At 37.2% G+C, this 72,089-nt stretch overlaps 5 protein-coding genes, 1 long non-coding RNA gene and 1 other non-coding gene across 10 annotated transcripts; 3 read left to right on the top strand and 4 right to left on the bottom strand.

Moving 5' to 3' along the window:
- Positions 1-3,987: 3,987 nt before the first annotated feature.
- BNAC06G25880D lies at positions 3,988-4,608 on the bottom strand. The gene has a single exon (XM_013849134.3). The coding sequence runs from the start codon at positions 4,515-4,517 to the stop codon at positions 4,086-4,088; it is 432 nt and encodes a 143-aa protein (XP_013704588.1). The 5' UTR covers positions 4,518-4,608; the 3' UTR covers positions 3,988-4,085.
- Positions 4,609-11,106: 6,498 nt separating this feature from the next.
- LOC106409499 (adenylate isopentenyltransferase 1, chloroplastic-like) lies at positions 11,107-14,379 on the bottom strand. The gene has a single exon (XM_013850130.3). The coding sequence runs from the start codon at positions 12,207-12,209 to the stop codon at positions 11,211-11,213; it is 999 nt and encodes a 332-aa protein (XP_013705584.1). The 5' UTR covers positions 12,210-14,379; the 3' UTR covers positions 11,107-11,210.
- Positions 14,380-24,401: 10,022 nt separating this feature from the next.
- LOC106411228 lies at positions 24,402-26,091 on the top strand. The gene is made up of 3 exons (XM_013851941.3): positions 24,402-24,640; positions 24,719-24,992; positions 25,350-26,091. Exons 2-3 carry the CDS (start codon positions 24,771-24,773, stop codon positions 25,656-25,658), a joined length of 531 nt encoding a protein of 176 aa, XP_013707395.1. The 5' UTR covers positions 24,402-24,640; positions 24,719-24,770; the 3' UTR covers positions 25,659-26,091.
- A 14,542-nt stretch (positions 26,092-40,633) lies between these two features.
- On the bottom strand, positions 40,634-42,974 carry LOC106416802 (zinc finger protein CONSTANS-LIKE 6-like). Of its 3 annotated transcripts, none has more exons than XR_007324750.1 (3): positions 41,354-42,974; positions 40,730-41,117; positions 40,634-40,694 (listed from the first exon to the last, which is right to left on the bottom strand). XR_007324750.1 is itself a non-coding variant. In XM_048760137.1 (3 exons), the coding sequence occupies exons 1-3, from the start codon at positions 42,241-42,243 to the stop codon at positions 40,884-40,886; spliced, it is 1,080 nt and encodes a 359-aa protein (XP_048616094.1). In that variant the 5' UTR covers positions 42,244-42,974; the 3' UTR covers positions 40,634-40,883. The 3 variants fall into 3 exon arrangements, 2 of the variants coding, with proteins under 2 accessions (XP_048616094.1, XP_013713152.2); XM_048760137.1 differs by having other exon boundaries at positions 40,634-41,117; positions 41,354-42,169; positions 42,214-42,974; XM_013857698.3 differs by having other exon boundaries at positions 40,634-41,117.
- A 2,057-nt stretch (positions 42,975-45,031) lies between these two features.
- Positions 45,032-47,021, top strand: LOC106407300. 2 transcript variants are annotated; one of them, XR_007324749.1, is made up of 3 exons: positions 45,606-45,982; positions 46,079-46,437; positions 46,513-47,021. It is a non-coding gene; the product is annotated as an uncharacterized LOC106407300 (long non-coding RNA). The 2 variants fall into 2 exon arrangements; XR_001281701.3 differs by having other exon boundaries at positions 45,032-45,982; positions 46,079-47,021.
- A 1,319-nt stretch (positions 47,022-48,340) lies between these two features.
- On the bottom strand, positions 48,341-48,447 carry LOC125589390. The gene has a single exon (XR_007325583.1). It is a non-coding gene; the product is annotated as a small nucleolar RNA R71 (small nucleolar RNA).
- A 616-nt stretch (positions 48,448-49,063) lies between these two features.
- On the top strand, positions 49,064-50,031 carry LOC106408340. Its single transcript, XM_013849133.1, has 2 exons — positions 49,064-49,483; positions 49,642-50,031. Exons 1-2 carry the CDS (start codon positions 49,064-49,066, stop codon positions 50,029-50,031), a joined length of 810 nt encoding a protein of 269 aa, XP_013704587.1.
- The last annotated feature ends 22,058 nt before the right edge of the window (positions 50,032-72,089 follow it).

Here is a 72,089-nt window from a genome sequence, read left to right as displayed (position 1 = left end):
TAGAAACTAGAAGGCTGTAAAGATCGAACATTGCGTATTAACCACATCTAACAAACACTAGTAAAAATGTTCGGCATAATCACGAAACTGCCACAGCGAAAATGTGGCTATAGAGTGAAAATCGCAGCTATATCAAGAGCAGTCACAATCCTAGGTCAACAAAAAACTGTAGCTATAGCTTCGTGTCTTGGAAAAACTGTGGTTAAACTGTTATGTTCGGGTTAATTATGGGCTTCCAACTTAAAACCAATTGGTCATTAGTGGATTGATCCTAACCCTTTATGTATTATTTAATGTCCCCTAGAATTCTCTATGTGAGATATTTATTCCTAATACCCCTCCTCGAGATGATGGCTCTTAATCGGTTAGAAATCTCGGAACTTTAAGATAGTTATACTTGGTCGAGCGAGTCAATTACGACCTTTATACCCGGTCAGGTAGGATTATATTAATTAGGGATTTGGCGTATTTAGGATCTGAGCTCTATCGGATTAATTACGAGCTTCCAACTTAAAATCAATTGTTATATAGCAATAATTTTGTCACGGTACTTTTGTGGCTCAAACAACCACTGTTTTGCCACTGTTTTTGTGCGGCTATATATAGCCACGTCTGTTGCCACAGTTTCGTAGTGGCAAAGGGTAACCATGTTCTAGCCATCATATTTTCGTGGCCATTTAGCCATGTTACTTAACTTGTCATCGTGGTGACATAGCCACGGTTTTAACAGTTGTAATTGGTGGCAAGATTAGCCATGGTATTCTTTACCAACGATTTTACCACACAGAAAGCGTTTTTTTTTTAATAATCTGCTTGTTAATTTATTTGTTTTAATTACTCAAATTAAGCAAAATATTCAACGGCCGAATACTTTCAATTTGAGATACACCAAACATATTTCTCTTGATGGTTCCTCTCACGATCAACGTCTCTTTTCTTCTTTTACTCTGATGTGATGCGAGTTGGAATTGAAGATGTGATGTGAATTGTTGTAAAATCGAGGTAAAACGCACCTTTCTCGTGTGCAGATGATAGTTTGTTTGGGCATTTGGGGTTTTAATTAGCTGACGAGATGGGAAACATTACAATCACCGTTGTGAAATTGTGATCGGAGAGTTTTGTTTTACTTGTGGTTCGTTCGTGTAAACAATCGTGTATATGGAAGAGATATTGTTTAGGATTTGTGTGGCGAAGAGATTCACAATTGAATCATGGAATCATAAATTAGCTCCCCCAATGTACTATGGATTTGTTTCTTCTTGCTTAATTTCAATGATTCTTGGTTTGATTTTGATGTTTATCTTCTCACTAGAATGTGGTTATGTGGTAGGCTTGAACTTTGACCCGAAGAGACTGTGTAATTGTGGAATGTCACATCTCTATGATGCCTACATTTGCTCTGTTAGTACATGGTGTGACTAGCGTGAAGGTTTTCATATGGTAGTAATGCTAGAGATGGCGGAAATCCTCTCTTGACATTAGAATATGTTAGGATCTGGATTTAGCATAATTTCGTTAAGCTTACTCTTATTTGTCATGTGCAGTATTATTGTAGCCGATGAAGCTCATAAGTGCTCTATTTCATCGATGGTTAGTGAATCTCACGCTTTTTAGGTTTGCTGTGATTTTTGATTGTGAAAAGGTTGCTTTCACTCGATTTCTATGCAACCGTGTCGTACTAAACATGGTGTTGTCTCTTGTTGCTTTAGGTTGATTGCTTCTGAAGCTTGCAGTCCCATTAGAAAAGCTATTTCAGTTGTGATGTTGGAACTTCGACTACAGAAAAAAAAATATATATATTGGTTTCATCTTAGAAAGAGCTAAGCCTTCTCTTTATGTTATTTTTTACTTATCATTCATAAGTATCACAGATTCACAAATAATTTTAGGAAAAAAATTGCAAAACATTTCACGAACATAGAATATAAAAATAAAACGGTAAACTCCTCCCCGGCGAGGAAATGTTAAATCATTGGTGGCCACATGTTAGGGATATCTGAGTACAGTCGGATTCGAACTCAGCTCGCTTAGCGACGCTAGAACACCATGCTAACATAGAATATAAGAAACATATAGAACACCAAAATCATTATCTCAAGCTAAAGTTACTAAATGCTGCAACAACATTTCACACAAACGTAGCAAGCAACGAAACATAATAATACTGAACACACAAATGTCACAAAAAAAAATCAAAATAATAATCTCAGAGGCCGTTGTGTCCTTCTTCCCCTCCAGAGGCCGTTGTGGCCTTCTTCCCCTCCTCCGCCATGGAGTCCGGTCAGTTGCCGGAACCTGAACTTCCAGAACCACCCGACTTTCCATCTTCCCCCGTTAGAGCCTCTCTCTCCAAAAGATCTTCTGCAACCATCGAAGTTTTCATCTCAAACAGTCCCTTTTACTTTGCCGGATTCTCCATCTCAAACAGACCGTTCACCTCTGAAGAAGTTTCCATCGTCTCCTTTCATCTCCCCGCTCTGGCCCCTTCAACAGAATCGTTTTTTAATCTAGGTCTAGATCTGGACTTTTTCAAGTTCCAGTATACTTTGATTCAATGATTCTTAGGCCTTCCATCTCTTCTATGACCTCGACCTCCTGGATTCTGGAGTTGGGCTCCTCTCATTCAATCTCGGAGGCTGGTTTGTTGGTGTTTGTTATTGGGTCCTTCGGTGACTTTTTTACTGCAGTATGCAGTCATATTACCGGGTTTTCTCCGGTTCGTTATACCGACGTCATGTCGTCTCCATGTCAGTGCGTGGACTGGGCTTCCAGCAGGTCTTATTTCGTCCTAGCTCTCCCCTCTCCTTTTATTGTGTTCTAGGTTCACCTTAGCTCGTTATTTTCCGCTTATTCCTCTTCTGATGAATGGGATATAAAGTTATTTTTATGGGTGACATTGGAATTGAGGAACATGGGTTTATTTGGTGATGTACTGATGGACATAGCTTATGTTGTTTCCACCTTTGGTGGTCTTTGTGTCGTTTCGGTGTGATTTATTACTCTTGTGTGCAGTTATCTTACTGTTGTGTGTAGTCTTACTGTTGTATGCAGTCATGTTATTGTCTTCATTTGAGTTCTTGGTGCAGTGTATTTGTTCTCTTTTTGGTGGCAGTTGAAAGAGAAGTTCATTGGTATACTTAGCCGGATGAATATGATTATGGTGGGTATAGATTACCTGTTTGTCTCCTTGTTGGAGCAGTCTCTCTTCCCAATATTTCCTCATGTATGGAGTGAATTGGATGAACAAGCATTGTTGGTATTGCAAGGATCTTTCTCCCAGCGAATGCTCTCTGCGTATGGTGCAGTATGTGTGGTCTTATGGGTTACACTAGATGCGATCTTTCAGAATGTCTATGAAACTGTTGTGATACAATTTCGTATGACTTCTTTTTGTGATTTGTATCGTCATTCTATCTTTTACTTTATCAGTGTTTGGTTTGTTTGGCTCAGTGCAGTCTTGTTGTATTCTCTTTTAATGGAGTTTAAACTCTTCTAAATTAAATGCAAGTATGGTTTGATCACAAAAAAAAAATCTCAAAGCAAACGATACGCAAATTTATCATATTAATTTTGCTTCTTCAAATATTCTTTTACGTGATTCGTAAATTCAAATTTGTAGTGTAATAAATTAGTGGTAAAATAAATAAATTTTCACTAGTATTTACTTGTTCTTGTTATGGCTGTAATACGATGTGTTTGCTATGACTAAATTAATTTGAGAAACTACAAAAATGATTTTCGACTTTCTAAAAGAATTCTTTTATAATGGATTATCTATAAAATATTCGATTACAAAAGGCAAAAACATCAACGTTGAGGTTTATGGTTTGAACCAGGAAAGCCGAAGCCATGGAAACAGAGAATTTAGTTAAACTTGAAGAACTCAAAGACTTTGTAATCTATTTGCTTCCAAATCCTTTTGTAAGCAAATAGATCACAAAAGGTTCACTTTTCTTTGTCAATGATTTGTACCCAAGATACGAGATATGATAAAATGCATAACTATTTTTGTTCATAGAGGAAACTAATGGTTTCCAAATTGTTTTCAATGTCACATAAGAAAGACAAGAAAATTGGGATAAACATTACTCAGGAATGGTACCAAGCTTAGGACGCCAAGCTCGCTGGAGAAGCCGCTTGCTGATTCCCAACCAAACCGGTTGTGAACTAGCAGCTGCGTTTAACTTAGTTGCATTGGCTGCAAGAACTTCTTCTTTTGTTTTCCCCTTCGGACTCTTCTTAACTTCTTCTTCCTCTACAGGAGACGAAGAAACGAATAAGTCTCTCAGTTTGCGTCCAGCTACGTCTTTATCAGCTGCTAATGAACGAGCCTGATGAATCAGCGGCTGCTCTCGACGGCTCGGCGGTATAAAACTCAAAAGCATCTTTAAGGTTGTCTTCTTACGACGAAACTGTACCAAAGGACTTGTCCTAGGGCTTGGGCTTGGACTTCGTGTCGGGCTCTGTGGAACTTCACAATGCGTCGCTAGGAACTTGAATCTCTCCATCGTTGCCATGGAACTAGCAAATTTGAAAAAAACTTGAGTTAATAATAATGTTGCCTCGTTATTATAGCTGTTTCCAAGTGAGAATCAAACCGTCCTTATTATTCCTTTGAAGCAGAGTCTCTCTTCTCAAAAGTGCGTGCATTGAATGGATATTTTGTGGGACCTTAAGGACGTAGTCTCCAATGAAATTTCAAACGTGTCATTATTGATGGTCTTGTCTTTGCAGAAAATTTGAAAAAGAAAAAGTGTTTTATTTATTCTGTTCTTTTATCTTTCTCATGTTGTTTGCACTTTTACTTTCTTCATGTGCATAGAAGGAATCGTTTGATCTCGTTTTTACCCCTTCTGATAGTAAAAGGAAAAGAAATCATGTGAGAGCTGATGTGAGCCACGTGTTTGTAGTCTTAGATTCATCTTCCTAGCTTTTAAAATGCTTGTCTTCGTACTGAGTTTTTAGAGTGTGACGATAGTCCGTGATGGTAACTAGTAGTTAATTCGTGTGCCATTGATTTGTAGAATAGTTCTCCATAAAAATCAAATAACTAACAAACAAACACACTTTAGAGCACTTCCATCCATAGTATTTAAGAGGAGATTTCAAAAAAATTAAAAAAACAAGATTTAAGACTTCTATATTGGGTAGGTAGCTCAAAAGCCTGAGAACCCTATGCAACAGTTTCCAAATAGATTTACTTTGATTATTTTGTGGGGGGGTGGGGGGGGGGGGGGGGGGGGGTGGTCTGAATAATTTTCGAGTCTTATTATGCGATTAGTGTCATATGCTGATTAAGTCTTTGATCGGTGAAGGAGGGTATGTGGTATATATTGTTGGGCTTCTTTAAAAAAATGACTTAAACGGAGAAAATGCAGATAGATAGTACCAAACTGGACTCCCAGTTCCACACAATAACTTCTCCCTGCTACATAGTCGTACTGATCTTTCCAATAAACTTTTTATATTTCCTTCACGCAGGCCCATTACTTTGAGCCAGAATCCATGGATAATTTTATTTCTGTTGTACATATTAACCAAGATACTAGATTTTGGGTATATTTTCTGTTTTACATTTTTTTTTTTAATTTAATTTTTATATTTACTTTGATTATTTGGGGTTGGGGGGGGGGGGGGGGGGGGGGGTGGTCTGAATAATTTTCGAGTCTTATTATGCGATTAGTGTCATATGCTGATTAAGTCTTTGATCGGTGAAGGAGGGTATGTGGTATATATTGTTGGGCTTCTTTAAAAAAAATGACTTAAACGGAGAAAATGCAGATAGTACCAAACTGGACTCCCAGTTCCACACAATAACTTCTCCCTGCTACATAGTCGTACTGATCTTTCCAATAAACTTTTTATATTTCCTTCACGCAGGCCCATTACTTTGAGCCAGAATCCATGGATAATTTTATTTCTGTTGTACATATTAACCAAGATACTAGATTTTGAATATATTTTCTGTTTTACATTTTTTTTTAATTTAATTTTTATATTTGTGTGTTTTAGCTATATTTGTGTTTTTTGTATAATATTTTTCTTAAATGATTAATAAAAAATTTTAGTAATTGTATTAAAATAGTTGGACCACACCTATATCAATAGGTCATGTTCCTGTTTTATTAGAATAGATGTTCATATTTTAATAGAATAGATACATGGTGATATACAAAACATTTCCACCATAACTGTCATGTCGCAACTATACGCTTAAGCATACCGTAATTATTTGTTTGTCATGTGTTAAAGTTTGACTTTTAGTTATTTTTTTCTTTTGAGAAAGTGGTTTGACTTTATTAAAGATGTGGAAATGTACAGAGAACGTATGTGTATACATATAAGAATGCCACGAAACTGGGATTAAAAATAAGGTTCAAAGAAGTTTGTACTTTGATCGTAGACCTTATTGTATATGTACAAAGATCGAATAATCTGATAGAAGGTGATAATTATATTTCCATTTTATGTAAAGCTGTCATTTACATGCATTTAGACAATATGGAGATAAAGTGAAGCTTCCTTTCCAATCAGAGGAAACGCAGATCGGATCAAGCGATATGAAACAAACTACATCGTGTCATCAAACCTTTTAATCAATAAACCTTATGTATGGTGTTATAGATCTCACTGGCAGAAAAAAACTGTGGAGATCAGGAGTTCGTAAAACACATAACTATTGTAAACACCAGGCCACCTTATTTCAAGCCAAAACGTTCTCTTGTTTTTTTTTTATTAAGCTTTATGATTTACTTTCGTCAATCATAGATTACAAATAAACTTTATGTCTTGTGCTTGGCAAACACTGAATACCAAATTTAATACTCTTTTTGTTTCATATTAAGTATCACTTTAGATTTGTGCACACAGATTAATAAAAATTTTAATTTTGCATATTTTCGATATAAAAATATCATTACACGTACACATAACCATATTTCAATTAATAGAAAAATAAACAGGAAAATAAAGTTAATAAATTATGCATCAAAATGCTAAAATGACACTTATTTTGCAACCAAATTTTTTCTCTACAACGACATTTAATAAGAAACGGAGGAAGTATAAGTAAACTGGTGTGCGTATATAATATAAGCCAGTGGAATTAATATATACAATATATGGGAGTATGGACCATTTACTAAAATTTTAACTAGGGCAATACACAATCTAACAACTAATGTGCATGAGGGGAAGAATATATGAGTTACCTAGGTACATGTGTTAATTTTTTGGATTGGAATGAAATAAATAATTACATGATCTATTATATTCAAACTTCAACTACCATATACATCAGTTTGTGCTTGGCAAACACTGTATACCAAATTTAGATATAAGTAAAATGGCGTACGTATATCTTGTCAGAGGGTTTAGATTCATGCACGGCAAAGTAGGTGTGGAACATAAAGTCATGTGAGAGATGTATGAGAATCTATCAGCCATTATGTATCTTATGAAGAAGATTTAATTGAAGTTAAAATACTATTATAACTAGAGTTTATCCCGCACATAGTGCGGGTATATTTTCATTTTATAAATATTTAATTTTAATATTATTATATAAATTTAAATATACAATTTATATTTTAGTGTTTAGTATTTTATAACTTTTTAATTTTATTGTTTAAGTTTCTTATTACTTTATTAATATAGGGGTTTGTTTTATACATTTTACCTTTTTTATTACGTTTTCGAGTTTTCATAATTTGAAATCATCAAATAAAAAATATTCTTCAACATATGATTTTTGAAAATATATAGTTGTAGAAATAAATTTTTAACATATGTTAATAACTTCATTTGTATAAAACAAATCTGACATGATTAACAAATTTGAACCCGTTTTAGTGGTAGATGGTAATTTATTTAAATGAAAGCATTATATTATTTAATTACGAAATTAATTAAACAAATATTAAATAAAAATTATTTAAAAATTTAGTAGAATTTTGTTAGATTTTTCTCAACAGATTTTGTTATAACTGAAAATAAAATTCAAATCTATAGTTAAAATTAATTTATTATTAATATACCTATTAATTATTATGTCATATTATGTGATTAATGAAATGGTCCTAGTAGACTTCTAAATAGTAGATAAAAATGGTACTTCTCTTTTAATAGAGAAGATAACTATCACCAAAATGGGGTTTAAAATCCAAACAAATCATTACAGAGATCATTGGAAACTGGTCGAATAAGATCTATCTAAGATTGTCTTTTAAGATTTGGAGGATTTCGTTTTGATTAGTATTAGTTGTCATAACTGACTTCAAGTAAGTTGGTGGGCTGTCTGAATCGGATATTTTCTTGCGTCTCAGGTTTGCAATTTTTTTTTAAATCTTGGAAGTATTCTAGGCCCACGAGAGGCTCGGACTAATCTCCAAAGGGGTGTTACAGTCCACGGATGGACTCACACTTCGGATATTCAAATTAGGTCTAAAGCATAGCTTCATATCCGCATGGCCACAAGGTGAACTGTAGTGAGTTGCTTTCGAACCTATGTAGCTTAGCTTACCGGAATTCGCCTACCACTAAACCAAAACCAGATTTGTAAAATTTGATTGCAAAAATATATTATTTGCTAAGATTTCATATCGAAAATTTGAAACACTCAATATTAAAGTTTAAAGCATTTTAATCAAATTATTTATAATCAAATGATTTTGAATTGAAAACCATAATAAATCAAAATTTAATAAGGTAACAAATTCTCATTTTTCGCACCAATAAAATAGTTTAGAAAAGGTAGATCCAATTCAATTTAAACCGATAAAATATCATTTCAAGTGGTGAAATATCATCTTTAGGGGTGTGTTATGGTCCTTCATAAAATTCTGAAAAAGTGTTAATTTGTATTAGATTTGAATCATCAGTCCATTCATTAAAATCTAGTTTTGAATTAAAACTCATAATAAACTAAAATTTAACACTAGTGACTCTGTATTTATTTTAGTATCTTAAATATTAATCCTTATGTTTCATAATATAAGTAGTGTTAACAAATGGATTTTGTATTTATACAATTTGAACCAGAGTAAGGAGTAAAAAGTTGGCTTATAAGCCACTCAAATGAGATGTTTTCCATCCTTGCTAGCAAAATTGTCATGATCTTGCCATCACAAATAATATAACAAAATGAAGTGTAAACATAAAACAAAGAAATATTGAAAACCTCGAAGTTGATACACTAGGACCCAAGAATCATAAACATTTATTTAAAAAAATATTAAAGATCCAAATGCATTACATGAACTGCTATTAACAGTGGCCTACACAATCGTAGACCATATAATAGTGTTTAAAAAAATATTAAAAATCTGAATGACAACATGTGGAACAACTGCAATACGTCCTAATATTAACAAAAACCATATAGATATATATAAATATTTTTGTTGCTGTTAATTGTGGTGCGGTGTGGTACGGTTTGTAAACATCCGGACCCCAAGTTTAAGCGGACTGTGATTCAATGTCAATCATCCAAAAGCTTAGACGAATGCTTATATTATTACTTAGGCAGTTTAATGGTTTATAAATTATAACAATATACTAAATATATACCCTATCATGTATTAAATATCATGATCTTTAAATTATAAAATTATTTTATTTTATTTTCATTCTTTTAAAATTTAAAATACTAATTATCATAGTTTAAAATTAATAAAATTTATATCATTTTATAATTATATAACTTTAAGTGGTTTATAAAAGTAATTATTACTGTTTAGGATGTCCAATGCATAAATGTCGTCTTTTTTTTTTAATGCATAAATGTCGTATGTCTAAAACTTTTAACACACTGTTATAGACAACGCCTAAATCACTGATAATTTCATGTAACTTCTGTTTTCAATCAATCAATTGTAATCTTTTATCTCTCGTAACTCTGATCGCGAGGTCTATCCTTGTTGGAAGGTAAATTCATAGAGCATTTGCTCATTAAAGGTTGTCAAATCCACTTGCAAGGCCCTGCATGGATACAAGCTGAGGCATAGACCTCGAGATCATCTATAATAGAATAATACATTGAAGAAACATTCACATTTATTTAAAAGTTATTCTGCTATAAAGGAAGGAAATAAAAGTGAGTTATAAATACTTTTAGAAATATGTAGTTTTCGCTTGGCTGTACCCTGCTAATCACTGAATCGAACTCCCTAAACCTGTCATGGCTATCAAGTCCGAAAATTTACATCAAAGAACTTTATGGCATTCTCTAGGACATTTGTTTTATCTTTTCCCTCTCTCTCGTTTCATGTTGTCCCCAGACTTATTTCACTTAACTAAATAAGAAAATCAGATAGCATTTGGGTTCTTCCAATACTATTGAGTATTGTGACTCATCAGCTTAGAGTTTCAAATTTTGTAAGACAGAAGTTTCAGTCCTATCTTTCAACATAATATTGTAAATGCTTCAGGATACAAAGGGCCTTTTCGTTTCCTTTGCGATATTACTCGTTGTCAAGAAAAGAAAATAATGACGCATAGAGAGCTTGATACTGAGGTTTGAAAAGGAGAGAAAGATTAAAAAGTACTCTTTCTTTTCTCAAAAATAAAAAAATTTTAGATTTTTATCATGTTCCACAAAGATAGATTTTTTTTTTTTTTTTTTGTCAACGATAGATTTTTTATATTGTTAAAATATTTTTTATACTTTTAAGAAACATTAATTGAGAATATTTGAATTGATTAAATTTCATTGGTAGAAATTTATTGGAAAATGTATGATAAAGTAAAAAATAAATTAAATTATAAATATTTATGAAATTCTTGATAACCGTGCATATTCTAGAAAATTTTAATTTCGGGAAACGGAGGAAGTAAGAGTTTTGCAATAAGAAAAAGAAAAAGGAAAACATCAAAAAGGTTAGTTTTGTTCTGATGCTAAATGCAAAGCTTAACATTCAGTTCCTCTGTCCATGCCGTTGCTTCCACATACGACATACACACACACATTTGTGCAGACTAGACAAACAAATTCCTAATTTTCTAAAGATCAAAACCTTTTTCTCTCTTTTCTACATTCCAAAGACCAAAATTTTTTGGAAAGTAACACATAGGAAAATGAAAGGATTTTTGTTTATATATTTTTTTGAAACATGGGATTTTTGTACATTAATTTGAAAAATAATAAGAGAATAAATCTCTCATCGAACTCGTAAATGACAAAATTGCTCCTAAAAAATGAGCAGGAAAATAACCTAATCTTCCACCAACAGCCGATTCACAATCTTTACACTTGGCTTCAAAACTTGCTCCTCCCAGATCTCTCTCCACTCTCTTCTTCTACCCATCATAACCGCACTAAACGACGCCGTTGCATCAACCCTCTTAATATCCCAACCTGCATCTCTCAGCTTCTCAATCTTCACTATCTGTCTCTTCGCTAACCTCAACGTGTTCTCTTTGATCTCCTCCACCGCCTTATCGTACGCCGCTCTCCTCCCTGAATCCCACTTTTTCTCCTTCTCCGGTGGGTACATTTTGAAGTAACCGTCAAACTCCGGTACACCAATAGCTTTCCGGATCCCAAACCGGGTCATACTCGCTTTAACCGGGTCGTAAAAGCCGGACAGCTCTTCGAACATACCCGAGCCCATCATCTCGTCGACCCGTTTCAAGAGATACTCGAAGAGCACAGTCTCCGACACATCTACCCAGACGAAACAGCAGTTGTAACGTAACTCCCGACAGATTGATCCTGACCCGAAAGAGTCGATCTTTGGATCGAATCGCTCGGCGAGAAGTGCGTGGACGAATGTGTTAGATCCGCCGGCGATGATGGGGAGCTTTTTACGGGAGGTTATACCGGAAACGGCGTTTGAAGCGGCGATACGGAAACCTCCGGCGGTGAGTTCGCCGTCTTCGGAGCGGAGATAGCCGAGGAGGTGGTGGGGGACGCCGCGACGGTCGGGGATCGTAATCTGATTCGTGGTGATCTCTAGTCCTTTGTAGAGTTGGATTTTGTCGGAGTTTATGATCTCTGAAGGGAGACGAGTGGCGATATCGACGGAGAGGCGTGATTTTCCGGCGCCGGTTGCTCCTAAGATGACGACGATTTTGTCTTTAAGGTTTTGGGGACGTGATTGGTCGTTCGTGGGTACGGAGAAGGGGAAATGAGAATGTGAGGAGAAAGACGGTGACGTTGATGTCGTCGTGAAGTGGTCGGAGATTTTTGGGAGGAGGTTGAGTTCAGTCATTAAGCACGGAAAGAGACAAAAACAGAAACCTGTGTGTTTTTCTCGTGTACGGGTTTTGTTTCTGTTTCTTTTTTTTCTTGCAAACGATGCACCACACTACAACCTCTTTCTCTCTCTTTACTTTTCTCGATTTCTCGGAGAGATTCACTTCAATGGAGGTGGTCGAAATCTAATGCGTCACTACTTTTGTTCTTCTTTTCTGCTTTTTGGGTCTGAAGAGGGCTTTCGAATAAATCAACGAAACTCTGTTAGCAAATTTTCTTAGAAAATAAAGACAATTGCATATGACTATTATATTTTTAAGTTTTTGTATATAAGTTTGTAATCTGTAGAACAATATGTGAACAGAAGTGTAGAACCCAGAAAAAACAGAAAGGCAAAATTAACTTTCAGGTACCCAGCCTTTTAGTACAAGATTATGTTTTCTACTTTTGTAATAACAAATGTGTTTGAAAGTAATTTTTGTCTTTATTGTTTTGGGCTACTTCAGTGTATTTTCATCATTTGGAATAGACAAGAACAAACTTAACCTATTTTTTTTGGTAAAAAACTAAAAATTGATAGATCATCAAAATAGCAAAAGTTAATAACTTGGGTTTTAGATGCAGATGAATCGTTGTGTCACGTGTAGGCTACTGTGAAATGTAGAGTCTGATTGGTAATTTTAGAGTAAATCAGAGTAAAAATTAAAGGTGGAAAATAGAGTAAAACTAAAATGGTGGAAACCAATAAAGTAAAAAGAAAAAAAACTGTATTACTCTAATAAAACCGGGAGTAAAATTGAGTGTGTATTTCTCTTTATTTGAAAAGTGAGTAGAGTAAAAAGGAAATAAATGATTTCTACCTGATTGGTGACTTATTAGTGAAACACAGAGTAAATACTAACTTCTTGGAGTAAAAATTTGCGCTAGAGTGACTATACAATCACAACCGTACAGTGAGAATGGGAAGAAACAATGTTAAGGTCTGTGCAGAAGAGAGACGCGTGTGAGGAATTATTGGGCTATTGCGAGCGTGAACTGCAAATGCTTCTTAACAATCTAAGGCCAATTCTAATAAAATACCGAAACATCAAATTTGATATAATTTCATCTTTAATGGATACTAATAATGACACATTTCACTAAATTTGATGCTTTGTAACTAGCGCTACACTATTCATAATAGGAAATCAAATTTGATATTATGGTTTGAGCTACGTTTAACATATTTTTTTTGATAAAATTAAAAATTTATTGATCTATCAAAAAAAGTTATATACGTATCTCAATCTCTAGATTTTAAATATTCTATGCTATGTAAAGGAAGGGAAAAATATATAATTTTGTGTCTATGTGGTTAACTCAAACCAACGCTGAAGTAGACCTCCATATTTATGATCATACTTGTACCGCAACGAGACAATCCTGTTTATTACAGCCTTATCAACAATTCTTCTCATTTGATCAGTGGACATCCAAGTCTGGTGATGTCGTCTTGTGTTCCGCTCTCTCCATACATGATAGATAACGCTCTGCAATAACATCTTAGCAAGTATAGTATCCATTCTCTTTTCTCCCAACCTCTGCATACGATTGATAGTCCATTGCCAATCTGGGTTGATTCCTTTGCCCAGTAAACGACCTGCAAGATTTTCCCAGACTGTGTAGTAAAATAGGCATGCGAAGAAGAGATGGTCTCTTATCTCATCCCTTTCCCCACAAAGTACACATCCCTGCACCAAACCCCATTGCCTCATTCTATCCCATGTTGACAATCTATTTTTGATGACTAACCAAGTGATAAAAGAGGACCGAGGGACTCCTTGTGGGAACCACACCATTCTACTTCAGGCCACCTTGGGCTTCTTGAAACACAATTGATCCCATGTTTTGGATGCAGGGAAATACGCCTGATAATTATCATCCCCATGCTTCCAAATAATTATATCAGTACCACTATCAGGATGAGGAGGGGTAATCACCCTGATACTTTGGTGAAGAGCACCAAAATACCTACTCCTTTACCCTTTGATTCTCCAACCCTACAAATTCCCCGCATCACTAACTCTAGCATGTCTCAAAACCCCAAGGTAAGTAGTACATGTAACTCCAGTTATATCAATCAGACGACCCCTGCCCCGTCCAGTTGTCAAACCAGAAATGGCTGCTCTTACCATCTCTTATGTCGACTCTAAGAAACTAATATGCTGCATTCTGAAGCTTGAGTAGCTTTCTCCATATCTAGGATCCCTTTGTGTCATCTGTAACATCCCAAAACGAATTGTACCGGAGTAGATAGTGCTTCACCCAACTAACCCAAAGAGAAGATGATTAAGTAAAGATTCGCCAAATGAGTTTCATGGCAAAAGCCTTAGCAGTATCTCGCAACTTCCTAATCCCAAGTCCTCCCTCCTCCTTAGGTAAACATAGATCGTCCCAACCAACCTTTGCCTTGTGAGTTTGTGTAGGTGACTCATACCAAAGAAAAGCACTACACATACTCTCAATAGTGTCAAGACACTTAGCAGGTAAGATGAACGCATAGCTCCAAATGTTAACTGTACTGGCTATGACAAATTTAATGAGTTGTAACCTCCTTGCAAAGGAGAGATTCTTGTTAGACCAGCAGAGTATTCTCCCTCTTATCTTATCTATTAGCGGCTCATAGTCATGGCTGATAAGGGACTTAGTCGTCAATGGCATGCCCAAGTAACAAATAGGCAAAATACCCACTCCGATATTCAAAGCCAGAGCTGTACCTAATAGAGGATCCATGTTCTTACCAGAAGCGTAGAGGGAGGACTTGGCAACATTTATTCGAAGCCCCGACATACTTGTGAACCGGTTCATGACCCCAATAACTCCAAGTAGTGATTCTGATGTGCCATTGGTAAAGACCAAGATGTCATCAGCGAAGTTAAGATGAGTGAGTTTTACCCCTTGACATTGAGGATGGTATTCAAAAGCTCCTGCCTCTGCTGCCTCATTCAGGAGTTTCGACAGAACATTACTAAGTATGACATATAGATAAGGTGATATGGAGTAGCCCTGTCGAATACCTCTTGCACTCGTGAAGAACCTCTCCAAGCTACCATTGATAGATACTGAGAACCCCTCCAAGCTACCTTTAACATATTATTATCTTTGTTTTTAAATAAGTGTCATTTTTACATTTTTCATATTGAGTAACAAAAAGGAATAAAATGTAATTAAGTTTTTATTAATTACACATGTTTGACCAATAGTATTTGAAGTAAATAAAATTATTTATAAGATGAATGCACTTTGGAATTAATTTAAGCTGAAAGTAAATAAGATTTGCATTAGAATTCTAAAGTGATATTTTTTTGTATAACAAAAAAAAATGTTAGAATGACACTTGATATGAAACATTATTTGGTTTTTGGTTTTGAATGATTATATGATGTTTTAGGCTCATATATTTCCACGTATCAAAATCCATATCATTTTAAATCACTCTCTTTTGGCGATGATACCTTTTCCAACGAAACTTGAATCTGTGATTCCTTACACATCTATTAAGTAACTTTAGAGTTTTAACCACTATATTAACTCTTCGAGTAGTTCTCTCTTTTCTCTAAACCTAAGAGTAGTTTTAACTTATAAGCAATGATCCAAATAGTTCTCTCTTTTCTCTAAACCTAAGAATTCTTCATATCTAAAGTTTGTATGTTTCTTCCGAATACCGATCGAAACACATCTTAGGACTCGATGATTGGTGCATATATAGTTCTTTACATATAAATTTAGATACTGCGCGAGACTAAACGAACTCTCTGCCATATATATATATATATATATATATATATATCACAAAGGAAAGAACTCTGCGATCTAGCTTTAGACATATGCCTGATTCGAACTTCGTATTAAGAGAATCGATAGTTTATATGGACTTTTACACGATACCAAAAAGTCATAGTTACATAATTCACTTCAACTGCATGTTGATTTTTTCTTCGTACGTTTCACACATTTTTTTATAACTACGTACGTACTCTCACTTGAACAAACCTTGTTGATTTGTTATCCTATGCACCGTACAAACACAACGCCTTGGGAATACTATATGCGCTTACGTTGAAGCAAAGATGATTTCTTTTGTTTGGTCAGAGAGGCTAATAATGTCGACGTATGCTATTATCATCTTACTAGATAACTTCTCTTGTGGGTTACATTTTTCTCTAAAACAGAGAAACTATATACCATTCTGCTCTAACATATAGTTCCGTAATATATTTATTTTTATTTTAAAGAAGAAATATAAAGAAATGTTATGTAATTTAACTCTATATTTAAATACAAAATAGTATATATATATATATATATATATTAGGATTCTTTAAAAAGTGTAGAAATGGGTAAGAAATAGTTCAAATCTATTAATTATTTTATAAACTGTATGCCAGTGTTTTCCTCAAGTCAATCCAATACGAGAAGTTATATTGCTTATTAACACAAATCAGGGGGTGATTGGTTCAGGGGGTGATTGGTTGGGTTTTATCTCCCTACTTTAGTTTTATTTATTTTTAAATCACTAAATTTTACCAATCATGTTGTAGCTTTAATTTTAAAAATTAAAGTCTACATCAAGTTTTTATTTAGTTTTACCAATCATGCTTTAGCTTTATTTTTAAAGCTACAACAAAAAAAATAAAATAAAACTTTTTCTTATGTATTTTATGCAAAAACCCTACATCTTTTTTTTATAAGCTGTAGAATCTGTAAATGAAAAAAAATATCTATAATATCAAATAAATTATATAATCATAATAAAAACTTTTATAAATATTTTAATTTTGAATTTGAGTGCTTTTAAATTATTAAGATATTTAAATAATATAAATATTATTTACATATCACATTTTAAATTATAATAAATTTTGATAATTTGTTAAAAAAATATTAATATAAATTATTTTAATTGATATAAAATAATAATTTTATATATACAACATATTTTCATATATTTTGTTTTAAAATATCTACAGCCTACAGCTTACAGCTACAACAAATTTAATTACAACAAAAGTCTCTGCAGAAAAAAAAACTACAGTAACAACTTTACAGCTACAACCGATTTATCTACAGCTAAACATCTACAGTTAAATTTTTAAAGCCACAGTCGAACCAATCATCGTATAAATAACTAAAACATTCCTTTTCATCTACAATCTTACATTATCGCCAACTATTATATGATATTATCAAACCTTAATCCAACTAGACTAAAATTTTAAATTCATATAGCTTACAAATTATATGAAATAATACCAAACTGGTCTTTTTATGTCAACTGATTCAGATGGATCCGTAATTTACGTATACACAAATGGTTTTTATATAGCATTGAAAACCATAGTTTATATATATATGAAAATACATTCTGAGAAATTTAAATATGAATATGATTAACCAATTGTTGAACTGGCATAAGGTTTAAATTCTCATGCACAAATGCATGTCTAAAATCGTACGGTCATATCTTGATGATGTTATATGTGAATTCTTTAAGTTTATAGTGACGACACCCGGCGGATTTGGAAAAAGAAACAACAATGGCAATGGCAATGTCTAGGGTAGGTTTTGCTAGAGCATGATTAATGGAAGGTATTAGAGCGTGATTAATGGGGATTCTTAAAAAAAAAAATTCTTAACGGGATATAAGAAACCGTTTTTTAATTTAACTAAAAAAACTAGAAACCAGTTCTTAAATAAGAGTTTTAAGAATCGATTCTTAGCTTTTTTGGTTAAAAGTTAAGAGACGGTTTTTTATATTCCGTTAAGAATTTAACACTAAAAACTCCTATTAATCATGCTTTTACGATGAGGTTCTTAGCGGAACCTATATACACGTAATTGTAGGGCGAAAATTTAATTATTAGAAAACTTTCACAAATAATTTGACAATGACAAAGAAAGGTTGGACAAAGCCTCCACTTGGCTTCGGCACAACTCAAACGCTACTGTGCATTCATCATCCAGGACTGTATTGTACCTGTATGTAATTAATGTTAAACAAGTGGCCCTAATCATGATTAAGTGCCGTAGATCTTGTCTCTTCTGGTTATGAAAAACTAGATTATAATCATTATATAGTCTGCACTTTCGTTTTAATATAATTATTTTATAATGACACAAATGGGTGTTCAATCCGGATATCGGTTCGGTTTCGGTTCGGTTTTTTCGGTTTTTCGGTATTTTGGTTATTAAAATATAACTACCATTCTAAATCCATATTTACTTCGGTTCGGTTCGGTTTATATACTGTCGGTTTTCGGTTTATTCGGTTTTATACCAAAAAACATAATTCTTTGTTTTGGGATCATATTATATGAATTTTAAAGTTTTGTTGTCAACATATTCATTATTAAAAAATATTATAAGTTTAAATAAAAGAACAAAAATAAAAAATGTTTTTATCATCTAATAAAATAATCAAAGCTCAAAATTTTGATAATAAAAAATAAAAAATAAAAAATAAAACAGAAGCACGAAGCACAAAAAATAAGTTATTATATTCTTTCATATTTAGCGTTCATCAAAGTCATGTTTCTTCTATTAAACACGAAACTCTATTCGTTTATAGATAAAAAAAATGTGAAGAATTTCCACTAATTGTTATCATCAAATTTATAATCTTTATTTCAATTTAGTCATTGCTAAATTAAAGCAAAAAGATCAAAATAAGACTAAGAAAATAAGAAGCATGTGCGATGAATTGTTATTTAATTATAGTTCAAGTGTTTTACAAATCAGGACTATTTTATTACTGTAAAAAATATGGTAATAGTTATTAGCAAAAAAATTAACTTATGATTTTCATATGTTGTTATAAAATATATACATATTTACATGTTTCTATTTTTTGATCGGTTTTATTCGGTTTATTCGGTTTTATCGGTTATATACCGAACCATATCCAAATCCTACGGTTTTTTAAAAATCATATCCATTCGGTTTGTATGGTATATACCAAATCCAAACCATATTATCTATTTCGGTTCGGTTTGGTACGGTTCGGTTTTGCCATATTGAACAGCCCTCGTACATCCAATAATTTCATAATGTATTAAACAGTCAATCATCAGATTATGCAAATTAATGTAAAAAGTATTAAGAAATACTACTGAATATCTGACTTTAATTTCTAATTCAATCGGCACGAAAAGACGATCGACTTTAATTTCTATAGTTATTCAACACTCTTTTTCTTTTAACATTCCACCGCATATTATATTTCATCCACCTAATCATTCAACACTCATTTTAATCGTAACATCAATAGTAGTTTTATTTAATAAAATTCAACACTTCATCCACAAATTTTTTATATAATTTTATACTACATATAATAAAAATCAGTTAAATTAAATTTAAAACTTAAAAGAATTATTATTGCATTCTATTTCACAAAAGATGTTTAAAATACGAATACAAATTTATTGAAGAATAACTAAATAATTTTTAGTGTTTTTTGTTTTCAAATAAAATGAATCAAATTTTTATAGAATAACAAAAATAAGAAATTTTGATATGATAATATAAAAACAGATTTGGTTACTATCAAGAATCTTCAGTCACCAATAAAATAAAAAAAAATTGTCATGGTCTTATCAATTTATAATATGATGAAAAAATCTTGTTCATGTTTTGATGCACTTTACTCACAGAGTAAACACTTGGTGTTTGGCTCCTAAACCACCAAGTGTCTTTAGTGGTCTTCACTTTTGTTTTTTCAACATGTTGAATAAATCCAACCAAGTTTAATTCACTTCACTTTTTTATCATTTTAACATGTTCATTGCACTTATTTCACAGTTGAATAACAAATTCAGTATCCTCATTATTTCACAGTTGAATAACAAAAATCAAACTTATAAAAGAAATCGAAGGGATTAGACAAGTATATGCGTACAGATATTTGATGCTACATGAAACAACACACAAATGATATATACAGAAAATCAAACTTAGTTCCAATGAAATCCAAGCTTATTGGATCAAGGATTTTAGAGGATTTCACTTTTTTTTCAAATCCCCTCCATCTAACATTTATAAATTATATATAAAATTTACCACTTTTATGGTACTACTTTTCAACTTTAACATCACTAAAGAGACATTTTCAAAAATATATTCTTCATTAAGTGGCAAAAAACTCTTATACCCTTGTTATATATATATATATAATAACTCATTATTTAAATAAATAAAAAATAATATTTTTTTTATGTTTTCGAATTATACTTTTTCAAATTCCAACTTTTTTATAAATTTTTCTTTTTTTTGAGTTTTTTCAATTTTTTTTCTTTTAAAAAAAATATTTTTGAAAATAAAAAATTATGTTTGAAACTATTTTTATATATTTTTATATTTTTTAAATATTTATTTATATGTTTATTAGAATCCTAAATTTCACATTCCAAAAACTCTATCTCAGCCTTCGACTCTAAACTCTAAGTCTATATTATTTAATCTTAAAGGTATAAGTGTCTTTTACCCTTCACTAAAAGTGAAAATAAAAATGGTTAGTGTAAACATGAAAAGTGATACTATAAATGTGGTACTATGAATGTGGTATTTGTGGCTATTTCTCCCACTGTATAAGTCATTTGTATAAGTTCTCTCAAATTCAAGTTTGTTGGAAAATATAGATTTTGTCAATAAAATCTATGGAATGAGATTTGCTGGATTTGAATGATATTTTATGGTAGAAAAACAATAAATTGAAATACCATTTTGCTTTATGAAAATTGTAATAATTTATGAAACTTTTTTTTTAATAAAAAATTTTGCTTCACAATTTTTTTTTAAAATAAACTATTTGAAATGAAAAAAAATATGTTTTGAAAATCGAATTTAAAAATTATTTCAATGTTATATATTTCATAAAACGATAAAATATCAAATTATAGTAATTTAAAATAAAATATTATTGTAAATAAATATCCAAAATTTAAAAAAAAAGTTTCAAAAACTCTTAATTTTTTTCAAAAAACCTTAAAACTTGTAATAAATTTTTTTAGGATTTACTCAAATTTGGATTTTCTTGGATTTACTCAAATTTTGGATTCTCTCGAATCTTTGATTCAATGAGGCCCCACTTAGTTTGGAAAAAAAAAAACAATACGTGATAATATACGGAAAAATGAGAAACACGAGTGGGCTAGTTACACTTTGATCCTCAGTTTTATCTGAAAAATTGGGCGTAGAAGCCCAATGGGCTACTCGAGAAAAATAGTATATGATTTATGATTGTTTTTCTGATATGATTTAATAGAAGAAGCTGTAATTAACATTATCTGAACATATAGAAAAAATATGTAGCCAAATTGGACGTATTTATGAAAGTCGATATGCTCATCAAGTGGGGGGTGTGATACTGAGGGAGGGTAAAGGGACCCATAAATCAAAGGCAATATACGCTGACGATATACATTCATTATGGAAAGAGTTATAATCATTTTAGCTTTAATTTTCTTAGTTAACTTAACAATTCGTTGGTTCAAAATAAGTACACTTGACAAGTGCCGCGTCGCATGGGAATATGAACAACTCAATAGCATTCTATTCTATTGTAAATTTTAGGATCTTTTTCTTTTGTGATATAAAAGTTAATTTCAAAGAACTAAAATTTTGCATCATTTAATATTTTTTTTTGCTTAGTAGTGCTGGCATCATTTCTTGATGTAAAAATGAATATAATTTCCTTATTTGCAAACTTTCAGTCTCCTAAGAGAAAGCTCATTCCAGTCGATCGCACAAATAAAACACAATTACAGTAACAATCTGTAATTAGTAGTATATACTAGTAATATACTGATTAAAGGTCACCTTGAAACGTGGATCGCCAAACGCTATACTGTTCTTCTTCTTTTTGTCGACAAACGCTAAATTGTTCAATCATGAAACTAAGTCCAAACGCTGCAAAAAAGAAAATAAAACTGAGTGCAAACAAGCCTTTTCAACCGTACACGTGCCTTATCTCAAAGCGAGTAGTTTGACGAGTTCGCGTGTGACTTAAGCAAGGCATTTTGCGTTTAAGGCGGTGAAGCTGATATTTTATCAGTAGATATTTTTTGTTAAACAACACACAGAAAGTTGGAGAGAAAAATAAAAGAGCATTAAAATTTTATTACAACAAAAATATTCGAGAAGATCGCATATACCGATGAGATTTCTCATGTGAGCAAGGGGACCGCTAACGTGGGTATATGATATAACAAATTAAATTAATTGTTTTATATACTATTTTATTAATTTCTAAACAGCAGAAATAAAATAATAATTAAGGTATAAGATCTACTGTAAGGTGCCTCCCAAACTCCGTCCCTTCCTTCATCCATTGTTCACAACAATCGTGGCGTAATAAACATTTTCTGATTTCTCGCTCTAATTTAATTGATTAAGTGGTGGGACCTAAGATTGATCGGAAATGTAAAGATAGCGGGAACTATTTTTTAGTAATTTAGTTTCTCCCTTATTGGCCGAGATTTTTTAGATTTATTTGTTGTTCTACGGATATAGATTTTCTATATTGTTAAAGTATTTATTCATATTTTTGAAGAACATTAATAGAAAATATTTGAATTGATTGAATTTCATTGGTGAAAAGTTATTGGAAAATATATAATAAAATAAAAAAATAAATTAAATTATAAATATTTATTAAATTTTTAATAAGCGTGCATATTCTAGAAAATCTTACTTTCGAGAACGGATGAATTATTATTTATTCATTCTTACACAAGATCTATATTTTATGTTTGTTTAGCAAAAAACTGCGGTGAACATGATAATTATGATTAGTATAGTAGTATTAAAAGCTGGAACAGTCGAATGACTCTAGTTTATTATTATTAACGATAATAACATTCCGGTTTAAATTTGGACTCGGTTTAGTGTGTTTGAATGTAAAATGTTTTTAAATAAAATCAACCATAATTGGTTTGCTTTAATTTTTATTCAGTTTGGTTAAGTTTGAGTTTAGTTTGATTTATATTCAATTTGATTTAGTTTAATTTAGTTTGTGTTTGAACAATTTAATTGAATTAATTTTGGTTTCATTCTAATTGGATTACAAAACATATATAAAATATAAATAAATCAACATTTGACATTAAATATCCTTCGATAAAAAAACGCAAAAATTTGGTTTTGAAGGTAATGTCTAAGATTTTTATTTTTTTATTTTATTATTAGTTGTATTTTTCATTTACTTAGAAGTAATATATATAAATATATGTTTACTTGTTTAGGTTAGAAAATTAAATATCTTAAATCTTAATAGTAGTTAATCTAATTAATAAACAACTCACTTTTTGGTTCGGTTTGGTAAAAAATCTTCAACCAAATGAAACATATATTTTGGTTTGGATCGTTTGGGTTCAGTTGGTTCGTCTTTATCCCTATCCTTAGTACTTCTTCATATCAAATAAACATATTAAAAGTTTTAAAATATGACGAGAACAAATGGAAAATGATAAATATAATTGTAAGAATTCTGATTTTAAAATTACAATAATATATTCTTATAAAACCAAAGTTTTAATAGATAAATTATTATTATTTATCTTTAATAAATTAAATAATACAAAATTAATCATTTAAAATAATCAAATAATAAGAGTTAATAACTTATATTATTTCTTCATTAAACTTATAATACAACATAGCCGTCAATACTAAACCAAAAAAAAAAGAAAAAAAAACATCAAAGCTAACTCCCACAAAAACTCAACTGTACTTTTTTCTTTGGTTACATTAACAAAGTTAGTTTTGTGTGTTTTTGTGTGGGATTATTCAGTATATAGTTATATACTACCCTAAATATAAGTCTTTCATTCCTAAAAGTGATATAGTATAAAATATCGATAATCTCTTGCAAAAAAAAATATCGATAGTCACTGAAATTGGCTAATTTCTCCTTGCTATCTATACTAGGAATATAAAATCCTTTGTAACAGAACAAATATATTCTTTCTAATTCTATTATCCGAAAAAAAAACTAAAAACATATCTAAATTTTCTAAAATACACATATAAAAATAATTTTTATCAAAGTCATATCCAGACCTAGGAGGGCGCTCTTGCGGCCGAAGACCTAACCGCATTTCTTTTGGTTGATATTTATCACAGAAAAATATATAATATGATTTTAGAAAAAATAACAATAATTAATAAAATTTTGAAATGACTTTTAATAAGGTAGTATGGCCCCTATAAATGTGCAAGGCACTGCTTCATGGCTCGTCTCTCCTCTCGCCTAACACTTACCACCCACACTTTCACGCCTTTCATCATCCTCTTCTCTCTTCCCAGACTCCTTTTTTCTTCTCAGTTAAATTTTTTTTTTTCTGTTCTCTTTTCAAATTAAATTTATGTTCTAGCTGCTCTGGCAATAGAAGCTGTACAGTTAAGCTTAAGGTAACCCTTAGATCTGTTAATCTTTGTTTTGTTTCAGATCTATAATAATAATCAACTAATACCGTTTCATATGAACAGGTAAAAACAAATTTTCATTTAATTTTTTGGATCGATAAAAAAAAAGAAAACGATGAATCACTGGGCGGTTCAACCAAACGCTTTCGCTGCCGGTGGAGATCTGAGGAACTCCGTGTCAGTGGTGGAAAGAGACCAGACTGTTGTTGTTTGTCCAAAACCACGTCGTATTGGTCTCCGTAACCCTCTCCACCATCCATCTCGGTCTCTGCGATGTTACAGCCACCAAGTTGAATCCAAGGCAGAGACTGATATCTTAGATATCATTCTGACACAGGTATATAATCCTATTTTTTGAGTTCTTGTTAGGTGAAGTCTGTTTATCAAACTGGTTACGTACGTCCTGGTAGATCCGCAGAAAGTAGGTTTCTTGATTAATTTAATTTTTTAAAATGAAAAAAATAGAGAGCATAATCGTGTACGGTTCTTGATAATTAAAAAACATGTGAACTTTGTTGAGTCTGAGACTTGTCTGAAACTTTAATTAAAAAGCCAGAAGATTTTAGATTAAGACGTATCGAGTTAAATCCTTACAGCACATAAGTGGGGCCCAGTTACAGCACCTTCACGCGTCATCATAACTTTTGTATATTTACAAATATACTGATATTGAACTTGTTGTGATTCATGACAGGATGGTTATGGTACAGAACAAGTTCATCCAACGCAGGTATTAGACTCGCCGTCCCCGTTTTTATGTGGGTCGCCGCCGAGCAGAGTCGCTAACCCGTTAACACAGGATGCTCGATTCAGAGATGAAATCTCTTCTTCGCCGATCTCGACTCTGCTGGGCCAACCTCCCTCGTCTCCTTCTTCTTCTTCCTCTGGGAGAAAAGGAGGATGTGTTAGAGGCAATTTTGGTAACAGCCCAGCGGTTAGGATCGAAGGGTTTGATTGCCTCGATAGGGACAGTAGAAACTGCAGCATCCCTGCCTTGGCTTAGAACCACCCTCAGAGAACTACACATACTATGTTGAATTTAGCTCCACGAAAACCAGTTAGTGTGTCGTACATAATGTTGTTAAATGATATGGAGATGTGTGGAATTAATCTTTGAGGGAAGTTGAGAGAGAGTACGAAAGATCGACCATTTGGAGTTTTTTTTTTTTAATTTTCTAAGAGTGTAAATAGGTAACGGAGTAAGCAGTTTTCTTGGGTTAAGTATGTAGTATTTGTGGTCATTTGTAAAGTATAAATATGTGGAAGGTCAAGTTCTCTTCTATGGTTATGTAAAGAGATGGAGATAGAAGAGGAGGGTATTTTGGGTATTTTCGTTTGTAGCTTTTTTTTTTGTTGGAGTGTCGGTTTCGAAGATGAGGAAACAAATTTGTACAAAAAGAAAGAATTCAAATGATATATTTTACTTTGAAAGCGAATCTTTATTACTTCTGAGAAAAGTAAAAGAAGAGGTTAATGAGTGCAAAAAGCTGTGAGCTATGAAGTGCCATGTGTTAGAACATCTGCATGCGTTAGAACATCTGCATAGAGGGTGCATAGAGGGTTTATGGAGTAGTTCACACAGAAATTAAAAAAAAATAATAATAAAATAATTCAATCATGAATCTCTTTTTCCTAAAGCTTTTTTGGCTGAAGTTTTCTCTCTTAAAATTCATCACTGTAGCGCGGATCTTACGTGGTAATACGCGATTGGTCTAGTTATTTGTTTTTTTTTAAAAAAAAAAAATCAAAAAAAAAAAGATTACTCGAGAGTTCATTGATGTGGATGCTCTTACTTGAGCGTTTGAGGCTAATTCAAAATATTTGGTATGGTCTAGTTTTACTTTCGGATATTTTACTCTTTGCAAAAAGTAAAAAAAACTGTGAATGATATTGTAATTTGTAAGGTTGAGTTGTTACTTTTCATGTAAAATTCAAATTTCTATAAGAAGAATCTTGAACTTGTAACTTGGAAGGTTGAAATGAAATAAAAAATTCAAGATCCATTAGTTTACCTTAAGTTATGACTTGAAGGTGTTAAAAGTAAATGTGTGAATATATTCGTGATAAGATGATGTATATAAAAAATGTGGTTATGGAGAGGCACAAACAAGAAACGAACATGCGGTCTCAGCATCTTCTGCGCTTTTGGTTACAAGAATATCGTCAGATCTGTGAAAGTCTGACACACAGCAACTACCCATCTCTTTTTATTAGTACATTTCTTTTAATAATTCCTTTTTGGCCGAAAAAATATTTATATTGTATCTTCTTTATTCTTACCAGTAAACATGCGCGTAGCAAGTTTTTACTTGATCACTGAAACCTTTTTTTTTTTTTTTCTAAAAGATTTCCATTAATTTATATATCCAAATAGTTATAAAGATCCAATCACAGATACAAGCAACTCAGAACTGGATCATTTTTAACAAAAACCGATACTAAGATCCAATACCAAAACGAAAGCTTAAAGACACCAACTAGGATACCCAATGGTAACGTAAGATTGAAATCTTCTATCTGCTAGAGCACTCTCCGCTATAAGTCGAACTCCACTATTCGCAGTATGAGGCTCAAAGACAACCTGTCATCTCAAAAAATTCATAAGAAGACCCCTAATGTCCACAACTTTAGACTTGAAAGAGGGCCACGCTTTTGGCCTGTTAATTGCCTTAACAAGAACACCTCCTTCAAATGTAAAGTAGACCTTTAGGCGTCTATGACTGATCATACTTTCAACCGCCCAGAGCATACCCAAGAAATGAGCATCATCTTTTGATTCCACAAGTCCAAAAGAGCGTCGACTGTGAAGCAGGACATGGCCACTAGAATCACTCAAAACCCAAGCAGCCCCAGCAACTTGTTTCTTCTTCCCCTAGACAATACTAATTTCATACTTATTCATGTTATTTGAGGGAGATCTCCTCTCCACACTTGTTTGCACCACTGACTCCCAACGAGTCGCTTCCCCAGTATCTTCTAAATCTTGCGCTTCATACCACAGATCACTGAAACCTAAAATTATGTTATGCTTTTTACAAAAAAAGACTTTCGTTTATATTAATTTAATTTTGTTTTGAATTTTGTTTTGGGTTTTTATAACATCTTATATATTTATTTCTTTTTCTAAAGATGTAAATATCATCAACATGTGTAATGAAAGATTGATAACAAGAAACATCTTCTATATTTAAATTTATGTTATATTTTGTTAGACCAATCTGTAACTAAACCGTTCGGGTTCAATCTGGAATTGATACTCTTTTAAGCTGGACATATGTAGGTTTAGTATTTTCTTTTTGCACACATAATCAAACTTGTGAATCAAGAAAATGATTCAATCTAAAGGGAGACGGATGGGACGGGCGCGTTTGACCTGCTTTCTACCGCTAAAGGACCATGATTAATCCGAAGTTCTCGGAGTTGGGTTCTTAACGAAGTTAAGAAACTGTTTCTTAACTTTTAACTAAAAAACTAAGAATTGGTTCTTAAATACCGATTTTTAAAGTCCTTATTTAAAAACCGATTCTTAGTTTTTTTAGTTAAAAGTTAAGAAACAGTTTCTTAACTTCCGCTAAGAACCCATTCTAAGAACCTCGGGTTAATCATGCTCTTAAAAACATGATTATTGGAGGGTTCTTAGGGTGGAGTTCTTAACGGAATATAATAACCCGTCTCTTAACTTTTAACTAAAAAAACTAAGAACCGTTTCTTAAATAAGAGTTTTAAGAGTTGGTTCTTAACTTTTTTAATTAAAAATTAAAAGAGTGGTTTTTATATTCCGTTAAGAATCCTACTGTAAGAACCTCCACTAATCAGTGTGGAGCAATCTGCAGAATATTTAAAATGAATCTCATATTTACATTGATTTCAACCAAAATTAAACCAATCAGTTTTCACCTGTTTTTCTCTAGTCACTATTTAAAAGGTGGAAAAGTTTTTATCTATTTTGTGTAGAGAAAATAATATGTTGCGCTAGTATTAATTTTTATTATATTATTTCTTCCACTAATTTTACTATTATTCTCTCTCTCTTAATTACTCTCGGTTACGCTCGTTTTTTCCAATCATACTCTAAATATGAATGGAAAAATAATATTGTATCAAGAATAATCATATAATATAGAAATATTTTTTTGTTAAAAAGTTATCTTTTTGTCGGAACCCACGAAAACTATAGAGAAAAAGACAAAAATAGCATTAAATCAAGTTTATGTTCCCAAACTAGCACTAAGGTCAAAAGTCACAAAAATAACACTTAATGTTTTATCAAAAGTCACAAACTTAGGGTTTAGAATTAAAGGGTGGGGTTTAGGATTTAGGGTTTAGGATTTAGGGTTTAGGGTTTAGAGTTTAGGGTTTAGGGTTTAGATTTTAGGGTTTAGGGTTTATGGTTTAGGGTTTAGGGTTTGGAGTTTAGGGTTTAGGGTTTAGAGTTTAGGGTTTAGGGTTTAGAGTTGAGAAATGAGGTTTTGGGGATAAGATTTCAAATTTTGAAAAATAAAAAAATTAAAATTTTCAAAGGATAAACTTAGAAAGGTGCTATTTTGGTCATTTTAGTTTTTAAGTGCTATTTTTGTGATATAAACTTAGAAAGATGCTATTTTTGAGATTTGCCCAAAAATATATATCGAAATATTAATAAATACTAGTAGTTTGTGTTTTCAACTCAAACACTTTAAGCATGTTTTCTCTATTATGTGATTTACATCCTTTTAAACCAACCGTTGGTAATAAAAAGTTAATGATGAGTGTTATAAATAGTGGAAACACTACGAGAAAACAAAAATTTAGCGAGAAAAATTAACGAGGAAAAGTATTCCTCGTAAATGTACGTCGACTTTACGAAAAAATTACGAGGAAATATAAAATCATCGTTATTTCCTCGTAAAATTACGACGAAATGATTTTGTCGTAAAGCCGGTGTAATATCATGTGGCTTTAACGACGAACTACTCTTTCCTCGTAAACTCGACGTAAATATAGCGTGTAATTTACGAAGAAATATTTTACATCTACTTAGCGAGGAAATTTTGAATCCACTAAATAACACGTTTTTCCTAACTAAATTTCGTCGTAAATTCGTAGGAAAATTGCAACTACCAGATTCAAAAATTTCTTATAAATATGAACATTTGAACATCATTTTAAACACACCAACAAGAAAAAAAAACGTGAAAAAAATGTCGGGGTCCGGAAATATTTTTGAGTAGCGGAGGTGGATGTATATGCATAGAGATGCTATCGGGAGAGTGACGAAAGAATACCTTGCGGGGCTGAAGACATTTATGCATCAAGCAGATTCCACACCGTTCGCCCAAGAAAGTGGTAAGATGTTCTGTCCTTGTCGGAAATGCAACAATTCGAAATTGGCAAATCGTGAAAATGTTTGGAAGCATTTAATAAATAGAGGTTTCACGCCAAATTACTATATCTAGTTTTAACATGAAGAAGGTTATAATTATGATCAGAATGAAGCTAGTAGTAGTAATAGCATTTTTCAGAAAGAACCGGTTGATCATTTGCATAATGAACATAGTTACTATCAGGAAGAGCAGATAGTAGATTATGATAGGGTTCATGATATGGTAGTTGATGCATTCGTAGCTCATGATGAAGATGAAGAACCTAATATAGACGCAAAAAGGTTTTATGAAATGTTAAATGCGGCGAATCAGCCAATTTACAGTGGTTGTAGAGAAGGTCTCTCTAAATTGTCGTTGGCTGCTAGAATGATGAATATTAAAACTGATCACAATCTACCTGAAAGTTGCATGAATGAATGGGCAGACTTGTTTAAAGAGTATTTACCGGAAGACAATGTGTCTGCTGATTCTTATTATGAGATTCAGAAACTGGTTTATAGTCTTGGATTGCCTTCGGAGATGATAGATGTTTGCATCGACAACTGCATGATCTACTGGGGAGATGATGAGAAGTTAGAAGAATGTCGATTTTGCAAGAAGCCACGATTCAAACCGCAAGGACGGGGACGTAATAGGGTACCGTACCAAAGGATGTGGTACCTACCAATTACAGACAGGTTGAAAAGATTGTACCAATCAGAGCATACTGCTGGAAAGATGAGATGGCATGCCGAGCATACTCAAACGGATGGTGAGATGACTCATCCATCAGATGCAAGAGCCTGGAAACATTTTAACAAAGTACATTCGGATTTCGCTAGCAATAACCGGAATGTGTATCTCGGATTATGTACAGATGGATTTAGTCTATTCGGAATGTCAGGGAGACAATATTCATTGTGGCCAGTCTTTCTTACGCCATACAACCTGCCACCGGAGATGTGCATGCAACGGGAGTTGCTATTCTTGACCATATTAATACCTGGTCCGAACCATCCAAAAAGGTCTCTGGATGTTTTCCTACAACCACTAATTAACGAGTTGAAGGATTTGTGAGCAACAGGGGTGAGGACGTATGACTGCTCAACGAAGACGAATTTTACGATGCGAGCGATGCTTTTGTTAACCATAAGTGACTTTCCTGCCTATGGGATGTTGTCTGGATGGACTACATATGGGAGATTAGCTTATCCATATTGTACTAGAACGACAGATGCGTTTCAACTAAAGAATGGTAGGAAGACAAGTTGGTTCGATTGTCACCGTCGATTTCTGCCCATTGGCCATCCGTACCGAAGAAACAAGAATTTGTTTAGGCACAAAAGGGTTGTCAGAGACACTGCTCCTCCATATCTATCTGGAGAACAAATTGAAACGCAAATCGACTACTACGGAGCTAACGAAACAGTTCTTTGTGGTGGTAATTGGCATGTCCCTCGTAATTTGCATGATTCTTACAGTGTTCATCACAACTGGCACAAGAAGAGTATATTTTGGGAGTTGCCATATTGGAAGGATCTTCTTCTGCGCCACAACCTCGATGTGATGCATATAGAAAAAAATTTCTTTGAGAACATCATGAATACAATATTGAATGTCCCAGAGAAGACAAAAGACAACATAAAATCGAGGTTGGATTTTCCGGATATTTGCTCAAGAAGTGAGTTACTTATAAAAAGCAATGGACAAGTTCCCGTTCCGCTATTCAGATTGTCTTCAGAAAAAAAGTCGGTGTTGTTCAACTGGGTGGCATCAGAAGTGAAGTTCCCCGATGGGTATGTTTCAAATCTCTCTAGATGTGTTGAAAATGGTCAAAAAATCTCTGGGATGAAGAGTCATGATTGTCATGTCTTTATGCAACGACTACTTCCCTTTGCATTTGCGGAGCTACTTCCAACAAACGTACATGAAGCACTTGCATGTAGTATATTATAACGTAGTAATTTTATAATGGTTTAGTTTGCAATAATATATGACTAATATAATGTGTTTAATTGTTTTTGGGATATACAAGGCATTGGAGCGTTTTTCAGGGATCTAAGCACACACACTCTTAAAGAAGAAGTCGTGGAACAGCTTCAGCAGAACATTCCCATCTTATTGTGCAACTTGGAGAAGATATTTTCTCTGGAATTTTTTGACCTGATGGAGCATCTAGCTGCCCACCTCCCATATGAGGCATTGCTTCATGGATCTGTACATTACGGATGGATGTATCAGTATGAACGAGCCATGAAATATTTGAAGGGAAAAGCAAAGAACCTCGCTAAAGTTGAAGGTTCTATAATTGCTGGAAGTTTGACGGAAGAAAATTCTCACTTCACATCGTACTACTTTGGGTCAAAAATACGTACCCGGAAAAGAGCTCCAAGAATATATGATGATGGTGGTGTCGCGCCAACATATGTAGTTGCTGGTGTTCCAGACATCTTTAGCAAGATTGGGCGACTCGGTGGGAAACTAAAAGAGGTTTGGTGGTCGAGTGAAGAAGACGCTCATAGTGCACACACCTATATTCTACTCAATTGCGAGGATCCATTGATGCGTTATTTTGAAAGGGAACATATATGGACAATTCTAAACACATATAAGTATAAATTATATAATTGCCAAAGATTAATTAATATAAAATGTGATTTTACAGCCTATTTGTTTCTCAAGTCGAAAAAACATTCTCAGGTATATCCACAAGTGACGTAGACAAAAGGAAATATCAACACTGTATTAAGTGGTTGAAGAATCATAAGTGGTTACACTATGTAATTCAATCTCCACTTGTAAGGGTCACCACATCACAGACGTATTCCACACGAGGCTATACTTTTCACACATATGAGTATGGTAGACAGCGGGCGACCAGTAACTATGGAATATGTGTGAAATGGGAAACTGATTTCTACGGGATCTTGACGGAGATTATTGAAGTCGAATTCCCAGGGATATTGAAGCTGAAATGCGTCCTCTTCAAATGTGAATGGTTTGACCCCGTCGTCAACAGAGGTGTTCGGTTTAACAAATTCGGTGTAGTTGATGTCAATGGTGGACGAAGGTACAACAAATTCTTTTATTGCCATACATGAGGTTGTTAAATTAATTTCAACGTTTTCTTTATTTTAATTTGCAGGTACAACAAATTCGAGCCTTTCATCTTAGCTTCACAAGCAGACCTAGTTAGCTTCCTTTCATACCCTCGGATGAGAAAATCGGGAATAAATTGGTTGGCCGTGATCAAAGTTACACCACGAGGACGAATCATCAGTGGAGAAGAACCACCACTGCACGAAGAACAAATAAATAAAGTCGAGGAACCTGAACAAGAAATTGATGACATCCTTCTCATTGATCCTCATAATCATGAGTACGAAGATCTTACCGACGATGCCACGGACGAAGCTGTTGAAGACGAGTTTAATGAAAATGATGATGTTTCTAGTGATGACGAGAATGTCGATGTATCCGATTGATGTATTTGTTTTTAATAGGGTTTATTTTCAGACTTAATGCATGTGAGGTACGGGAGTTTGTATTAGACTTTGGGGTTTGGAATGGAATTAATTTGACTTTGTGTAAGGTACGAGAGTTTGTATTAGAAATAAAAGATTGAGATTATAAGTTAAAAAATTGTGGTTTTAAAGTTAGGAGTTTGGAATGGAAAGAATAAATTGAGATTAAAGGGAAGATGAGTTTGAGGTTTGGAATATATGAAGTAGAAGATAAGGAAGATGGGGTATGGGGTTTCGGATTTTAGGGATTTAAGCATAATCGTCGCTAGTTCCTCATTAACTTACGAGGAAATAACGACGAAAAGAACGCGGGCCTCGCTATTTCCACGTAAGCGCCAATCGTCGTAAAAATCTCGTCTCCGCCCACATGTGTTCCCGTATCTTTCTCTCCATTTTTTTTTTCAAATCTTTCCAATTTGAGAAGCAAACTGGTGAGTTATCTCTGATTTGAAAAGAAAATTAGTGAGTTTGTCTTTGATTTGAGAAACAAACTGGTGTGTATTTATAGGAAATTTCGAAAGATTTTACGACGAAACTTAAAATAATTATCTAATTTCCCCAATTCGTCGTAAAAACCTCGTAAAAGGAAAACACGGGCCTCGCTAATTCCTCGTTAACCAACGACGAAATTACGAGGAAACGAAACGTGGGCCTCGCTAGTTCCACGTGAGTTTACGAGGAAGTTACGAGGAAACGAAACACGGGCCTCGCTCATTCCACGTAAGTTTACGAGGAATTTATGACGATTACTAATTTCTTATATATAAAGGCGAGCTTCGCCTCCCGTTTCCTCTCCACTTCCTCTCCCTTTCGTAGCTATGGTACTTTCTCTCTCTATTTCCTCTCTAATTTGTTTCGTTTGGGGTAGATTAGGTGGTTAATGTAGGGAATTTAGATAGGTTTACTGATTTGTGATGATTAGGTGGTTAATGTAGAGAATTTAGCTAGATTTATAGAATTTGTTAATTACTGTGGATGTTAATTAAATTTTTTTTTTCCAGACGATTCGAAAGAACAGACTTACTCTCCATTACAGATAGATGTTCGGTGAGCCTGGTAGTCGTTTAGACCCGTCGTCTTCTTCAGCTCCCGTTTCTTCTTCAGCTCCCGATTCTTCCGGCCAGGAGACTGTCCCCGAATCTTAGTCTTCTCAGAGAGTCTCTAGGTCGCCTTCTTCTAGTGCACCATCGGTTCTTCCGATGGCTCCTCCGATGCCCGCCGAGATTCATCCCGATTTGATGGTGCCTCCGAGTGCTCCTTACTCGCAGTACACTGTCGAGGACATTCTCAGTCAGCCAGGGAAAGAAGGTTTACCAGTCATAAACCCCGACCGACCGGAGAGAACTTTGTGGTATGTTACATTAATTATTATTTTTTTAATTTTTTTAAAATTCTTTTATAACATTAATAAATAATTTATACTTTAAATTTTTTTTTTCAGGTTTGGGGTTGATGGATGTCTTGCATGAGACGTAACCGACACGATGAAAGGTTACTTCTCCATGCCACGTCCGAACTGGAAAAAGACCCCGATCTACGTCAGAAAGACGTGGTTCAAAATTTACGCTGTAAGTTACTATTCATTAATTCTATATACTTTAATTTTTTCATGATTTATATATTTTAAAAAAACTAATTATAAATTTAAATTTTTTTTTACAGCAAAAATATCATTGGTCCATGGGTGTCACTGAAAGGGTGAGGAAAACGTTTTACGCGAAGGCAAAAGTTCGCTTGTTGCACACGATCTCCAACTGGAAGGGTGACTAGATCGTGAAGGGGTATGAGCGTGGCAAACCCGCTGCTCACCATGGATGTGTGGGATGGCCTTATCCGTTATTGGAGGGATCCTGAGTCCATCAGAATCGCCCAGTCTTGCTCTGCCTCCCGTAACACTGTAGATGAGCACGGCCACGGGCCGATGCTTTACTCTACGGGCCAAAAACCCCACGCCGGTGTCCGTTTGGAAATGGTAATTAAATAATTTATTTAATTATTTTTTTAATACATATATATATATATACATGTATATTTTAACTTTCTTAAATGTTCTTAGGTCAAAGAGACGGGACAACTCCCGTCTCTTGTGGAACTTTACGAGAGGACCCACAAAAACAAGTTGGGCCAATTTCTAGATGGCAAGTCCGAGCAACTCTTCAACGACTTGGATGCTCAGGTTGAGGACCGCCAGACCCAGCTGACCCAGCAGTCCACCGACGGATTACCCGGCACCTTATCCACACTTGATGTGGATAAGATTTACGAAGAGGTAAATTTTTTAAAATTTTAATTTTTTTATTATTCATTTAATTTAACTTTAAAGTTTTACTAACAATATTTATTTTTTGTTTTTAAGGTTGTCCCTAAGAGAAAGGGACGTACGTTGGGGATTGGTTCTGTCAACGATGTTCCAAGAGCGACATTGTCTTATGGTCAGACACGGGATGATGAAGTCATTCAGCTGCGTAGAGAGTCCTATGAGCTGCGTAGAGAGTCCGCTGAGCTGTGTCATGAGTTGGCCTCGACGCAATCTGTGTTCACAGCTCGTGTGGGTGGACTCGAGGGCTTCTTGGACGTTGTAGCGACCACAAATTCCGAATGGGAGTCCTTGTTGAGAAACTTGTGACGACAAAATCCCATTCTAGGCGAGTCATCATCCCACACACATGCCGAGGCGGATGTAGAGAGGACGAGTGATGAATTCTACCGGGCGATGAACGACTCTTAGTTCTTTTTTTTTCGGTTCTTGTATTATAAATTCAAAACTTATTTATATATAAAATATTTTGGTATTGATTTTTTTTTAGAATTTTACTTTTAATAATAAATTAAATAATTTTAATTATTTTTAAATTATATTTTTATATTCTGTCAAATAAAACGAAGCAAATTCGTAGCTAATTTACGATTTCTTTACGTGGAAACTTAACGAGTATTTTACGAGGAAAACCTTACGAGGAAATGACGAGGAATAATAAACGAGTACTTTACGAGGAAATACTTTCGAGATATTTACGTGTAATTTACGAGGGGCACCTTTCGAGGTATTTACGAGGAAATGAAGCGACGTCCTTACGTGGAATATTTACGTGGTCTTTACGACGAAATATTGTTCTTCGTCCTTACGACGAAATCATTTCCTCGCTAAGTTACGACGAATTGACGAGGAAATATGCGTTACGACGAACGTTTAACGACGAAACGTGTTTCCTCGCTAATTCCTCGTAAACCCGATTTTACGAGGAATTAGCAAGGAAAACCGCCATCGTTAAATTTGTGTTTTCTTGTAGTGAAACACATACTAATGTTTTTCTGTGAAAGACCCTATACCAAAATTTTCAAGTAAAAAGTTATCTTAAATGATTCACTTGATTGATTCAGCATTGTGGAACTTATAAAAATGGACTAAGAATTGTAATTCTAGTGAATTGACGACCGGCGTACAAATGTTACCTTACAGTATATCATAACCAGGGCCTTCTCAAATATTTTTGGACCCTATTCAGAAATATTAACGATAAATTTAAAGCATAATGAAATAGCTTTAGAAATTAGTAGTTTTATTTATATATGTTTAACGTTTTTTTGTAAATTATAAACTCTAAATTAGTAATTTTGTGATCATAATTTATGTATATATTGTTAAAATTTTTTTAATTTTTTTATATTTTTATATTCATATCCTGTACGACCGCTCCACTTGCACCTGATATTAGTTGGCCCTAATCATAACATTTCAGTTAACAAACATTTATATAAACGCGGGCGCTATATTGGATCTAGATCCGATGACTTCAGAAGTTCATTGTCTTCCAAGGGGATTTAAAAGATAAGTACTCCGAAGAGGTGGTTTGGAGAAGAGAGTAAGATATTATACTACTATTAATATCATATAGCATTATATTATACTTCTTTTTTGGTTGTCAACCGTATTATATTATACTTCCATTTCAAGTTAAAGTTGACAAAGAAAAGACATGCTCTTTAGTAAAACTAAAAACAGAGAAGTAAAGAAGTTTGGGAGATGTTTTTTTTTTGAACTACAGTTTGGGAGATGTAAATAGTGAAAACATGTGAGGCGCCGAGAAAATTGACCAAAGGGAAAGGACGATTGAAGTTGTTAAGTTTTGTTGATTGTGCATCCACTTCTCACATGACATTTGTCTCCCTTTCTCTTCCTATTTTGTATTTATTTATTCAGTTTCTATTATTATAGAATTCAGATTTACGCCTTTAAAATTGTTGCGAAATACACTTTTTGTTTCTTTTATTTCTAATAGCCTTATTAATTTAGAATGTAGAGAATTGTATCAAATATTCTTTTCCACTTTATGAATGAAAATTTTACAATGTTAAACATGAATATATACATATGACCACAACTATATGTTGATATTATTGTTGGTAAGTATTGTTAATCCTAATATCAAGAAATTCAAAAAATCTTTTCTCAAAAAAAAAAAGTAACTAAAAAAATCCTGTAATTTTGTGAAGATGGTAAGTTGTGTGCAGTTTTACGAAAAGTTACTATTTTCTATTTCCTCACCCATTTGTATTTTCGCATGGCGAATGTGTATCTTTAGATCCAAAGCTAGGCACTGCTTAAAACCTGACAAGGCAAGAGCTTGAGGTCACATTTAATTTTGATGGCCACATTTTTCTAACATGTCACAGTCAAGTGGAAAATATCGTAGGCAACTAGACATGATTCATTTCTATAAGTTTCTTTCCAATATGAAGAGTTTGAGTCTCAATTTCTTGTACATAGGCTCTCTAGACTTTATATGTATGGGCCATTCAGATGAGTTTACAAATTACATCTAATAGTACCGTTATCGGCCTTAAAACGAGTTTGGTATTTACAAATAGATTGTGATATATGTGAAATTTAGCACATCTTCTGGGCTTCATACATGAGCTGGTGGATTATGGACTGAAAAGAGAAGGCTGAAAATGTTAGTGGAGATTTCATACTTGTACCAACTTAGCAAATGTGTGCACTGGATTTGAGGTATGAGTAAAATATGAAAGAAAAATAATGGGTTTCCACATGGTATCAACATGACAAGTAAAACATACTTAAGAATTAAGATGTTGCACAAAAAAAAAAGAATTAAGATAATATCATTCTTTAAGTAATACGATAATCACATTTTGTAATATTCTTTTATATGTATGTGACAAAAATGTTATTTCTTTGCTTACAAGTTTGGATAATGTTAGGGGGGCTTATTGGATTGAAAGTTTTTGAAAATTTAGGAAATCTAGATTTGGTGGAAACTAAAAATGGATTATGAGGATTTTGATGGTAATTTTGGTGGGGATTCTAAGGTTTTAGTTTTTTTTTCGTTTTGAAAAAGTTAAACAATTTAAAATGGTATATACTATTTATTTGAAACTTCAAACTTTGTTTTCTATTGAAATAAGAAGATGATTTTGAAAATTTTCAATTTTTTCTTGTTAATATTTTATTAATAATTTTAATTAATTTTGATATTTTCTAATAACCTTCTGATACCATCATAAGAGTTGATATTTCTATTCATTAATTTTTAACTATAAATTATCTCATATCTCTTCAAATCATGTTTGATATATTTATGAAATCCATAATTTCCAATAAGCTGTGATTTTGAATTTTTTTTACAAATGGTTAAATAAATAAGCTGACCATAAATGAAAATTAAAAATAAAAGCAGTGCATGGATTTTCCTCCCTTTTTGGTATAAACTCAAACTAAGAGAATTTAACAAAAAGAATATTGAAAAGCCACAACAAAAAATTAATAAATAATTAAAACTAAAGTTTAAAAAATAGTAAAACAATAAAGGATAAAAATAATAAAATAATAATCTTGCGTGAAAGCAAAAAATACAAAAAAAAATCTAGAAAATGACAAAAAGTAAATGTACAAAGCAAAAATCTAAAGTTATTGTATCTAATTTAATATCCAAAAGACACATGTTTTGTATTCAAAAAATAAAAAGACACGATATATTAAATAAAAACTCATGTAGTACTAATATTTAAAAAACATTACAAGTCGGATGAATAGAAAATGATAAGAATACAAGATAAATCATTGAAATATTTTGAACAAAATATTCATTACTCTTGTTTCTACTTCCGTGTAGGAAAAATTGGTTAACTATAAGATAATGAGGTTGTGTTTCTGCTAATCAAATAAACACAATACTAATTATTTCCCATGTTTCTAAATAATGCATGTTTTAAATTTTTCACAAATATTAATTTTTTTTAATATTTAGCTATTAATGCATTAATTTTAAAAATTATAACAGTTTCCCATAAATTTACACGAATAGCAACTCAACAAATCTAAAATTGTCAATTAATATTTTCGAAGTTTACAATTTATTATTAAAAATACATAGAAAATCTAAAATATTGATCTTTTAGAAATGAATAAACAGTGCTAGAATATATATTATTTATAAACAGACCGAATATGAACTACCATAATTAAATGAGACAATATGAGAACGACAATTTGACAGAAAATTAAAAGCTAACCAAATTGATGTAGAAACAACTGTTAAATTTTAAAATGAAGATTCCCCTGCACGAACGGTAGATAAATCCCTGGTTGATATATATATATATATATAAATGATATTATAAATTTGATAAATTATCAAAATTGTAGCTAGCAAACAAAACTAGTTAACATCCATCTCTAATCCACCAAAATTAACAAATTATTATCACTGATAAAATTAGTATATATTCTTTCTTTTATTTGGATCCGAGAACTCTTGGTAAAAATTGAGATTAATTCCTGAGGTATATGTACAAACCAGTTTATGTTGGTACGATGATTTAAAAGTTCGCCTTTGATTTACGAAGAGTATTTTGATGAATTAGGTACAGAAACCAAATGTAAAAAAATCTGTAAAAATAATTATACTACGACTCTATCTCTCTTTTTTTTGAGCAAGGACTCTTCTCTCTATTTATCTATGAATCACACTTCAAAATACATAACCATCATGTTCTCTCTCTTTTTTGTGAAAATATGTTCTCATATTGTTTGAGATTTAGAAATGTATTTGTGACACCCATATGTTTGTTTTTGTTGATAGCAACCAAAATTCACGTTACATGAACTATATAAACAAAACCTTACAAGATCAAGTTTTTGGTGATAAATATCTTTTTTTTTTTGTCACGTTTTTGGTGATAAATATCTATATTTACATATACGTAGCTCACAAAACATGCAAAACTTTCTAACATTGCAGAAAAAGCTAACAATCACCAAAAATCAGCAACAAACAAATTTATGAAGAGAGCACAGGGATATCTGTAATTATATATATTCATAAATATCTTTCTTAGCGACTAGTGAGCAGCAGCAATTGAAGATCTCTTCACGAACCTTCCTTTCATTCGAGGCCTTTTCTCAGCATTCAATTTACGTACCTCGTACCTTATCTTCTTGGAGAACAACCTTGTCCTTCTTTTCTCTCGGTATCTTGAAACCCTAGCTTCTCTTCCTCCATCCCCAGCTTCTCTCATGTGTAACCCTAGGCCGCAGAAGTGGTTGTGATGATGAGCCTCTCCTCCACTTTCACACTAAATATTCACGAAATAATTAAGTTTAGTTGATAAGAGAATGATTTCTTTATGACGTTGTTATGTAATAATAACAGGCGGTGGTGCGGTCCAGTAACAAAAAAAAAGGTTTTACTAGGTAGTTTGAGACTTATCCCTAAAATTGCAATAAAATCTGACTTTTTGTACGTTTCGACCATTAAACATCCGGTTGTATAAATATTATATTGATCGGCAGATAGGGCAAGTATACGTACCACGGAATTGGTTTGGCGACGAAGCATGTCCAGGTCTATTTCAGATGGCTCGAGGGCGGTCCATGGGGTTCGATGGCTACCCCAAGCGGAAATCACGTTTTCGTAGTCCAATCTAAGCATAAGAACCTTCTCCTTCTCCTCTTCTTTAATCCTACCACTCATCTCATTCACTCCCACGTCCACTAGATTCTTCATCACGTCTTCTTTCTCATCGTCCTCTTCGAATGCCGTCTTGTGTGAGGACTCGTAATCGAAGCTTATTTCAAATGGAGAAATCTCATTAGCGTCATCTAGATCACACACTTCTCTTGTTGCGACTTCTTCCTCTTCCTTCACCTCTTCTTTTTCAATCTTTAGCATCTCACCAAACCCTAGCTCTTCCATTGCATGGAATTCTCGATCGCTCCCTCCACCGAGGAGAGTCTCCACATCAGCTGAGAACTGAGCCAGTTCCATTTGGGTCGGGAATAACCCATTAAGACAACTCTCAGTGTTGTTGTCTTCTTCCTCGCTGCTCTTGAAACATACGGGCATCATCGGGAACACAATCTTTGTTCCCACAGATTCTTTTAAGCATTGTTCATAACCCATTGGATTCAACACCGGTACTTCAAAGATGAGCTGCTCTTCCACTTCATATATCTGGTCCTCCGAGCTCATCCCCGGCACAAGATCATGAAAAACCATCGTGTGGATTTTCTTGCCTCCACGTGGTGTCCGAGCTTTACGTGTAAATCCCTGATGCCATGTGGCTGGATGGGGGGGTGAGGAGGAGGCGTGACGATGTTTTCCGGCACTAGCCGTTTTCAAGCGAACCCTCTCGTGCCTACAGGCAAGAGGGTTCGCTGAGTGGACCGAACCGTCACAAAAATGGCAAAGGAAAGCATCATCAGCTGCACAATACCAACGCGCTCGCTTCTTCACGCAGTTATCGCATGCCCTTGCCGTCTTTCCACCAACCGCATTAGCCAAACTTTTCATCATGTTATTACTCTATATTTAACCCCATCAACGAGAATGAACCTTCACTTTCTGTAAAAACTAGTTGCCAAAGTCTCAATTGCAAAAAGAATATGTTTAAGTTTAGAATATGTTTACTCTACAAAGGTTTCAGTTATGAGAAGTGGCTATAAAAAGGGAGACTACCATTTGTTTTTTTGAGGAAATGAGTTGTTAAGTTTAGCGGTGTTGTTATATGTTCCACACGATGTGTTTTTTTTTTTTGTATGTTGGGAGTGTGATTAAAGTTAAATTTTGATGCACTTTTTTGTTGTTTATGCTGCCCATTAGGGCCATGTAGAAGTCTTATCTCGACTCTGATTGGTCGAGTTCTTGAAGATGATCCTCTTCTTAGTGTTTTGATTGGTCAGCTTCTTAATCAGATGGATATCCTTATATATGGACCACCAGTCGTTTTCGTTTCCCAATCACTCCTTTTATTTGGATAAGCTACTTTTTACTTTTGTTATATATTTTCATTATTTTCTATGGAAAAGTTTAATAGCATGGACTTATTCTCGTGATTTTGTTGAAAGTGAAAGTTTTGATTGGTTGTGGCGAATTAATTCCGGAGTTATCAGTATGGTATTTAGTTATCGTGTTGATATATATCTAGACACCTTTCTTTCTACATGTTCATCTTCAAATTTAGAGAACACGAAGTACTGTTAATATTTAATTTGTTATCTGTCCAATTCCAGTTTAAGGCACTTTTGTATATGTCGTAAACTGGGTGATTTTCCCGTGCTTATGCACGGATATAAATATTTATAAAATAAATATACTACAATAATTGATTGTTATTTATTTTAATTTTAAACTAATTATATGTGTATGCATAATTTATATTAATCATATTATATTACTTTAATTTAATTAGACATATAATTTTAGATATATTATATCTAGTCAGCTTTTTTATAATCGATTTAGTTATCATTTTGGGTACATTAGATTGCATTTATTTATCTGAATTCAACTATAATATTTTTTATTTTAAATATATTAAAATTATGATTAATTTTCTTATTTACATTTACGTTGGTAACTTAAGATATATTGTGCTTATAATGAAAATAAAATAAACTAAATGGTCTGATTCTAAATTAAGTAAATTAATATAACAATAATATTCTACAGCCTCCTGCATATATATTATTTTTACAAAAGAACTAAATTATAACAGTTGGTTAATATTTTATTTTGATTTGTTAATATGTTTTGAGTCTTCCTATAATTTACATTTATAAAATAAATTATTAATATAAAATATATATATATCATATTGTAGTTAAACCTATGATTTTAGATATAAGTTGGATTAGTCGAGTCACTCATGTTGTGAGTATATTGAGTTACATATATTTTTCAAATTCAAACTAAAGTATAATTTTTTTAATTATAATTAAGTAAAATCAAATTAATTTTATTTATCGTTTAAATGTGCATGTAGTTTCATAATATTTATCAAAGTTGTGTGATAATATTTTAAAAATCATATTATATAAGTAAAATATAATATATATATTTTTTTTTTGTAACTGAAAGATATTATAGTCAACTAAATATATGAAAAATAAATAAAAAAATTCCAATAATACTAATTATAAACTATTTTTAGTCAATTAAACATATATCAGTTTCTGTTACTTAATTATTTTATGTAACCATCTAAGAGAATAAATAGATATATAAAAATTATTTCTATTACTCTGAAAATATATATTTTTTGTATTGTTTAAAATTATGTTTTAAAGAAATAATATTTTTTTCTAATATCAAGATTATGTGTGTGAATGTTGTTTTATGAAATCACATTATATGCAAATATATATTTTTATCTAAGAAAATATAGATATAAAGAATTATTTTATTACTTCAAAATTATATTTTATGTTATTTAAAAATATTTTTTAAATGGAATATTTCTACTTTGTGAACTTTCTTTTTTAATGAAATCATATTATATATAAATATATTTTCGTTTTAATTTTTTTTTAAAAACTTTATAAATATTTCCTTTTTATTATATATGTTATTTGGAAAATTTTAAAAAGGAAACTAAAAAAAAATTCAATAATAGTATTTAAATGTAATATTTTTAATTCATTAAGGGTATCAGTGTAATCAACCATCGTGAGAGTTAACGTGAACGCGACATATAAGAAACTGATTTCTCAAATAATATTATAGAGATATGTGTATCTTGGAAGTACGTAGGTTGGGGTTTAGCCAGAATCGTTTTATTACATTATACTCATTATACATAGATATTCTACGAGAAAACTAGAAAATGTGAAAAAGGCCAGTGCAGAATTAGTTGTTTCCAAAAATATTGGATTAAAACAAAATAAAAATGATTATTACCAAAGATAACTATCAACAATGGTTCGTACTGGACCACATCAATATGCAGAAAACTTCAAAAACAAAGGCATCAACCTTTTGTTGAGAAGATAAGAGAATCGATGTGTAACATGTACAATCCATGGCTTTATTCGTCTGCTTGGAAAACGATGCTTACATTGTTTTATCATTTGTACGAACTAAAGCCCGATTTTGGAGTGATTATTGAATAAAATTAGATGATATATCATTAAACCTTAAACGTTTGCTCTGTATATATATATCTAGGAAATCATATATGTTGAAATATACAATTCATAGTTTTTTTTTTTTTTTTTTTAACAAACGGCTATTCTATTACTCAAACTTGAGACCAATATAACAAAAAGATCTATGAAAAGAACAGACATTCCTAGCTAGCGAATCAACAATTTCATTTTGCGTCCTTGGAAAATAGCTGATTTTGAAGTCTGAAAACACAACTGAAGTGTTTGAATAACCTCCACTTCAGTTGAGAAGTTTGGCCAAGTTTGTGGATCCGCTGTCATTGCAATCTATCCCAAATCTCTGACAGGTGGAATGTTGTATCATGCTCTCCATTGCACATTTTAACATTTCCAGTTCCGAGTGTAATGCTGTCTCGCGCCTCCACATGTTCTGTGTCCTCGTAAGTTGAATCTTCCCCATGCTATCTTTCCAAATCTACTAAATTGAGCTGTGGAGGTCCATGAACCATCCACCATACAAATATTACCCAATCTTAAGGCTTGTATTTTTTCGGCAGTCTGTGTGCCCGTAGAGGAACATGTATGGTATCCTTTGCAATAGAGTTTAATTGTTTTACAAAAATATATATATATATATATATATATATATATATATATATATGGGTAAAAGCATTGAGTTGGCATTATTTGAATATATGCTACAAGTATAATAAAGATTGTAGTTTTTTTTTTGTAAGTATACTTTTTATCTTTAGGGCCGTTTACTTCTTTTACTACCTTAATTCCATGCCACTAGTCAATTGTGATTAAGCCTACCTTAGAGCCGAAGTCGACAAAGCCCGATTCCAAGCACATAACTTGAAACTGACACCAAATCATCATGCAAGTCCTGACACCTTTCGATCGCTAATTATGGGATCACTTGATTGATATTTTATCAAGTAGTTGAGATTAGAATGATAGGAGAAAAAGATTATTAGTTCGAAGGTCAGAGAAATTTCTCTGTTTTCTTTCCTTCAAATCTCATTCGGCGTTTCTTTTGCTTTCCGAAACGATGGTTGGTGTTCTAAATTTTTTTCACCTATTTATAGTCAGACATCTTTTCTATCTTCTCTTTGATTTATTATTATGAATTTTGTTAAATATCTGTTAGATTTGGCGATTCTAAGCAGAAATTGAGTGTGGTCTCGGCTTCTACGAAGGACTAGGGAAGATATGGATAGCCGACTGGCCGTTTGTCCATAGGAAGCGCCGATCTAAGGAAGTCTCGCCGGACTTTGCAGAGCGTTGCTGCCCTTGATGTTCTGGTATGTCGCTGCCTCATCTTGTCTCGCAGTTCTCCCCTCCGTCGGTTGATCTGCGATGTAAAGATGATTTGAGGCTCTTGACAGGGACTTATTCTCGGTCTGACAGCATAGCTCAAAATCTTTGCGGCTCCTCTCTTCAGATATCCAGAAGAAGTTCTTTTGTTTATGAATTACTATTTGCTTCTACCTGCGTCGCTGATATATGGTATTTTTGACATCATTGTGTATATGCTTTCTAATTTATTTTCATTGTTTTATCGAGTTAGTCTAGTCTTTTTAGAGTGATTTCAGGTCTGGAGAAGATTGAAGAGCTAAAGGAAGAGGCATGAAGAAAGGAGCAAGAATTGGAGATTTCTCCCGAAGAACAATCCGCGGAGCAGTTTGACGGTCGATCCTACCAGGAACAGCTAGACGATTGTTCTCGATAATTATGGAAGTTTCCATATCCTCCAAAGATTTGCCCTAGTTGCCGATTCTCGACTTTGAAGTCTAGGGGCGCCTCCATATAAAAGCGGCCCCTATCTATTTTATTTGTCGACGCTAGTTTTTGCAAGAGACTTAGACCTTATTCTTGGATATTGCCATTGTAAGGGAGACGGCTCCTCTTCTTGACAGAGAAGATCATCTTGAACCCCATTGTTTTACCTTTGATTTATATGCAGTATTATTCAGTTATCATGTCTTGTTCGTCTTGTGGTATGGCTGAGTAGTCGGATAGTTTGTCTAGGGTTCTAGGGTGTTAATCGCGAGGCTAAACATAAATAAGCAACTCTTTTGTTTCTTTGTTCATTCTAGTTCTTAATGCTAGTCCTAACCTGATCACTTACTGCTAGATCTTAGGCTCAATCACTCACTAACCGTGTAGTAGTTTACCTGATATCGAATGAATGAGCTGAGCATCTCTAGTCAGCGAAAGTAGATACTAGAGTGTTCAGTGAACCCATCGGACTTGATCTCTATAGCTTGCGATCGACCCTTGATCCAAACGACAGTTTAGGCGTCAAGGTCGAACCGCAAAGGGAACAGCGCCACGACAGTGATCCGTGTTCTAGATCTTGTCTCAACGAGCTTGAATAAATGTTTTGCTAAGTTTAAACACCCGATGAGAAACCCTAGATCGACTTATCTTTAATATCGAATCTAAACCTTTTAAAATCTTTTACTTTACTTGCAAGTCACTACTTAATTCAAAACCCCATTTTTAGTTTTAGCAAAGTTGAAAGCTCATAAGAATAAAGTGTAGACTGGTCCTCTGGAATGAATCTAAATTACTACAATTATCACTGTTAACTTGACAGTAGGAAAAGTTCAGTTTTAGTGTATCAAGTTTTGGCGCCGTTGCCGGGGACCAGGTATTTTACCTTTGTTTTTCAGTTCTATACTTAGTCTAAAGCATCTAACTTGTTTTTCTCTCTTTGTTCCAGCTGATGATCCAGGTGCATGACCAGTAAGCATACTCAGAGCAACGCACAAGGACCATTATTCACGCTAAGTAACGAGGAGCTCGCAAGATTAGAAAGATAGAACAGACAACAACGGTGGCCTACTAACAACACAATGGTTGATCACAGAGGCCAAGACGATATCACTGCTGCAATGGCGCTCAAGCAACAACAAATACAGCAAATGCAACAGAAAATCAATGCACAAGAGGCTACTCGCCAAGCAGCTGCCGACCTCGCTGCTCAGTAAGTCGAGCAACAAGGCGCTCCCATCGGAGAGCGGAACCTTCCGCGTAACTTCCCCACCACTCGCTCCGCAATCAATCCGCCTCCCTTCACTATACAGGACTATGAAATCAAACCCGCTTTGATCAGCTTGGTGCAGAAAAAAACGTTCAACGGTCTCGCAGCTGAAATCCCTTTTGACCACATTGAGAATTTCGAGAGAGTCTGCAACTTCTCTCGCGCGAATGGAGTGCCACCAGATTACATCAAGTGCACGCTGTTCCCATTCTCCTTGGAAGGGAAAGCAGCTCGCTGGCTCGACTCGCTCCCAACCGGTACGCTCACTACATGGGAACAAGTCAGAACAGCGTTCTTGAGCCACTTCTATACGAAGTCCAAAACCGCAGCTCTAAGGCATAAGATCTCGAATCCAAAACCGCAACTCTAAGGCATAAGATCTCGAATTTCAAGCAAAAGACCGACAAACCTTTCTATGATGCTTGGGAACGTTACAAGGAATACCGAAGGGAGTGCCCTCACCATGGGTTTGAGGACGACTATATTCTGGAAGTGTTCTATGATGGAGTGAGCTATGAATTTTGCAATGCTCTGGATTCCTCGAGCAATGAGGATTTCATGACACAAACAACACCTGGCGCATTCGCACAGATAGAAAATATGGGGTCCAGCTCACTCAACAAGAACAAGGAACATGATCGCTCCAAAAGCGTAAACAACATAGACGACCTTGCTGCTAAGGTTGACCAGCTGTAGAAAGGTAATCAGAGCCAAGTGTTCATCATGGAGGAAGCTGCATCAGAGAAAATTTTTTTCAGACACTACAATTGAGGGAGACAAACCGTGGCTGATCAGCAAGAAGTGAGCTACGTCAATAGACAAGGATGGCAGTACAAGAACTACCACCCGAACCCTAACGTTAGGAACAATCCTCACCTCTTTTCATATTCCAAGGCTGACAATCCGGTTGATAACGCTCATAACAGTCAAGGGTAGAACATCGGCTATCAGAAACCATATCAGGGAAGAACATATGTCCTAAGCCAAGCGCAGCATAACCAGTTCCAGAACCAGAAACAGCAAACTGCTCAACCGACCACTCCTTCGCCTACAACTGCTCCGCAAGACAAAATAAAGGGTCTAGCGATGATGATGCAGCAGCTGCTCCAGGGTCAAAAGATTCTAGGGAAAGCGTTGAATCAAGTCACCACGGACATCAACTCCAGGATGAACCACATGTTCAATGACCTGAGTACCAAATATGATAACGTAGCCAGCCATATGCGCCAGATGGATGTTCAGATCGCACAGACAGCTGAGAGCGTCAAGAGGCAGCAAGGTACTCTACCTGGAAAGACCGACAAGAATCCTAAAGAATGCAATGTTGTAGCACTAAGGAGTAGAAGAAACCTACTGGATACAATTCCCAAGAACTTATCAGCAGCGGAAAAGGGTAAGCAGAAAGAGGGTGAGCAACCAAGATCTGAAGCACTTCCTTTATCTGACGAGGAACCAGAACAGTCTGTTGAGACTGATCCGACACCTGTCGCTCCACCAGTTGAGCCTGTTCCTTTGCGCGAATAAACCCCCAAGGTTCCATATCCTGTTCCAGCAAAGACGTCTCGCAAGAATCGGGAGGAGACCAAGTGTAAAAAGATGCTGGAAGATCTAAATATCAAATTACCTCTTGTAGATGCGATACAAATGATCCCTTCTATGCGCAGCTTAATGAAAGGTTGATCTCTGGTAAGGTGACTGGAGACAGTGAGCTACTGATGGTTTCAAAAGAGTGCACTGCAGTACTTCAGAACAAGCCGATAAAGAAATTGGATGATCCAGGCAAGTTTGTTCTCTCCATACAGATCGGGAGAACTGTATTCGCATGTTCTCTATGCGATCTGGGTTCCAGCGTCAATCTCATGCCTTACTCTGTGGCAAAACGACTGGGCTTCACAAACTTCAAACCGACAAGACTCTCCCTGGTGTTCGCCGACAGATCAGTCAAGTCACCGGTGGGTATTCTGGAAGATCTTCATGTCCGAGTGGGGAACACTTTTGTTCCAACAGATTTTGTGGTTCTGGAAGTTGAAGAAGAACTGAGCAATCCACTGTAGAAACCCGTTAAAAAAAAAGAGATAGAATGGTCGAGTATCATTGTGGTGGTCGAGTTGCGGGTGATAAGGATCGATCGAGAAGCTTTGAAGTACGAGGTGGGCGAAGAAGTGATCGTGGGTGAACTATGAGTCGAATAAGTTGTTTGACCGTAGTTTGAAGATGTCTTAGATTGATGTGAAGGACGTTTTGGAAGCACAACATTTTTGGAAGCACGACGGTTTAGAAGCTCGACGTTTGAGAAGAATGACGTTTCTTTAGCACGAAGTTTTCTGCGAAACTTCGTATCAGCGGAATATTATTTTGAAGACATTGGAAGCAGGACGGGAATTAAGCACGACGGGAAGCAAGCACGACAGGATCAAAGCACGACGGGAAAACCCAAAGTTGGGCGAAAACCCTAATTTCGGTATTATGGAATTCTTCGAGGAAGCCGGAGGCTCAAGAAATATTTTTATAGGATATCAGAATTCATCTGGAGTCTATTAAAAATATTTAGAGCATCAGAACAGGAGCGGAAAAATATTCGGGATTGATCGCGAGTCAGAAATTTGCCGGAAGGGTCAAAAATCGCGTAAACCGACCAAGAAGCTCGAGGTGTCTCTACGTATATGGCCAGGACGTGATAACTACCATCTAAGCAGCTGAGTGTTTACAAAAGCTCGAGGTGTCACCATGCATGGAAGCTGTACATGCAGACTGACATGTAGAAGCACAAGGTGGATCAACCAAGCACGAGGTGTCTCCGCGCATGCAACCGAAGCATGATGATCGACATGTGAGTGCTGCTGTGGCGCATTGCATGAGTTCTAGTCATGCAGCCTGACATCTGGGAGTAATGGTGGCGTCCTGCATGTGTCCTGGACATGCAGCCAGCCATGTGGAGCATGAGGTGCCGCCGCGCATGCGTCCGGAGCCATGCGAAGCGACACACGGGCTGCCACCAACCTGAAGCTGATTGGTTGCTGTCTTCTATAAATACCCCACGAGCCCAGCTCATTTCATCACATCCAGACCTGTCCAAACCAAGTTAGAAACGTGAGAGAAAAGTAGAAAAAGAAAGCAAGTGATTCCGAGCTATTTCGAGAGTTTTAGAGAGTTTCGAGGTCAGTTCTCTACTGATTTCGAGTCCGCGCCTAGGGAATGTTCTGTCCAAATGAATTCGTCCAGGCCAGTCAGTTCCTTTGATGATCAAGCGAAAGTGATGTCCGGAGTTAGTTCAGGTCTACGGGTTCAGATCAGTCGAAGTTATGCTCGATACTCCGCCGGGAAGTCCGAAGAACTGTCCAGAAGCTAAAGGAGGTTCTGTCCGAGTCCAGATCAGCCTATCGAGGCCTGTCAGTTTCTTCATGGTGAAGCCGAGGTTGAGTCCAAGACAAGATCAGTCCAGTCCACTCCATTCAAGTCGTCCCTTGGGTTTTGGCCAAGTCCTCTCTGATCAACCAGTTGCTTCTCGCCTAGAACACTGTGAGTTGGTTTTGTTTGAGTTCCACTTGGAACTTAGGGAAGATCGAGTATTCATATAGAGTAGAATGCTCACACTGTTGCATGATAGAGTCCTTAGGGTTATTTATTAAACCGGACTCAGTTTAGCACGGGCTATGCTGAGATGAAATGGAATTAAGACTGAGATAATAACCTGACTAGGACTAAGATGATCGATTATAGTTGAATTGAGATTAAGATGAGATGCATGTCTTGATTATTTATTACTTGGTTGATTAGTTATGGATTAGACATGCCTTAGTGATGATTGCTTGGTAGTGATTATTGTTTGTGCAGGGATTGTGGTAATGTTGTTGTCTAGGGGATCTTTGGCCATATAGGCCGATCTCCTGGTTGTGATGTTGATACTACGGGTCTTATGCCATATAGGCTGGACTACAAGTATTGGTTGATATTGTCGTAGACTCCTATATATTGTTTAGTTTTGGGTTGGAGTCTTGTCCCTTAGGTCTTTCCTAGGGATAATTGTGTCGAGTGTTTGTTATGCCGACAGCAGGTGCGAAACCCGCCCATGCTAGGCATGTTTTGGGGTGGACTAGTGTTTCCTCGCCCTCGTACCCAGCGGGTTCAAGGAAACCCCTTATTCGCTGGATCGGGAAGACTCAGACGAACGGGGTCATGTCCTATGGCTGAGTATTACACGACGGTGTAATGTGGCAGTGACCCGAAGGACTGTGGGCTGTCGCGCGGTGACCCGAAGGACTGTGGGCCGCGGTCGGTTGCAAGTTCCTTCTTATGGCCTTTGTGGTAGGAAGATAGGATATTGCCGATAGAGAGGATGAACACGAAGTCACCATTTCCCGGGGTTGTGTGTTATGTTATGTTAGAGTGTCGTTTAAAGTAATTGGTTATGGAACCCTCGAGTTACTGTAGCACCGATATACGGCATTACGAGCTAGATTGAGTCGTAGTTACTCATAGTATCTTATTATTATGATTGTGTTTGGTTGTTGATTGATTTGTTTGCAGGTTCTGACATTAAGTCCTAAGTCTGGTTTAGGTACCAGACTAGGCTTGGTGTGTATTTGGTTAGTGTAGGTCTGACGTTGGCCTGTATGTGTTTGAGGGATTGCTTGTGAAGGGTGGTGGATATTAAAGCTATGTGGTATCATTGGTTGGCCGATCATGTTCTTGTTTGATTGTTGGTCGACCGGCTCATGATACTTGTATAGTCTAAGTGTCTAACACTACATGAGTACTGAACTCAAGCGTATATATGGTTAACTAGGGATTGGTTGTTGACTTGTTTTAATGCAGATTCCCGTTACTTGAAGCTAGATCATGGCAGGAGGCCAAGTCTAACTTAGTAACGGTTTGCTTAGCCTTAGATTTTATTGCGTGCTAGGGCTAGATTGATTGTTATTTTGGGTTGTCTGGGTTAGAGTCTAGGTTGCGGATAGAGGCCGCCAGCTCACTGAGTAACATTTTCACCCAACTCCGTTGTCCTTTTTGCAGGTCGCTTTAGGTAAGGATGATCGGATCGCTTGGAGCTGGACGTTAGGATCGCCGGTGTAGATTTTCATGCCTTTTGTAAACGGTATTGTGAATTGTGTTATGTTGACTCGATTTGGCATTAGGCCGGGCCCAGTCTTGAATTATTCAATGTATGAATATTTTTTAAATCAATAAAAGTAATTGTTTTATATGCGCTTCATGAGTACTCTGATATTTGACTAGTCCGGTCTAACACAACGTTAGGTCATAGTACGGGTTGAAAAGCCTTGGGCCTCGATCTAACGAAAAATGCTAACTCTAGGTACGGGTTGCAAAGCCTTGTGCCTTGACGCAGCGGGACGAGTTAGTGGATGAACTGGTCGAGGTCGTGGAGTAAATTTTGTGACTCTGACCGGATCCTTCCTAACCCGTCATGTAGCGTTTCCAGACCATGGTGTTGGGTTGGACGGTCAGTCATGTTCTTGTTTGATTGTTGGCTGGTCGATTGGCCTTTCATCTCCAACTCTTGGTGTGGGTCGTCCGTCGGTCATGTTCTTGTTTAATTCTTTGCCGGTGGATCGACCTTTGCTTAGGACGGTTTGGGGGTGTTACATCCACTCATCCTGGGACGTTCCTTCTTGTGCACAGCTGGTGCGATCATTGATGTTCGGCAAGGGAGGATTGATCTTCACCTAGGAGACATTGGGATGAAGTTCGAAATGAACAAATTGCTGAAGAAACTGATGCTAGATGTGCAGACATACACCGTTGAGGATAACAATCAGGCGCTACTCCCTCAAGAAAGGATGATCGAGGAGATCCTTACCGACGATCCGCTCGAGCTAGCTTTGATCCGCTCTGCGACAGAGCATAATGTCATGAGCGTGGACGCGGACGGCTACGACAAGATGCTTGAATCAGCCAAAAGCATGGAGAGACTTGTAACCTATCTAATTCTGGGGGAGAAAAATGAGAGCAATCAGAGCGATACCTCTGGAGCAGTCGCTTCGAAGGGCGCTACTAAGCTGAGCATGCCTCGCGACGATCCATGTTATTGTGAATTTTGAACTGAACAATGTGGAAAAAGTTAAACTCCTGTGTGAGCTGAGAAAATACCGTAAGGCATTAGGTTATTCACTAGCTGACATTCATGGCATTTCACCTGATCTTTGCAAGCATAGAATACACCTAGAAGATGAATCGATGACTTCTATAGAGCATCAGAGGGGGTTAAATCCAAATTTTAAAGATGTTGTAAAGAAAGAGATAATGAAACTTCTAGAGGCTGGTATGATTTATGTCATCTCTGATAGTATCAGGGTTAGCCATGTTCATGTAGTTCCAAAGAAGGGTGGAATAACTGTCATAACAAATGAGAAGAATGAACTGATCCCTACTCGAACTGTAACTGGACATCGCATGTGCATAGATTTTCGCAAATTGAATGATGCGACTTGCAAGGATCACTTTCCATTACCTTTCATTAATCAGATGCTTGAACGATTAGTTAACCACCCATACTATTGCTTTTTAGATGGTTATTCAGGTTTCTTTTAGATCCCTATCCACCCGGATGATCAGGAGAAGACGACGTTCACGTGCCCATACGACATGTTTGCATACAGAAGAATGCCATTCGGCTTGTGCAATGCTCCTGCGATATTTCAACGTTGCATGATGTCTATTTTCACTGACCTGATTGAGGATATAATGGAGGTTTTCATGGACGATTTCAATGTCTATGGAAGCTCTTTTACTGTTTGTCTAAAAAACTTGTGCAGGGTACTGCAGCCCTGCGAGGAGAAGGATCTAGTGCTGAACTGGGAGAAGTGCCACTGCATGGTTAAGGATGAGATTGTTCTTGGACACAAGATCTCTCAGAAGGGGATCGAGGTCGACAAGGCAAAGATTGAAGTCATGATGAGTTTGCAGCCACCAACATCAGTCAAGGGAATAAGGAGCTTCCTGGGGCACGCGGGTTTTTACAGGAGATTCATCAAGGATTTCTCAATGATCGCAAGACCGCTCATGAGAGTGCTCTGCAAGGATACCAGATTCGAGTTTGACAATGAATGTTTAACGACATTCCACACGATCAAAGGAGCCTTGATCAGTGCACCAGTCGTTCAGCCTCCGGATTGGGACTTACCCTTCGAGATCATGACAAATGCTAGTGATTTCGCGGTAGGAGCAGTGTTGGGACAGAGAAAGGATAAGAAACTGCATGTGATCTACTACGCGAGCAGGACGATGGATGAAGCCCAATGCCGATATGCGACAACGGAGAAGGAGCTTCTGGTCATAGTTTACGCCTTCGAGAAATTTAGGTTTTACCTAGTAGGATCTAAAGTGATAGTGCACACAGATCATGCAGCTTTGAAGTACTTGCTGACGAAGAAAGATTCCAAACCGCGCCTGCTCCGATGGAACCTCCTACTCCAGGAATTCGACCTTGAGATCAAAGACAAAAAAGGGATTGAGAATGGAGTCGCCAACCATTTGTTTAGAATGAAGATCGACGACGAGACTGTTCTTGATGATAGTCTCCCTTAAGAACAAGTCTACTCGATTGGTCTGTATGCCGAGAACAGCCCAGATACTCACGCCACTGACTGTTCTGCCGATTGTTCTGCGGTAAGCTTCTCTGATTGTTCTGCGGATTGTTCCGCCGACCAGGAACACTTTGTTGCGGCTATAAAAAAGAGGTACTCCCACCTACTGTGGTTCGCTGAGATAGCTAATTTCTTAGCAGTAGAGAAAGAACCGGTTGAGTTTACTGGGAATGAGAAGCGAAAATTTCTAAGGGATACAAAACTCTACTTTTGGGATGAACCGTTCTTGTATCGACACTGCAAAGATGGAGTGTTCCGACGCTGTGTTCCGGAAGCTGAAATTCCAGAAATCTTGCTTCATTGCCATGGTTCTTCTTATGCCAGTCACTTTGCAGCATTCAAGACAGTCTCCAAGATCTTGCAAGTTGGTTTCTGGTGGCCAACAATGTTCCGAGATGCCCAAGCTTTCATCTCCAAGAGCGGTTCATGCCAAAGACAAGGGAACATTAACAAGCGGAACGAGATGCCCCAGAACTTCATACTCGAGATCGAAGTGTTCGACTGTTGGGGGATCGACTTCATGGGACCACTCCCACCATCGTGCAAGAACGAGTACATTATAGTGGCAGTGGATTACGTTTCCAAGTGGGTAGAGGCAATCGCTAGTCCCACTAATGACGCGCGGGTTGTAACCAAAATTTTTAAAACCATCATTTTTCCACGGTTTGGAGTACCTCGAGTGGTCATAAGCGACGGAGGCACGTACTTCATCAACAAGGTCTTCCAAGGGCTCTTGAAGAAGAACGGTGTCAAGAACAAAGTTGCTACGGCATACCACCCCCAAACAAGTGGCCAAGTGGAAGTGTCAAATAGGGAGATCAAGAGCATCTTGCAGAAAACAGTCGGAACTACACGCAAGGACTGGTCTTTAAAGTTAGATGATGCGCTATGGGCCTATAGAACAGCCTACAAAATGCCATTAGGGACCACTCCATATCATTTGGTCTATGGCAAAGCCTGTCACCTCCCTGTGGAACTCGAGTACAAGGCGGCATGGGCTGTCAAACTACTCAACTTCGATATCAAATCAGCCAAGGAGAGGCGTTCCATTCAGATTCACGAACTTGAAGAGATCAGGCACCTGGCTTATGAAAGCACGAAGTTCTACAAGGAAAAGACCAAAGCCTATCATGATAAGGGGATCATCTGCAGAAGCTTCGAACCAAATGATCGAATCTTGCTTTTCAACTCCAGGCTGAAGTTCTTCCCAGGGAAGCTGAAATCCAGGTGGTCCGGACCGTTTACTGTCAAGGAGGTCAGACCATATGGAGCCGTGGTCCTACTGGATCCGAATGGAGGGGAGTTCGACGTAAATGGTCAGCTTCTTAAGCCATGCCTAGCTGATACGACAATCGCAGCAGGGGAAGAAATTCCCTAAGGCGATCTGATATATGGTGTTTTTAATACCATTATATGTGTTCTTTGTGTTAATTCCCAGTTCTAATTCGTGCTTATTTGATATCATTCCAGGTTTGGAGCAGGTGAAAGAGTAAAGAAGAGAGTGCCATGAAGGAAGAAGTCATTTTGGAATATCTAACGCAGAACAGCCAGTCGGATCAATCCGAAGGTTGTTCCCAAAGAGAGCAAGCGACTGACTGTTCCCGACTATTAAGGAAACCTCCAAGATTTCAGGGGTTTGCCCTAGATTTTCTCTCCTTTCTCTTTACCATTGGCGCCTCCATATAAAAATCCTATGCTATCATTTCTAATTTCTTACGCTAGTTTTACAAGAGACCTAGAATTATTTTGGATTTAGCAACTTGTAAGGGAGAAGGCTTCATCTATCATTTTCACGAGAAGATCATCCTGAACCCTTGTCTTTCTACTTTATTTTATATGCAGTATTATTCAGAAATCATGTCTGTGTCATCTTGCTTTATGATTGAGTAGTCGGCTAAGCTTGCTTAGGGTTTTAGAGTGTCAATCGCATGAGCTAAACTCAAATAAGTGATTTTAACTGTTCTTCATTCATATTGTTCTTACTGCTTGCATTGAATTGATCACTTAATGTTCAATCTCTAGTTTAATCACCTAGCTAACCGCTTAGGAGATAAATTGAAATATATTAAATGAGCTTCATATCCCTAATCAGTGAGAGTAGATATTAGGGTATTAAGTGAACTAATCGGACCTGATCTCTAAGGCTTGCTATCGCGTCTTGTTCCAAGTGAGAGCTTAGGACTCAAGACCGATCAGCAAAGGGAACAAGTCCACGATAGTGGATTTTTCTAGCTGAGTGATCCGAGTTCTAGACTGCACCTCATTGCACTTGAATAGTTGTTTGGTTCCGCATTGACACCCGATGCACAACCCTAAGCCGGCTTTCATTTAAATCGAATTTGAATCTCTAGGTATTCTAGTTACTTGCGTCACCATTGATTTTAAATCCCCACTTGTTTTCCAGCTTAATATTGAACTCCTAAGAGTAAAGAATAAACTGATCCTCTGGATTGAATCTCAAATATTACGATTACCACTGTTAACTTGACAGTAGCAAGGATTCATTTTTAGTGTATCACGATCCATCCCCAGCTCAATAGGCTGATCAAAGTCAAGCTAGTGACTTAAATCGAGCGCTTGGTGGGAGGCAACCCACTGGTAAGTGTAAATATGTTTTTCTTTTCATATTTTGTTCCATTTTTTTTTTATTTCTGTTATAGGAAAAATAAAATCGAAGACTCCCGGAGGAAAAGTCCATGGACTGCTCTCGCTGGAGAACAGCTACTCCTCCAGGTAAGTTTTCGACACAGAAAAAAATATATAAAAAAGAGAAGAGGAAGCGGTTAGGGTTTGACTATTTAAGGTAACTACGTCACTTCCCCACTTAGCCCCACATCGCCGCAAACCTCCTCCCCATAAGTTTAGAACCCAAAAATCGAAAACCTTAAACTCTCAACCTTTTCTCAATCGATTTTGGTTCTAGCCCCTTGGGATTTTGAACTTAATCTGTTTTTCCAGCACTCTCTCAACAGAACAAGGTAAAACTCAAACTCTCTCCAATCGCAAATCGGGGTTCTCTCATATTCCTCTTAAGCAATTGAATCGTTTTTCATGGCATTATACTTTGATAAGTTCATCTCAAGATTGCTAGGAAGATAGAAGATTCATTGTAAAATAATGAGAACCGCCTTGTTTCGAAATTGAATTGAGAATTGCGACTGTTCATGATGTTCATTGTTTGTTGATGCGGGTAGAATTTAGGCTATATAAGGGTCGTTGTTCTTCATGTTGTGATTTGGGTTGTTCGAAAATTGAATGGACTTGGATTTAACTGAGAAATGGTGAAGTTCCATCGTTTTCTACACGACCCACGAACATTACTAATGCATAATTCATCGTTCTGTTTTGCAAATGACTCCGAGAACAAAGCAAAAGGCGATGAAATCCCCGAAGATCACCCGCGAGAACTACGTCCCGCCTGCAGGCCACAACGCCCCGGCCTCTTACCCATGGCCGCATGTTGGAAAGGAGGGTCAGCCGATAGATCTCGACGACCCAAAGCTCCTCACCTTCAACTGCATAGGATGGGACAAGGAGTCTGCGCAAAAATACAACATGCTTCTCAACACCGAGATCTTGCCAACTCAATTCGGTCACACCGAGACCCTCGCTGCTCTTGGGCTTGACACAGACGTGTTCGAGACACACAATGCAATGGAGATTGCTCCCCTCTGTTACCAGACGCACGAACTCTACTACGACAACCCTCAGGCACCCACGTATGAGAATTGTTCTTTCTCATTCATGGCCGATGGCAAGTTCTGCTCCCTTTCGCTTGACCAGCACAATGAGATATACGAGATCTCGGACGAGCGAAAGGATGTGGCAGTGGAGAACAAGTTCACTCCAACGGAGGGGTTTTGGGACCTCATAGCAACCAGAAGCGGATCATTCGCCTCTAGGAAGGCGTATCAGTCCTAGATCAAAAACCCAACTATGAGGGTAATCGCAAAGATGTTCTTCAACCTCCTTTTTGCAAAGGATCAGACCTCAAAGGTCACTAAAGGAGAACTGCAAATGTTGTACTCGGGTCTTGAGGATGAGATCCGCAGGTCGCGAGTTGGAATCCCATTTCAGCATGTGCAGACCAACCCTGGCTTCCATTTGATCTGGATGTTCTACACACGGAAAGACTTCCTGCTCAGGACCGACAACAAAAAGGATCGATGTGGCAGCTTGCTCACTCCGTTGTTCGAACACTTCAGGATCAACCTCCAATCCTACGCGGTCAACTACAACATTGAGTATGTGGACACTCCCTATCTGATCTCGTGCCACATCCTCCGCAACGAGACCACATACAGATTCACAGATAAGGAGGGAAACGTGTTGTTCATCAAGCTGCCCCAACCGCACCTCACGAACTTCAGTTCGATAGAGAACATCGGTTTCTTACCTGACCCAGAGTTCCTCTACGCCGAACCGCGAGCACCACCTCCTGATGATGATATGGATGAGCCAGAGGACATCACACCGAACGAGGAAACGGCCTATGACGTAGGCCCACTCGACAATGACGCGGACGAGGCAGCATACCGTCGCTGGATGGTTGATTCGCAGCGGAAGAACAACAGCCTCTTGAAGAGGATCCTCAAGGCGATCACGGGGGGATGTTTTCGGCGGTCAAAAGCAGAGCAGGCTCCACAGCAGTCCCATCGCGCAGGTAAGGAACCGGCCGGATCTTCCATAGGAGCAGAGCGTCTTCCGAGGAACCGGAGGACGGCTTGTCGCTCCGAGAGCGGGGAGTCAGACTGATCCCGCCTTTTCACCCTATCTTATTGTCTTATCCATCTGAACAATTTATTATCTTGCTTTTTATTTGCTCGTTTGGTTTGTTTTTAGCCTACCTCAAATTTATTTTCACAACCAGGGATGGTGTGAACTAAGTCTGGAGGAGATGATTGTGTGAAACTAATCTCTTTAGTTTTTTTATGTTTGAGTCAGTCTTTGTGTGTTGGGGTCTGTGGGAACTGAAATTCGCACTGTTGATTTCCGTTTAAATAAGGAAACTAGGAAAGCCCTAATTTCCCATAGGTCCCGGATATAACAAGGTAAGAGCCTGGACTGCGAGAGCTGTCGGCGAGATTCCTAGTTCTAAACCCTAAGGCGGCAATAACCTAGTTGAGTCGCAGCTTGAATAACAAAAACGGAAATATGCCTAACTACTCTAAGTGATAAGTTTGCTCTGAAAAAGTCTCATCCATGCCTCTCGCCTAGGACTCCTTATATACTGGCTCCTAGGTCGGTTTACGCTTTTTCTCTTCTGCCCTTAAGCCGCCATAGCATAAAAATGGAGATATTCCATTTTTTCCGATCTTCGTAATTATCTTCAAAATTTCGTATTTATCCGCGGAAACTTGACATTTATCTTTCCTTGCGAACCAAGCGTAAACCGTCATGCGGCCGGCTTACGGGCTGTTGCTTAAGAAATCGTAAGTTGGGCCTCGAGTCATGTCTTAGGTCCCTTTGGGCCGTCTTCTGACTCGAAGCGTTTATTACGGCTTTTTTCGATTAATAACGAACTTTCCGCAGTTTTTACCGTAAAGTTTGATCGATGACTTAAAATGGCGGGAAACATGAAATGGGTTAGCTACGGTCTTTGGGAGATAGCATCGAAGGGTAGACGAGAATGCATGGACTAATTTTCGTATCGATGTTTCGGATGGCGGAACAGACGCTCGGTCGCTACGTTGTGACCGAGCTTTGGCTCGAGCTCGGTCGCTACGTAGCGATCGGGCGGAACACGCGTTCGGTCGCTGTGTAGCGACCCTTTTCGAGCTCTTGTCTGATGTCTCGTGTTTCCTCCGCAAAGATTTTCGTAAGGAAGAATCTAACACAAAAATGTATTTGTCGAAGAAGGTTTTTTCGTTTTCTTCTTCGGACGTTTTGAATGTTAACTTCGTTGTAACCGTTTTTGACCCCAACAGTTAGCCCCCCAACAATACGATTTTGGCAAAGTTAGGCGTATTGAACGAAGTTTACTTCAAATTCCGCGGAAGAGAATTCTCGAGAGAGTGTATAAAAAATATAAAATTCCGAGCTCATACTTCTATAAGTAGTGAACTCTTGTCATTAATTTTCTTCACACCTTCCCTTCTTCAAACCTCCAAAACCTGTCTAGCTCCAAATCTTTTGCCTTTAACATGTCTTCTTCCCTTGGTGACAAGAGAAGTTCCGATGTGGAGATGGGCGAGGCCACCTCTCCAGCTCCGATGCCGACTTCTCCGGTCGAAGCACCGGCTTGCGTTGGCGACCATCTCTCCTTACGAGAGAGACTAGTTCGTCGCCAAGCCGAGAAGGAACAGGTTCGAGCCGGCGCCGAGTTCCCGTCCTCTTCTGCACTGGCCATTGTTCCGGGTCATGGGACCGAGATCGTAACTCCGCGAGATACGGTAACTCTCGCAGGCTCGGTCATTCCGGATGCTTCGGCTTTACCTGCTGGATCGTCCACGACTCCAATTCTCGTCGAAGATAAGGAGAGAGCTGCTGTCTCCTCCTCCGGCCAGGAAAGAGATCGTTCTAGCGCTGCGCGCTCCTAGTGTTGTTCCGGTTGCTCAGCCTAAGGGCTGAAAGAGGAAGTTTACCAAGGGCGGTGACGGGGAATCTTCGCAGCAAGGAGACTCGAGCATAGCGTCGAGGCTTCGCGGAAAGGTTTGTCGCTCGCTTACTCTCTTGATTGTTACATATTTCTCTGAAAGACAAAGGATCCATAACTTTCTTCTCGTTTCGCAGTTCATTTCGTTGATCGACGGGATGATCAGCGAGTGCGATTCTGAGACTAGTCGTCTTGCCAGGGAGTTGTTGGAGCTGTAGGGTAGATGGTCTAAAACTGAGGCCATGCTGACGGCTGTCAAGGATTCACATTCCGTGAAAGTGTCGAAACTCGAGGTCGCGATAGGGGAGCTCGAGAGGTACCTCGAGAAGACGGCGAGTTAATTGCTTACGGAGAAGAAAGCCAAGAAGGCCAAATCTTCGGAGGTGCGTCGTCTTCAGCGTCAGATCGAGGGCGATGCAGGGTTAGCGAGCCGCGGGATTCGAGAGGCCAAGGACGCTCTTTGTTCTGAGTTTTAGGCTCGCTTGGCGAAGATTTCCGCCTTTCTGGGCTCCCTCGAGTGCATCCAGAATAGGAATTTAGCCTTGGCGACGATTGAGGGCGGGATGGCCGTGGTTCAGTCGTTCCAGAGTGAGACTCCTCCGACCTTAGAGGCCGAAGAGGCCCGACTGTCCGGCTGCAAGGGAGATTTGGCAGTCGTGGATGGAGATTTCGATCTCATCCTAGCTGACCTGAAATCTGCGTGCTTTCTTCCGACGTGTTCAGAAATCCCAGAGGGGAAAGATCCGGTGCTCGGAGAAGGTGGAGGTGATGCGGCTCCAGTCTTGGACGAAGCGACGGGTGAAGAAGGAGCGTGAGCTCTGAGGATGACTTTGGTTAGATCTCTTGCGGGAGATTTTTTTTTATGTTTGATGTTTCGGCCTTAAATGGCCTCATTTCGTGTCTCAGGACTGGCCGTATGTGGCTTTGAATCCCTGCCGCTCTGCGACTTTCTTTTTATGATAAGATGATCGAGTTGCATTTTTCGTAAGCTTACGTATGGCATGGAAGAAGGGTGATAAGTTGTCGTCTCATATCCTTCTTCGATGTGAAATGTTTTGTTCGAGATCTGTTTCGAGAGTTTTTCCGCGAGATATCGACTTCGCGGGATATCTGAAAATGTCAAATGTAAACATAGAGGCATGGTTTTGGGATCTCGTATCTTTTGGATATCATGCCTTGAGATGTTAGAGACCAATGCGCTGGGTTTAGGGCAAGACCTAGGTTTACTTTCGGTTTTAAGATTTTATGCGGTGACTAGCCGGCTATCGATTTATCTGTCGTGATTTTAACCTAATTCGTACCGATTTAAAGTCTGCGATAGGTTCTCGGCTTATATGACTTGTTAGATATGAATCGAGCATCTCTCCGGAGACAATTTTTAAGCCAACCGGAAGTGCTGGACCAAAATTTCGGGTTTCTTTTATAGCGCTATTATCCTTGTGTCGGATGTACGAGAGTCATCTTCGTGAGATGGCTATATCTGTTTAGGACGTTCAAGAGTTGGATGTGATCAGCACCGAACTTGGCGGCAGATGCCGTCGTTTAGAGTTTTTTGCGCAAGATATGTGTTAAAATGTTCGTCATTTTTGGACGGAGTGTCCGTTTTCATCGTTCGGAAGAAGTAACCCTCGAGGCATCTCTCGCGACGTCTCACGATGCCAAAGGCTGCTTCCCCTAACGGCTGATTTATTTTTGAATATCGAAAATGTTTTGCGGATAAAAGATAATTTGCTTGGTTAAGATATGTCGGAAACATCGAAGGCGTGGTCAGATGTTTTCGAGTTTGAGAGTATACGAGTACACGTATCCACTCCCCCCCCCCCTTTTTAATGAGGGGAGACAGCTGAATTTGCCTTTCGACAAACTGCCTACGCACTCCTTATGGAGATCAAGCCATCTCGTAGTTCGGTCATTGTGAGTTGGTTTGTTTAGTGATAGTATTTTTTGAGATGCATCGCGTTCCACATCCTTGGAATTTTTATGCCTTGCATGTTGGCTATTTCGTAGGAGCCCGGTCGGACGACTTTTTTGATTTTATAGGGTCCTTCCCAGTTTGCTCCGAGTTTTCCCGCGTTTCGTTCAGCGGTGTTATGGAAGACTTTACGAAAGACCAGATCTCCCTGATTAAATCTGCGATTCCGTACGTTGGAATTGTAGTACTTTGCGGCTGCGTGTTGGTAATTTTGGATTCGGATGAGAGCTCAATCTCGGCGCTCGCTAATGAGATCGATATCGTCGAGGAGCATTGCGTTGTTGAGCTCCTCTCGTTCGGAAAGTAATCTTCTTCGAACACCCGGGAACTCTACTTCTGTGGGAATCATGCATTCCGTTCCGTACACCAGAGCGAAAGGGGTTTCTCATGTTGCTCGCCTCGGGGTGGTACAGTGGGACTAGAGGACTCCCTCGAGTTCGTCGGCCCACCTGCCTTTTTTGGCCTCTATGCGTTTCTTCAGTCCGTCGAGAATGGTTTTATTAATTGTTTCAGCTTGTCCGTTACACTGCAGATACATGGGCGTCGACTTGTTAAGTCGTATCTTCCATTTTTCTCAGAACGCCTTGAACCGGGTGGAGATAAACTGAGATCCGTTATCGGTTACGATTTCGTAAGGAACTCCATGCCTACAGATGATGTTTCTCCATACGAAACTTTCGACTTGGACATCTTTTATACTAGCGTACGAATCTGCCTCTACCCATTTTGAAAAGAAATCGGTGAGGACTAAAAGGAAACGCTTTTGCTTTGAATTATGAAGGGGACCGACGATTTCCATGGCCCAGCGCATAAATGGATAGGGCGATGTGATGGAGGAGAGAACTTCGGCTGGTTGTCGGATGGTTGGAGCATGCCTCTGGCATTTTTTGCATTTTCGTGCGAACTTCTCGCAATCTCCGATCATCGTTGGCCAGTAGTATCCATGGCGTTTAATTTTCACTGCCAGCGATCTTCCGCCGGAATGATTGCTGCAGGACCCAGAATGTATTTCTTCCATCACTTTTCTTGCTTTTTCCCCTTCCAGGCACGTCATGAGTGGTCCGTAGAATCTCCATTTGTAAATTTCGCCGTCCACTGTTATGTAGCGCGCGGCCTGTGTTCGAACTTTGCGGGCTGCCCATTTCTCGGTGGGCAGGTGTCCGTTGATAATGTAGTCTCGAATTGTCTGCAGCCATGGGGTATCGCAGCCGTAATCAGATTGCTCCGATTGCGGTCGTATCGTAACTTCTTCCTCTTCGTCATTTTGACCTTCTATGAGGTTGACGATGGTTGGTGGTCCGATGCTCGGATGTTCGATGAACTCGACCGGAATTACCCTTTTAAGTCCTGGACGTTTTCGGAACTGAGAATTCGCGTAAGAGAAAAAAAGTCAAACTTTTGAGCTAGTTTTTGTCCAGTTTGAGGTACGCGTCCATCCGTTCGTCGATGGCTTCATACTCTCCGATGAACTGACTTGCCACTAACTGGGAGTCGCAGTAAGCGTGGATGTTTCGTATCTTCAAGCCGGGAGCCAAACGCAGCCCTGCGACGAGTGCTTCGTATTCGGCTTCGTTGTTTTAGGCGTGGAATTCCAGCCTGAATGACTGCTCTAAGATCTCGCTCGTCGGAGATGTGAGGCGAATTCCGATGCCTGATCCCTGCTTGGACGAGGATCCATCGACGTGAAGGAGCCAAGTGGAATTTGGTTCCTCGTTGGTTATGGTCTCTGTCGGTAGTTCGACCAAGAAGTCTGCAAGCACTTGTGACTTTGCGCTTGTTCTCGGTCAGTACTCGATATCGTACTAGCTCAATTCGACTGCCCATTTGGCCAACCGGCCCGATTGACTTGGGCTATGCAGAATCGTCCGTAGGGGAAAAGTCGTGAGGACCGCGCATGCTAATTTTTCCATTAGCGGGTATTTAGATTCGGCATCCAGCAAGGTTTTTCTTATATAGAAAATAGGTTTCTGTTCGCCGCGTTCTTCCCTGATCAGCACGCCGCTCACAGCCGTTGCCGATACAGCGATGTACAAGAACAAAGGTTCCCCCTCCACGGGTTTTGCGCGGACTGGAGGGGAAGCTAAATACCGCTTCAGCTGTTGGAAAGTGTTTTCGCATTCTTCCGACCATTCGAGTTTTTTATTTCCCAGTAAGACATCGTAGAAGGGCAGGCACTTGTCCGTTGATCGTGAAATAAACCGGTTAAGTGCTGCGACTCTACCGGTCAGCCTTTGGACTTCCCGCTTATTCTTCGGTGAAGCCATCTCGATCAGTGCGTTGATCTGTTTTGGATTAGCTTCGATGCCGCGGAATGTGACTAGGTAGCCTAGGAATTCCCCTGATGCCACGGCAAACCTGCATTTTGTCGGGTTGAGCTTCATGTTATGGGAATTTAACTGCGCGAAACATTCCTCGAGATGTGATACGTGATCCTTTGCTTTGAGGGATTTGACGAGCATGTCGTCGATATAAACCTCCATTGTTTTACCGAGTTGTTTAGAGAACATACGGTTCACGAGTCGTTGGTAAGTTACGCCAGCGTTTTTGAGGCCGAAGGGCATTACCCTGTAGCAATAGTTTCCGCGATCGGTAATGAACGCAGTCTTCTCGCGATCGTCAGGGTTCATCATAATTTGGTTGTAACCTAAGAAGGCGTCCATGAAAGACAGAAGTTCGTTGCCCGCCGTTGCTTCTACTAATCGATCGATGTGTGGTAGAGAGAAACTATCTTTTGGACACGCCTTGTTTAGGTTGGTAAAATCCACGTAAACTCGCCATTTTCCGTTTTTCTTTTTGACTACTACAGGGTTAGCGAGCCAGTCTGGATACCTCACTTCCGTTATTGACTCGACTTTAAGCAATTTTTCGATCTGGTCGTTTACCGCGAAAGCCCGTTCGGGTCCTAGCTTCCGCCTTTTTTGTTTGACGGGTTTGAAGGTCGGGTCAATATTTAATTCGTGAAACGTTATGTTAATGTCGATCCATGGCATATCTTCCGCGGCCAATGCGAAAGTATTGAGGTTCTTTTTTAAACAGGTTATGAGCTCTGTCTTCAAAGGCTCGCGGAGATTGGCTCCGATCTCGATGCATCGTTCCGGAAATGCTTCGTCGAGACAGACTGTGACCACAGATTCGCAAGTTGGTTCGCATTTTTCCTCTAGGGCCATGATGTTACGAGACTGCCAGAAGAGTTCCGCTGAAACTTGACAACGCGAATCCTTATTGGAGATCTTTTTCTCCGCTTTTCTGGGAGTGGTCTCGAGGTCTGGTCTTTATTGTTTTTGTTATGCGGCGTAACACACCTGTGATACTCTTGGGTTTCCCCATATTACCTCGACTCCGTTAGGGGTTGGGAATTTGGGGCAAAAAAGGTACCTTGATGGGATGGCACGCATGGTGTTCAACCATGGCGTTCCCATGATAACATTGTAAGATGCGGGACGGTCAACGACTAGAAACTCTGTGACTCTTGTCACTGTTCCGGCTTTGACTGCGAGATTAATCGACCTGTAGGCCATGGTCGTTTCTCCCGAAAGTCCCAGCAGTGGGCTAGGGTATTTCACGATTTCGGATTGATCGATCGCCATTTTCTCGAGAGTATCCTTGAAGATGATATCGGCCGAACTTCCGGTGTCGATTAGCACCCTAGTGACGTCGAAATCTCGGATCGTCAGCTCGATATCAAGGAGATCGTTTCGAAGTTTGGCTCGATCGACCGTTGCTCTCCCCTTGAACGAGATGACGTTTGCGCACGTCGAGTCTTGCATATCGTTCCCGATCGTTGATTGGCTTTTGCGGGTTAGATTGATCCGTAGAGTCCCCCTCCTTCTAGCGCCAAACTATGGGAACCGAAATTCGCACTGTCGATTTCCGTTTAAATAAGGAAACTAGGAAAACCCTAATTTCCCAGAGGTCCCGGATATAACAAGGTAAGAGCCTGGGCTACGAGAGCTGTCGGGGAGATTCCTAGTTCTAAACCCTAAGACGGCAATAACCAAGTTGAGTCGCAGCTCGAATAACAAAAACGGAAATATGCCTAATTGCTCTAACTGCTAAGTTTGCTCTGAAAAAGTCTCTTCCATGCCTCTCGCCTAGGACTCCTTATATACTAGCTCCTAAGTCAGTTTACGCTTTTTCTCTTCTGCCCTTAAGCCGCCATAGCATAAAAATAGAGATATTCCATTTTTTCCGATCTTCGTAATTATCTTCAAAATTTTGTATTTATTCGCGGAAACTCGACATTTATCTTTCCTTGCGAACCAAGCGTAAGCCGTCATGCGGCTTACGGGCTGTTGGTTAAAAAATCATAAGTTGGGCCTTGATTCATGTCTTAGGATGCTTTGGGCCGTCTTCTGACTCGAAGCGTTTATTTCGGCTTTTTCGATAAAGAACGAACTTTCCGCGGTTTTTACCGTAAAGTTCGATCGATGACTTAGAATGGCGGAAAACATGAAATGGGTTAGCTACTGTCTTCGGGAGATAGCATCGAAGGGTAGACGAGAATGCATGGACTAATTGTCGTATCGATGTTTCGGAAGAGCTCGGTCGCTACGTAGCGACCGAGCGGGACGAACGCTTGTTTCGACTCTCGTGTCCTCCGTATAGTTATGATATCCGACTTATGGATCATATACCTCTCGTTTCGTCTCGAACGGAGTTACTCTCTAAATTTTACGACTAAAATCGTAGAAAAGCCCGAAGGCCTAAAAACGGCCCGAGAGGATCTAAACGTGTCTAGAGGCCGATCTACGATTTAGAAGGGACCCAAGCCCAATGGGAGTTATGACGGTTTATCCTAACTCGCGGAAGTAGGATAAACGTTAAGTTTCCGATGATAAATATCAAGATTTGAGGATAACTACAAAGATCGACGAAAAATGGAATATTCCCAAAAGAGATAAACTTGGGCCCAAATGCAAAGGAGTAAATGGGCCACCGACCTAAAACAACTATATAAGGAGAGCTGGAGCAGAAGAAAAGGGATCCGAGAATTTAGACTTAGAGAACTCCTGCTAGCTTAGGGAACTTAGAAATTAGGTGGTTAGACTAGCAAGTCAAGGCTTTGAACGTTTTGCCGCCTTTCTGTTATGCTTTTGTCTAGTTAGCATATCTCTACTCCTCTCGGAGAAGTCCTGTATTCATACTATTTCATTAATAAAACGCCTCCGAGCGACTATTTATCTTTATCTTGTTATCTATCTTTTTACGCTCTGAAAGTGATTTCCCAGAGAATTCAGGCCTTCAGGAAAAATCGGGTTTTCTTGGTTTTCCTCCATACTTATTCATTAAAATCGACGGTGTGAATTCCGGTTCCTACATTGTGTTTCATTGAGTCAGTCCAAACTCTTGTGGGAATTAGGACCCTATTTTGTGATGATCTTTTAACCACCTCGTGCTCTAACATTCTTATTCAGTGACCTTAGCAGCGACGAAAGACCCACACTTGGACCTGGAACAGCCCTGGCTTATCTCACCTGACTCTCCAGAAATTTTTAACCGATCAGGTTACACTGGGCCGAATTAACTACATCTAACTTGAACCTAATTTTGACTATAAGTTCCTCTTGTTATTGGCATTAGATCAAGGAAACGACACTTACACTCATGACTTCTTACTCTTTTTACCAATCTTGCTGATCCTGAGTGGCTAGTTCATTTTTAGCTAGTACCCACCTTGTACCTAAGCCTTTATTCCGCCTTCATGCATTCTATTCTTCAGTTTCATATGTGCAGATATGTGCAAAAAGGTTGGAGAGGAAAGGATCGACGCAGCCTCTTACTCGTAATCACTGCAAGAACAATCAGACAATCAGGAACAACCAGCTCCAGAACAATCAGAAGAGCAGTCAGTCGAGAACAAAGGAGAATGACCATAGGGCACCGATCATTCCGTGTATTATCTCCTTCTCTGTCACTTCATCATCTATGATCTCATCAGTTATCCAGTTAAAAAAAAAAAAAAAAAAGAGAGATATATGTATATTTACCATTTTATAAGAGATCATCGATAGACAAGGAGGACTAAGTCGGTCAGATGCCCCTTTGAGTTGACTCGGTCAGAACTAGAACAAGGAGAGTTGGTACCAATAATAGGGAGCATAAGAACAGTCAAAGCGATAGCTCCAGAAGTCAGCAAAACGAGTGAGGGGTTGTGGACGTCAATGGATCCATCTTCTCTTGCTATTTTGCGCGATATCCTGCATCCATGATAATAGGTTTTTCTGCCTATTGCAAATGTTGTAGTGTAGGGGGGTGAATGTCGAACCAGTCCTAGTGATGTGAATCAGTGAGAATACAAGTCATTTCTTAAGCTAAGCAGATTCAATAGTTGTGAGTGTGTGACAAGTAACAATAGCAAACAGAGCAATACAACAAGGTTTTAATCAATTTAGACAAGTGAATCCATGGGTATTGGGAATTGACTTCAAGTAACTAAGATCCAATCTAGGTGACAAGCTTTCAATCAAAATAATCTCTTAAGTCTAAACACAATCTTAGACAAGTCCTATGTCTAGGTAAATGCCCATTTGCTTAGAAATCATTAAACATCAAATGTCTTTGGCTTAATTCAATCAAGCAATCTTTAAGTTCAAGTTCAATAACTATCTAGCAATTTTAACATCAAGTGTCCTTGGCTAATCTCACTAGAGCTTAGTTGAGTTGATTCAAACACTTCATCTAATCATGTCTGATGAGAAGTGTTTAGAAATCAGGTTTAGAGTGATCAAGACTAAACAAGCATTAAAAATACTCAACAAGCAAGTTCATACAAGGATCTAATACAATAACACCATAGATCTTCACTAAGTTACTCTAATCTCCCTAACCCATGAATTCTTAAGGAAACTACTCACTAATCTTCATGAAAACACTTAATCTCATAATAGATTGAAGCATATTCAAGTAAATACAACAGAGAATAAAGATAAACAAGGATTAAACAAGCAAAACGAAATTAGAACTCAAGAACAGATGATGAACAATTGAAGAACAGCTCAAGAACACTAAGAACAATGATATTTCAAAGAGAGAGAGTTTTGACAAGTTTTTCTTTTATTACCCAGTACCCTCCTCCTGTTTCTTGCCCACTCTTTGGATAAAAAGAAAGCAAATATTATACAGAAAAGTAGGAAAAATCGTGCAAAGGAAAAGTGGGTGGAAGAAAGTGGGAAGTTGGTTAATCCCATCAACTTTCCAGTGGTCCCCGGTAAGGGTTGATACACCTGTAGTAAATCGATTATAACTTATCCAATACATCTTCAAATGACTTGAAACCACTTCCATTGGAAAGCTAACTCAATTTCCAGTGTCTCCACAAATTTTGAGCTTCAGAAAAGATCTTTAAGGCTTTCATCCGTGTTCATCTTTCACTCTCTGAAATTCCATGATTCGGGAGCGACCTCGCTGTGTCGCTGCGAGAGGTCGCTCCGGATCCGTTGTCTCCGGGTGATCAATACGCGAGCGACTCTTTCCTGTCGCTCTAGTGAGGTCGCTCCAGACTGGTGATCAGAGCGACTTGGTGGTGTCGCTCCGGACTGGTCGCTCCCATGCCTTGCTCGCCCAATGACCACTCTAAACACTCCTTTTTGAGCTCCAAATGCTTCCAAGTATCTCCAAGAACTCCATGTGGTACTCCAATACCTGATAAGGACTCATGTATGCAAAATGCAACCTAAACATGGCTAAATCCTAATCTATATGATCAAAATGCACATGGATGAATGGATAAAACAATAGAAATATGCAAGATATCAACTCCCCCAAACTTGTTCTTTACTTGTCCACAAGTGAACTTTCTAGAACTCATAGGGAGAGAGGTTGAAGGTGGGAGCTCATAACCAAAAGAAACACCACTAGCAAACACAATTAGCACACTCTCTTATTACACTCTAGCTTCTCTAGGCCTATCTCAACTCCTTTTGTCCCTACACTCACCATCAA

The sequence above is a fragment of the Brassica napus genome, chromosome C6 (assembly GCF_020379485.1).
Source record: "Brassica napus cultivar Da-Ae chromosome C6, Da-Ae, whole genome shotgun sequence".
Classification (NCBI taxonomy): Eukaryota; Viridiplantae; Streptophyta; class Magnoliopsida; order Brassicales; family Brassicaceae; genus Brassica; species Brassica napus.
Note: the sequence above shows the minus strand (reverse complement) of the source record. Positions and strands in the feature narration are given on the sequence as shown.

Excerpts from the sequence above, each read along its gene's own strand:
- BNAC06G25880D (XM_013849134.3), bottom strand. The coding sequence starts at position 4,517 with ATGGCAACGATGGAGAGATTCAAGTTCCTAGCGACGCATTGTGAAGTT.
- LOC106409499 (XM_013850130.3), bottom strand. The coding sequence starts at position 12,209 with ATGACTGAACTCAACCTCCTCCCAAAAATCTCCGACCACTTCACGACG.
- LOC106408340 (XM_013849133.1), top strand. The coding sequence starts at position 49,064 with ATGATGATGCAGCAGCTGCTCCAGGGTCAAAAGATTCTAGGGAAAGCG. Across the intron at positions 49,484-49,641 it reads TCGCTCCACCAGTTGAGCCT|CTTAATGAAAGGTTGATCTC; the intron begins GTTCCTTTGCGC and ends TTCTATGCGCAG.
- LOC106416802 (XM_013857698.3), bottom strand. The coding sequence starts at position 42,337 with ATGATGAAAAGTTTGGCTAATGCGGTTGGTGGAAAGACGGCAAGGGCA. Across the intron at positions 41,118-41,353 it reads GTCGCCAAACCAATTCCGTG|TGTGAAAGTGGAGGAGAGGC; the intron begins GTACGTATACTT and ends GTGAATATTTAG.
- LOC106411228 (XM_013851941.3), top strand. The coding sequence starts at position 24,771 with ATGAATCACTGGGCGGTTCAACCAAACGCTTTCGCTGCCGGTGGAGAT. Across the intron at positions 24,993-25,349 it reads TAGATATCATTCTGACACAG|GATGGTTATGGTACAGAACA; the intron begins GTATATAATCCT and ends GATTCATGACAG.